A 72089-nucleotide genomic window follows, 5' to 3' on the forward strand; every position below is an offset into this window, starting at 1 on the left:
AGTTTTTTTTCACTTGATTTTCAAACTTAATCACTTGTAATTATTTTTGTGATCAAACCCTAATCACTTAGGTCTCAATTAAGCATAAAATTTGTTTTTTACCTTAATTAAGTTAATTTCTTTCAAATTCAAAACTGTTTTAAAACAAGCGATCGCCGTTTTTCAAAACAATAAACCATTTCTTTTTGGTTTTCTTTTCAAAAAAACTCTTGATCAAATATTTTTGGATTAATCAATTGATTTTCAAAAACAACTGGGCCTCTCGAATATTAGAGAGTATAAGTCCCATTCCTTTTTCTTTGTACAGTTTTTCTTTAAAAACTTCTTTCAAAACTTTCAAACTGTTTTCAAACGACGAAACCTCGCGCTGTTAATAAAACAATCAACCATGTTTTATAAAATAAAACAAGGGGCCTCCACATAGGTATAAGTCCCATTCCTGTACATGAAATTAGGTATTTCATTGTACACACACCTTTTTGTATATATCTCGTTCAATTTGTTTTTTTTAACTTCGAACAACAAATCAAAAATGAAGGTTTTCTTTAAATCTTCCCAAAAATATACCATGGGCCTCCATGTAGGTATAAGTCCCGAGCCCTTTTGTAAATACTTGTTTACATAGCTTTTGAATAAACTCAAATGGGCCTCTCCCCGAGTATAAGTCCCGAGCCCCCGTGTATACAAATGGATCATGCTTACAGGTATATTTCCTTCATAAACTCCATTATATACACACACCTTGACATATATATATATATATATGTAATTGTTCATACTTGTTCATGTTTGTCCATGTTTGTTCATACTTGTTCATGTGTTTGTTCATATTATATATGCTTGTTCAACTTAGTACAACACTAGGTTCCCCATAGCCTCCTATTGGGCTTCGTGCAAAGAATCTCCCTAGTTTAGGTTAGGACATAGAGTATGGTTTCCCGGTGAAATCGCTCTAAGAGCTCAAACCAACTATACCATGCCTCCCCTTGGGCTTTGTACAAACGACTTGTCCCTCCCATAGCCTCCTCTTGGGCTTACAATGCAAGGACCCTCGATTGTCCCTCCCATAGCCTCCACTTGGGCTTACAATGCAAAGACCCTCGGATAGCCTCCACTTGGGCTTCGTACAAGGACCCACGGGCTTCTTATAAGCATCCCCAATATCCAAATCAAATACCCTAGGAGATTAGACATTTATCATCTCTATGATAGGAGTATCTCATCTATATCATCACAAACAATCAATCAATCAATCAATCAATCAACTTAACTTTTTTGCCACAAGGCTGGCTAATCAATCAAACCTTTTTGCCACCATACTGGCTGATTAATCAAAGTTTTTGTCACAAGGCTGACTTCATTGAAACTTTTGCCACAAGGCTGGCTGATTAATCAAAACTTTTTGTCACAAGGCTGACTTCATTGAAAGTTTTTGCCACAAGGCTGGCTAAAAAGCATCTTTATCATTCTAAGCACCATAAGTGGCATGGCCCAGGGCTTATAATGAAAAGATTTTCAAACAAAAATCAAACAGATGTATGTGATGATATAGATTAGATACATCGAACATTTAGATGACATTTGTCTCTTTTCCTTTGCTGCCACTAGCATAAGTGGGAACTACGATTGCTCTGACTTTCTCAACATCCCTTTGAGAATACGTAGGCACAAGGTCGTATCCTTGGCGAGCAAAACTTCTCCCTCAAACCATTCAAACCTTAGCACCCGTAGACCCGAGCTACAGATGCTCTGATTCCCTCTAAGGGATATGTATGCAGAAGATTGCGATGATCTTTGCGAGCATAATCAAACAAACACCTTAGTCTCCCACCTATTTCACAACAGAACCCCAATAGCATAGAATGAAATGGACATAACAAAGAAACCTATAGAGTACTATAGATACGTTGGGTGCTAATACCTTCCCTTCGTATAACCAACCCTCTTACCCAAAGATCTCTCCCCCACTTTTAAGGTTATTGCAGCTTTTTTCCTTTTCCTACTTTGGAAACAATAAAAAGTTTGGTCGAAACAAAAGAAAAATCATTTTTATGAGCACTCGAGCCCAAAGAAGGCATCAAGTGTCTCATCCCGAAAAAGATACGATTTTTCCCCGCGACACTAACCAGCCTATCATGGCTCTTTTTCAAAAATCAATGCAGCTTAGGCTCAAAATCAACGTTTTCACTTTTTCTATTTTGAATACGTAAACGTCCCAATGATAATTTTGAATGAACATGTGCATTTGAATATGATTGATGTTTACCAAAAAAAACAGGAACAACATTCAGGTAATGTCTCAATCATTGGGACATCATCCCGAAACCAGCATCAGAAGAAAATCCCCAAGAGAAATACATTTCTCAGCAAATTCCTCGATAAGATTTTTCTCTCCAAACGAAGTGATTCGAGAAATCTTATCCCCCAGCAGGGCTGTTCCAGATTACTATCTCCAGAAGGTGTGGTCTCCACACCAGGACTTGGTCAAATAGTGCATCAGAGGATTATGCATCTTCCTCATTCCCACTCGAAAGATCATCAACAATCACAATACCTTCATCTCCATATGACTGACTAGCTAGGATTTATTTTCCCAATCATACATTATGCATCATACATTATACATCATACATTATACATCATACATTATACATCATACACCATGCATCATACAATATACATCATACATCATACATCATATATCATACGTCATACGCATATTCATACACAGCATATGATATTTCATGACAAACGCATACATAACATGCATATTTCACCTTTAGTTAGAGAATCTCATGCATTACATACATCATGCCATTGCATATCACTAACTTGATTTTTCAGGCAGACGGATGTCTTCAACAAAGATGTTCTCAATTACATACAATGTTCCCCTTGAACTCTATTCAAATAAGCGGTCCTCTCAGATATAATCAAGCCAAGGATTCGTTCTGAAGAGATCTCTCCTTTCAAATTTCTTATCAACTCAAAAAACAAGCAACGCAGATCTAAAGCTGATATCTCACACGGTTCCAGAACGATCTACCATCAAAGATCTAAAGCTGATACCTCAGACGGTTCCAGAACGATCTACCATCAAAGATCTAAAGCTGATACCTCAGACGGTTCCAGAACGATCTACCATCAAAGATCTAAAGCTGATACCTCAGACGGTTCTAGAACGATCTACCATCAAAGATCTAAAGCTGATACCTCAGACGGTTCCAGAACAATCTACCATCAAAGATCTAAAGCTGATACCTCAGACGGTTCCAGAACGATCTACTATCAAAGATCTAAAGCTGATACCTCAGACGGTTCCAGAACGATCTACCATCGAAGATCTAAAGCTGATACCTCAGACGGTTCCACAATGATCAACTTCCAAAATCTAAAACGGAAAAATTTTGGACCAAATTCCGTAACGATCATCCTCCTAGACTTAAAACGGTAACCTTGGACGGTTCCAAAACGGTCGACGCAGAGGTTCTCAAATCCTTCATCAAGATATAATCAATGGATTCATTCTGGTGAACAAACCATCAACACAATTGCCAGATGGCATCTGAAAGCCCATCTCAGGTAATGTTCCGATCTGCCAACAACATTTCTCAGACAACATTAAAAAACAACTTCCAACATCTCTTCCGATCAAGGTAAGTGCAAATTTTCAGGGCATCTAAAATATTCAATCACCTTCTACCTTCAGATTTCAAACAATCTCTTCAGGTTTAAGAAGATTGAATAGGGGCAACTGTTATACCCCAAAATTTGCCCGCATATTTTTTTCAAGAAAACTCCAATCTAAAAATTAGGAGTTTCATATAATCATGGATTTTTATTTCACAAATATCCTGACATATGAAATACTTAGTTTTTTGAATTTTTCTTATACAGTATTTTGGCTCGCTGTTGGATTTACTCTTACGCAAACGCCAAGTACTGTTTATTGCTTCACACACGCTATTTATTTGATATTTGTTTACAGATAAATAGTACTGACACAATTGGTACAGAGTTAAATCTTTCGCAGGCGCAGAGTCCGGGATTCAGACGGTACTGGTAACAAGTAAATTATTACTAATTTTTGTTTCCCACTAACTTTTGTACTATATTCCATTATTTTCAAAATCTCTTTTCAAATCTCTTTTTCAAAAATTAAATCTTAACTTTATTCCATACATCTCTCTTTTTCCCAACACTACCATACACTTTCTTTCAAATCTTACTTCCACTCAAATTTTCCTTTTTTGTACGGAATCACTTCATTCCCCAACGTCTCTATCCTTCTTTCCATTCTATAAATACCTCTCATTTTTTCCATAAAATCTCACATCAAATTCTAAATCATTTCTCAAATTTCTACTTCATATCCATTCTCTCTTCTTCCCCCGGCAAAATGGCGAAGCGGATGGAAACATGTTTTCTTATGGTCATCACCATTGCTACGGTGATCATGTCCTTCTTCTGTCTGCATAGTCCGGAAAAATGTGGACCTGCGATGGTTACACTCCCGATCATCTATTTTCTGTTGGTCATAGCATGGGTTATTAATCGTCATTCTTAAAGTTTGTCGTATCTCTTATTTTCTTAAATGTACCGTTTACTCGTCGTACTGTTCATTATAGTATGTAATGTTTGCACTGTCAGTATTAAATGTTGTACTATTTGTCATATTGTTGCTTAAATATTCAGATAATATTTTGTGTGTTTTCTGCCAGTCAAATATTGATGTTTCTGTGCATTAAATGATTTTTCAGGGTTATTATCGGTAATTTTGCTCGCGTACAGTAAATAATAGTTATTTATTATGTCTGTGTTTTTTAACAAGTCATGTAAATAAACTTTCATCTTTCACATAAAACAAAAACAACAAAAAGAAAATTAACTTTGACTGTTGATTTTTCACTCTAGCTGTTACATGCGTGAATAGTCACTTGACAGTCAAACTGCTGACAATACAGTTCTCCGTGTTTTGTACCATCAATCAAATCAAACTTTTGCATTTCAAAATTCCAAGATTTTTGTCCTAGAAGTCTTCTGAATATCACATGATTAGCAGAGACTCAGCACTGCACAAAAATCAGGTACGCTTAACTGTCTCCTACACAAACAGTCTCTGACTAGGGTTTCTTGTTTTTTCAGGAGAAACAAGTTTTTGAGACTTCAAATGGATTTCATGGACCTCCATACATCTCAAAGTACCATCATACAAATTTTCAAACTTCAATTCACTCAGACGCACCGTCAGCAGCTCAAACAGTCAACAGACGACCCGTTTGACCAAAAAAGTCAACAGACAGTCAAAAATGAAATTTTTTGTCAACATCCATATTTTGTCAAAGGATTCATCATTTGATCATTGGATGATCATAATTCATCAAGGAAAGATCAAAAATCAACAAAACCCTAAGATTCAAAATTAGGGTTTTCTCCTAAAAAGTCAACTGAACTTTGACTGGTCATAACTCTCTCATCCTTCATCCAAAAAGTTCAAACCAAAGCTCATTTTGAAGGAAATTCAATTATCTTTCAAATGCAATTGATCCCATGGTCATTACATTCACCATTTGAAAAATATGAACAAAGACATTACAGGTCATTTTCAAAGTCAACAAAAAGACACTTTTTTCAAAAGGACACACAAGGAGCATCAAAAATCATTTTGACATGAGACCAAAGACATTGGTTAGAGGACTCTTTGAGGTTTCCAAAAAGTGCAAGATCTCCTTCATATGACAAAAATTGAGGGATTTACACCTTGTTGAAGTTGGCTAAATTTTGGGAAAATGCATAAAACCAACATTGCTCAAAAATGTATTTTTCCAAATGGGGCAAAGTTTTCATGGTTCAAACATGTTTGCCATGATATTATGGGCCTCCCACGACCAAGAAAAAGCCCACACCATTTTTATCCATTTTTGGTTTAATTTTATCCTATTTTAAGATTAAATGAAAATGGAAAATGGAAGGATAATGGATAGCTTAGTTTCTAAGCATGAGTCATCCAAGAATCTTTAATTTTCTGCATAAGATTGAGGTACAAGGCAAGAGCATTGAAGAGAAGCAAGACTTGGTCAACAATTCAAAGGTTTTAATAAAAAAAATCAAGAATTCAACAAAGGCAACCAAAGGCTTCTTTGCTTCAATTCTAAGCACAACATAGCTTATAAATAGCTTAGAGTACTTCACAAATAAAAAAACCACGAATTCAGAAGAGAATCTATGCTGGTAACCATACTTGTAATCACTTAAATTTTTCAAAGAAATTCCAAATTCGAATTTTGAATTCAAGTCAGTTTCAATACAAACTAAACATTCAAACATCTTCCTCAAGTATCACTGAAACTATTCCAATCATTTCCCAGCCTTGAAACCCACTGAACTAAGCACTACAGGTCACGATTTATTCAAAATAAAACCAACTCGTATCTGATCATTCAGGCATGTTTAACAAGATGTAGACATATATTTGAACTTAGCTTAATGTCCTGATCATTTCTGGACATTTAATTAAAGTTTGGGAGCCTGTACACGAAACTACCATTTTAGGGTTTCTTAGTTCAAATTTAGGGTTTTTCGTTAGAACCAAAAATAGGACAAATTAAGGGCATGGTTGAATTCAGTAGATTGAGACGAATCGAATGGGCATGTCGCGCCAAATTTATATTCATGTTTGACCCTATTCGCTATTTTGCAGGTTTAGAAGGTATCTATTACAGCGCTTTTATTACAGAAATGTTATTAAAGGTGCTGGCTGGAGGTTGAAGACGATGAGGTGTCCTTGTTAGAACAAGATTTGTTCTGATCAATATTCTTAGTTTTGATGATAACAAGGATATGAATTTTGTGTGAGATAATGTGGTACTCTAATACATTGCAATTTCCTTTTCGGGAAATATATATAAAGAGTATGCACAAATCAGCGCTCAGAAGCTTTGTCTCAGAAGGTTCAGCATGCAACATCAGAACATGGTCTGGCAAGACATCAGAAGATGGTCGAAGCAGAATCAGAACATGGGTCTATGGAAGCATCAGAAGAACTTGAGATCAGAAGCAGAAGCACTGAAGTTCTCATGGTATCACGCTCAGAAGCACTTCAAGGTCAGAAGACAAGAAGATGCTTTGCACCAAGCTGTTTGACTCTGATGATATTCAAACGTTGTATACACAAACATCATATCAGAAGAAAGTACAGGTGGCAGACTACGCTGACTGACAAAAGGAACGTTGGAAGCTATTAAAGGCAACGTCAGTAGACACAGCGTGAACAAGGCTCGAGGTAGTTGACAAAAGCGTGAAACATTAAATGCAATGCTGTACGGAATACGCAAAGCATTAAATGCTCCCAACGGTCATCTTCTCAAGTGCCTATAAATATGAAGTTCTGATGAGAAGCAAGATTGACGATTCCTGTGAATATTAACTTGCTGAAACGCTGTTCAAATCAAAGCTCTCAAACTTCATCTTCATCAAAGCTCACTACATTGCTGTTGTAATATATTAGTGAGATTAAGCTTAAACGTTAAGAGAAATATCACTGTTGTGATTATAGCTTTTCAGAAGCATTTGTAATACTCTTAGAATTGATTACATTAATTTGTAAGTAACTAGAGTGATCAAGTGTTGATCAGGATACTCTAGGAAGTCTTAGCTTGTGTCTAAGCAGTTGTAATTAGAGTGATCACGTGGTGGTCAGGATACTCTAAGAAAGTCTTAGCTTGTGTCTAAGCATTTGTTCCTGGAGTGATCAGGTTGTGATCAGGATACTCTAGAAGACTTAGTCGCGGACTAAGTGGAAAACCATTGTAAACTGTTGCGATTAGTGGATTAAATCCTCAGGTGAGGTAAATCACTCCGTGGGGGTGGACTGGAGTAGTTTAGTTAACAACTAACCAGGATAAAAATAACTGTGCAAATGGTTTTTATCGTTCAAGTTTTTAGACTACACTTATTCAAACCCCCCCTTTCTAAGTGTTTTTCTATCCTTCAATTGGTATCAGAGCGCCGGTTCTAAGGTGCAAGCACTTAACCGTGTTTAGAAAAGATTCAGGAAGAGAAAAACGCTTTTGTAAAAGATGCCTGGTGAAATTCCAACAGATCCACCAGCTTCTACATCTGGCTCTGCTGAGCAATACAATGGTAACAATGGTTATACTAGACCACCAGTATTTGATGGTGAAAACTTTGAATACTAGAAAGATAAACTGGAAAGTTACTTTCTTGGTCTAGATAGTGAATTATGGGATCTTCTGATGGATGGTTACAAACATCCAGTGAAAGCCAGTGGCGTAAGGCTTACAAGGCAAGAAATGGATGATGAGCAAAAGAAGCTTTTCAAGAATCATCATAAATGTAGGACTGTTTTGCTGAATGTTATCTCTCATGCTGAGTATGAGAAGATATCTAACAGGGAAACGGCCTATGATATATATGAGTCATTGAAAATGACCCATGAGGGAAATGCTCAAGTCAAGGAGACTAAAGCTCTTGCTCTAATCCAGAAATATGAAGCCTTCAAGATGGAGGATGATGAAGATATTGAGAAGATGTTCTCAAGATTTCAAACTCTAACTGCTGGATTGAGAGTTCTGGATAAAGGCTACACCAAGGCTGATCATGTAAAGAAGATTATCAGAAGCTTACCCAGAAGATGGGGTCCAATGGTGACTGCATTCAAGATTTCCAAGAATCCGAATGAAGTTTCTTTGGAAGAGCTTATCAGTGCCTTGAGAAGCCATGAAATAGAGCTGGATGCAAACGAGCCTCAGAAGAAAGGTAAGTCTATTGCATTAAAATCTAATGTTAAAAAATGCACTAACGCTTTTCAGGCTAGAGAAGAAGATCCTGAAGAATCAGAATCTGAAGAAGAAGATGAACTGTCCATGATCTCCAGAAGGGTAAACCAACTCTGGAAGAGCAAGCAAAGGAAGTTCAGAGGCTTCAGAAGCTCAAAGAGATTTGAACGAGGAGAATCTTCTGGTGACAGAAGATTTGACAAGAAGAAGGCTGTCTGCTATGAGTGCAATGAGTCTGGACATTACAAGAACGAGTGTCCAAAACTTCAGAAGGAGAATCCCAAGAAGAAGTATCATAAGAAGAAAGGTCTTATGGCAACATGGGATGATTCTGAATCAGAATCAGAATCAGACTCTGAAGGAGAGCAGGCCAACTTCGCGCTGATGGCTACAGAAGATGATGGATCAGAATCTACATCAGAATCAGATTCTGAAAAGGTATTTTCTGAACTATCTAGAGAAGAGTTAGTTTCCAGTTTAACAGAACCTCTGGAACTCAAGGCTCATCTTAGTATCAAATACAAAAAGCTGAAGAAGCAGTTTGAATTTGAAACTAAGAAGCTGGAAGTGGAAAATTCTGAACTGAAGGAAAAAGTTTTAAATCTATCCAAAGATAGTGGATCTCCTTCTGAAACAGAAAAATCCATTCCTAGCATGAATCATATTCTGAAAGAATATGACTCGAGCTTCAGAAAGTTCTTATCTAGAAGTATTGGCAGAAGTCATCTTGCTTCTATGATATATGGTGTTTCTGGAAACAGAAGGTTTGGTTTTGGCTATGAGGGTGATACCTATCATAAATTTGAACCTATTGATGATCTGAAGATCACATACAAGCCATTGTATGATCAGTTCAAATATGGCCATGCACATGATATTAGGCTCACTTCACATGCACAGAAGTTTAACACTGTTCACACCAAGAAGCATGTGACACATCCTAAGAAATATCATGCTGACAAACCTAAAGAATATCATGCTGTTCCTCCTGTTAAATATTTTGCTAAACCCAAGTTCAATCAGAACTTGAGGAGAACTAACAAGAAAGGACCCAAGAAATTGTGGGTACCTAAGGAGAAGATAATTTATGTTGCAGATATCCTTGGCGGCAAAGAGGACAAAAAGCAAAATGTCATGGTACCTGGACTCTGGGTGCTCGCGACACATGACGGGAAGAAGGTCTACATTCCAAGACCTGGTGCTTAAGCCAGGTGGAGAAGTCAAGTTTGGAGGAGATCAGAAGGGCAAAATCATTGGTTCTGGAACCATAAGCCTTGGTAACTCTCCATCCATAACTAATGTACTTCTTGTAGAAGGATTAACGCATAACTTATTGTCCATAAGTCAATTAAGTGACAATGGTTATGATATAATCTTCAATCAAAAGTCTTGCAAGGCTGTAAGTCAGAAGGATGGCTCAATCCTATTTACAGGCAAGAGAAAGAACAACATCTATAAGATTGATCTTTCTGATCTTGAGAAGCAGAAGGTGACTTGTCTTATGTCTGTTTCTGAGGAGCAATGGGTCTGGCACAGAAGATTAGGACATGCTAGTTTGAGAAAGATTTCTCAGATTAACAAACTAAATCTGGTCAGAGGACTCCTAAATCTGAAATACAAATCAGATGCTCTTTGTGAAGCATGTCAGAAGGGCAAGTTCTCCAAACCTGCATTCAAGTCTAAGAATGTTGTCTCTTCCTCAAGGCCGTTAGAACTTTTGCATATTGATCTGTTTGGCCCAGTCAAAACATCATCTGTCAAATGGAAGAAATATGGATTAGTCATCGTTGATGATTATAGCCGCTGGACATGGGTAAAGTTCTTGAAACACAAGGATGAGTCTCATTCAGTGTTCTTTGAATTCTGCACTCAGACCCAAACTGAGAAGGAGTGTAAAATCATAAAGGTCAGAAGTGATCATGGTGGTGAATTTGAGAACAAATTCTTTGAGGAGTTCTTCAAAGAAAATGGTATTGCCCATGATTTCTCTTGTCCTAGAACTCCACAGCAAAATGGAGTTGTAGAGCGAAAGAATAGGACTCTACAAGAAATGGCCAGAACCATGATCAATGAAACCAATATGGCTAAGCATTTCTGGGCAGAAGCAATAAACACTGCATGTTATATTCAGAATAGAATCTCTATCAGACCTATTCTAAATAAGACTCCTTATGAATTGTGGAAGAACAGAAAGCCCAACATTTCATATTTTCATCCTTTTGGATGTGTTTGTTTTATTCTGAACACTAAAGATCATCTTGGTAAGTTTAATTCTAAAGCACAAAAGTGTTTCCTTCTTGGATATTCTGAACGCTCTAAAGGCTACAGAGTATACAATACTGAAACATTGGTTGTAGAAGAATCAATCAATATCAGGTTTGATGATAAACTTGGTCTTGAAAAGCCAAAGCAGTTTGAGAATTTTGCAGATTTTGATATTGATATATCAGAAGTAGTAGAACCAAGAAGCAAAGCCGCAGAAGCTGGCAGTCTTAGAAGCAATGGATCAGAAGATCAAGTTGCTGCATCTTTAGAGAATCTCAGGATTTCTGAAGAACCAACAGTCAGAAGATCACCTAGACTTGCCTCAGCTCATTCAGAAGATGTGATCCTTGGAAAGAAAGATGATCCTATCAGAACAAGAGCATTCCTCAAGAACAATGCTGAATGTCAATTAGGTCTGGTTTCTCTGGTCGAGCCAACTTATGTTGATCAAGCTCTAGAAGATACAGACTAGATAATTGCCATGCAAGAAGAGTTAAATCAGTTTACAAGGAATGATGTTTGGGATCTTGTTCCAAGACCTAAAGGGTTCAATATTATAGGAACAAAATGGGTTTTCAGAAACAAGCTGAGTGAGAAAGGTGAAGTGGTAAGAAACAAATCCAGACTGGTGGCTCAGGGTTATAGTCAGCAAGAAGGGATTGACTATACAGAAACCTTTGCACCAGTGGCCAGGTTAGAATCTATTCTTCTATTAATTTCTTTTGCCACTCAACACAACATCACTCTTTATCAGATGGATGTTAAGAGTGCCTTCTTAAATGGTTATATAGATGAAGAAGTTTATGTCCATCAACCTCCTGGTTTTGAAGACTCCAAGTCTCCAAATCATGTTTTTAAATTAAAGAAATCATTATACGGATTGAAGCAAGCTCCTAGAGCTTGGTGTGAACGTTTAAGTTCTTTCCTTCTGGAAAATGGTTTCACTAGAGGAAAAGTGGACACTACTCTTTTTTGTAAAACATTTAAAAAGGATATTTTAATTTGTCAAATATATGTTGATGATATTATCTTTGGAACATCTAATGCTACACTTGGAAAGGAGTTTGCTGAGTCTATGCAGGCTGAGTTTGAGATGAGCATGATGGGTGAACTCAAGTATTTCCTTGGGATTCAAATCAACCAAACTTCTGATGGAACCTATGTTCATCAAACGAAGTATGTGAAAGAACTTCTGAAGAAGTTTAATCTTTCTGAAAGCAAAGAAGCCAAAACTCCTATGCATCCAACATGTGTCCTAGGTAAGGATGAGGTAAGTAAGAAGGTAGATCAGAAGTTGTACAGAGGTATGATTGGATCTCTTCTATACCTAACTGCTTCTAGACCTGACATTCTCTTCAGTGTTTGCTTGTGTGATAGATTACAATCAGATCCGAGAGAATCTCATTTAACTGCGGTTAAGAGAATTCTGAGGTATCTGAAAGGTACTACTAATGTTGGTTTAGTTTACAGAAGATCCAAAGATTACAACTTAGTAGGATTCTGTGATGCTGACTATGCTGGAGATAGAATAGAAAGGAAGAGTACTTCTGGAAGTTGTCAATTTCTTGGAAGTCACCTGATCTCATGGTACAGCAAGAAGCAAGCTACTATTGCCCTCTCAACAACAGAAGCAGAATATGTTGCTGCTGCTGGTTGTAGCACACAAATGCTCTGGATGAGAAGTCAGATAGAAGATTATCAGATATATGAGAGTAACATTCCTATTTTCTGTGATAATACTTCTGCTATATGTTTATCAAAAAATCCTATCTTACATTCAAAAGCTAAACATATTGAGATTAACATCATTTCATAAGGGACTATGTTCAGAAAGGTGTTATATCTTTAAACTTTGTGGATACAGACCATCAATGGGCTGATATCTTTACAAAACCCCTTGTTGAAGATAGGTTTAAGTTCATTCTGAAGAATATCAGTATGGATTTATGCCCGGAATGAGAAGATGAGAAGATCTTATGTATGAGTATCTTCTGAAATGAGATTGGATTAGTCTTTTATAAGAAGTTCTGATTGTAATCAATTAGAAGTAGTGATTCTGTTATTACTAACGTTTCATTGTCTAAGTTGACTCAGAATCTCTTTAAAAGTAAAACAGCTGTAACTGGCTATCCAGATGGTAAACACGTGTTCATTAATTCTGGACAAGCGTGCGTGCAGTTGAGGGGATGCCTACTTAGGTAACTGTGCTAATCACTTCTTTTGTCATTATTATCTCTCCTCACGTCACGTAACATTAAATGCCATTCATCATTTCAGTTTCTCTTTATACTCTTCAAACGTTTCGTTTCCCTCTATTTATTTCTCTCTCTCTCTTTATCTGCATTTTTGCATAAACCCTAGTTTATTCATCTTCAACCTAGCATTCACCATGAATCTGTCTTCAAGTTCCTCTCAAGAGGTTTCTCCACTAAAAACTTGCTCCATTCCTCCATCAGTAATGGAAGTTTTGTGTAAATCTCATGTGGACGCTGATGATTTGGGTGCTTATGGTTTCAACCAAGATGCGAAGGCGAAGGCTCAAGGGTGGTCGATCTACTTGAATAGAACGGTTGGAAGGGTTGTCTGGTTCCAGGTTGAGAAACAAATCTCGGGGATCGCTGACATTGATTTCAAGACGGATCTCTCAAGATTCCAAGAAGTCTCAAGTCAGATCTCTTCTGTGATGCTGTTATCAACATTTATCCAAAGGAAGAAGACTTTCTTGAGATATTGGATGAAGTTAAGCATCATGTTATTGACTTCTATGTTAACGGAAAGCCCCGTTTGAGACATTAGCTCTCTTCCTGTGAACTGTCTCTCACTTCCTCCTTGAATTCATGCATCTCTCCTACAGTGGAGGTTCTAGTCTGGACAGGCTTATGACTAGGCTAGGGTTGTAGTCCTTAAGTCCTTGTAGTTTTCTTTGTTTGATTGCATCTGTTATTCTGCATACATCTTTTGTAATCCTGCTTGTTTAATCAATGAAAAGTTTAATTCTGTTTCTTTCCTTTGTCGTTTTCTACATCTGAATCTTTTATATTCTTTTTGATGTTATGACAAAAAGGGGGAGAAAATATATGATAAATGATCTGATTAATATTATCAGTTACCGGGTAAAAAGGCCCCACATTACTAACAGAACTTGCAAAGTTCTATGCTTTAAGTTGTGTTGTTGCAGGAATTGAAGATTCTCTTTAAAGATCAACATGAGAAGCAACAAGATGAATGCTGTGGATTCTTGAAGCAAGCTGAGTGCTATGAAGCTTCAGAATCAGAATCAGAAGCAAGAAGGAAGAATGTTCAGATATTCTGATGATAGAATATGATCTGAAACATTATGTCTATTTGTTCTGACACATTCTATATGGCTCTGATACATATTATGTGTTCTGAAACATATTTTATGTTCTGATTCATTCATGCTGACTTTTGTCGTTTAGTTTTGTTCTGTAACATTTCAGGATGTAGAGATGCTCTGATGATGCTCTGGTACATTCAACAATGTTCTGATACAATCTAGCATGAAGTAATGTAAGAAGAAATTCAAGCTTTGAAGCTGTCCCAATGGAAGCAAGAATCAGAAGTTGTGGATGTTCTGAAGATCTAAAGAAATTCAAGTTCTGAAGCTGTCCGATGGAAGCAGAAGTCAGAAGCTGGGAATGTTCTGAAGATCAAAGAAATTCAAGTTCTGAAGCTGTCCGATGGAAGCAGAAGTCAGAAGCTGTGAATGTTCTGAGGATCTAAAGAAATTCAATGTTCTGAAGCTGTCCTATGGAAGCAGAAATCAGAAGTCATGAATGTTCTGAAGATCAAGCACTGTGAACGTCTCTACCGAAATACTCAGGGAAGTCTTTTATTTATAAAATTCTTCTAGTATTAATTTCAGGGGGAGATTGTTAATCTCAGGGGGAGACATATTCACATGCTTATGTTATAGCTGTGTAATTGTCTTTAGCCGTCCGTTCTTTCTGATCGCAAATTCATATCATTTATATATGTTTTTGTCATCATCAAAAAGGGGGAGATTGTTAGAACAAGATTTGTTCAGATCAATATTCTTAGTTTTGATGATAACAAGGATATGAATTTTGTGTGAGATAATGTGGTACTCTAATACATTGCAATTTCCTTTTCAGGAAATATATATAAAGAGTATGCACAAATCAGCGCTCAGGAGCTTTGTCTCAGAAGGTTCAGCATGCAACATCAGAACATGGTCTGGCAAGACATCATAAGATGGTCGAAGCAGAATCAGAACATGGGTCTATGGAAGCATCAGAAGAACTTGAGATCAGAAGCAGAAGCACTGAAGTTCTCATGGTATCACGCTCAGAAGCACTTCAAGGTCAAAAGACAAGAAGATGCTTTGTGTCATACCCCAATTTTTGACCCTAAGATCCTATATCATTCATATTTCAATCACTAATCAAGAGCTTCACTTGGAAGTTTTGTTTGTGGTGTTGCACTCACCTCATCAATAAGAGGGACCATCAAGCACCAATGATTGTTTATCTTTTATGCATATTATACTAACCCAAATACCAAAAATATTGCTTTGTTTCTTTGTAGCCTTTTGTTTTGTAGGTACCAAGCCAAGACATGCTTAAAGCGAGGCATTTTTCACATTTATGACTGATGAAATCGATTTCCCTACTGGGTAAATCGATTTCCCTGCAGCAATCTTCAACAAAATCACATTCTGGACAGCATGAAATCGATTTCCCTCCTGGGTAAATCGATTTCCCTAGTGTATTTTGCGCCAAATTCTCTTCTGGAACAGAGTGAAATCGATTTCACTCCTGGGTAAATCGATTTCCCTAGTGTATTTTGCGCCAAATTCTCTTCTGGAACAGAGTGAAATCGATTTCACTCCTGGGGAAATCGATTTCCTTCAGGCGAAATTCAAAAAAAATAGAGAGGGAAGCTTGATTTGATTTTGGCACCTATTTTCTTTGACCATCTTTGTCATTTCACCAATTTTCCACCTCATCAAAATAATTCTCTTCATTAAACCCACTTAAACCCCATTTTACCACTTTTTACCATTTAATTGCCACTTTAATCACCAATTAAACACAAGCTAATTACCAAATGCAAAAAGACCAAACTACCACTACTCTTGCTCTCATCCTATAAATAGAGCCCACTACTCTCTCATTTCTCAAGCTTTGGAGAGCCAAAAAACCTCTTGCAATTTCTCTCCTCATTCCTACCAAATTCACCAAAGCTCTTCATTCTTTCATAAAGTTTGTGAGTTACATCTTGAACCTCACAAACTTTGAGCTAAACCACCATCCATTTCACTCTTTTTTCTTTAATTGTTGAGAGATCAAGATTTGTGTTGGTGATTCTTGAAGTAGATCCAAGTTTTGTTCAAGATTTGGTAAATTTTCTTCATCCTTTTTGTATATCATGATGTAGATCTTTGTTGCTTGTGTGTGATGCATCTTTGATGCTATATTGGTGCTATTTGATGGTGATTTGATGGAAAATTCGTGCTCCAATTGATGTTTGATCATAAGGTGTTTGTACATTTGTTCAAGTCAAGTTTTATGCCTCTAAATGCTGTTTTTGCTGATTTTTACACTGAGGAAATCGATTTCATTGAGGCTGAAATCGATTTCCTGCTGAGCGTGACTTGTTTTTCTGAAAACTGCACTATGGAAATCGATTTCCCTCTGCATGAAATCGATTTCCTGCTGGCAGAATGTGGTTTTTTGCCTTTTTTATGCTTGTTTTGGTTTCCTACTTCCTCCACTTCATTAATATCATTGGATCTAGGATGTTGATAGGTTTGAAATGACCTAATCCATAATATTAGATGAATGATATTAATGATAGTGTGAGTTGATTATCTTTTGTGAATTTTATTCTTCTTCCTCCATTTCATTAATATCATTGGATTTAGGATGTTGATAGGTTTGAAATGACCTAATCCATAATATTAGATGAATGATACTAATGATAGTGTGAGTTGATTATCTTTTATGTTCTCATTCTTATTTTCATCTTATCGTTCTTTTGATCGATGAAAGTCTTAACATCTTGAGAATTCTATGGATTCTTGATGAAGACTAGATCAATTTGTTTTCATTCTTAATTTCATCTTATCTTTCTTTTGATCGATGAAAGTCTTAATATCTTGAGAATTCTATGGATTCTTGATAAAGACTAGATCAATTTGTTTCTATTCTTATCTTTTTTCATCTTATTTCCTCTTGATCGATGAAAGTCTTAATATCTTGAGAATTCTATGGATTCTTGATAAAGGCTAGATCATTTCTTCTTCTCCTTCTTATTTCTTTTGATTGATAATCTTGAGACATGGAGAGTTCTCCTACATTTGTCCCGACTCGATAAAAGATCAAACATGGAAGAGAATTGTATGCGGTTGATTTAAGACTTGTGGAGGTTTTTATCGTGTAGTCGCTATGATTTTATCAAGCTTCTGATAAGCCCCATTGACTTTAAATCCGAGTACATCATTCACTCACCATAGATCTTCCTACTAACTTTGATAACATACTTGACAAGTTTCAAGATGGTTATCTTTAACATTTAACAACTAACTTTAATTTCCGCACCTTTATATTACCGCTCTTTATATTACCGCTCTTTATATTTCTCGCCTTATCGCTTTACTTTATCATTTCATCATATTTACTTTCCGCCATTTTCTCTTTGTCCATTTGGACGTTTATAATTCCGCTATTTTCTCTTTGTCCACTTGGACATATGTTTATGTTTCCGTTATTTTTCTTTTGTCCACTTGGACCATACTTTATCTTTTCTTGCTAAAACACTAATAAATAACCAAAATCTAAAAAATACATAAGGCTCTCTTTGGACTATCGGTTACTATCCCTAGCGCTTTGGAGATTCGGACTTATGGACCTAGTACCTCTGGACTCATTCTATTGCTATCCTGTGATTGTTCTGTCTGTCTGGCATTGTTCTGTTGTATGTTTATGTGTGCAGGTATTTCCTTGAAAGCCCTTGATGGTTAATTCCAAGGCATTGATATAAGGATTTTACCCGAAAAACAGCCGTTACTCTGCTCGATTTTCGTCGGAATCCTAATGTTCTTAATGAAAAATGGTGCTAAGACAATAAGTTTATCTGGATCCCCAAGTGTTAATGTGTTGGTATTGATAAATCCAAAGGATGGGAAAACTACATTGACTCTTAATGTCAAGTGTTGGCTTCTTATTCGGTTAGACCATTTCTTTCCTTAGCTTTTATTTTATGCATTAGGTTAGCCTCTTCATCTCCTCCCATTCTTAAATTTTCAAAATCTTCTCCCTTTTTCAAAAAATCTTCTTATGTTTGCAAATCTTTTCAAAACCTTTTTCTTGAAAATATCTTTCGCCCTTAGTGGCTTTTCTTCAAAAGTTTAGACACCGTTAATTGTCGAAACGAGTGGTTATACCCCACGATTTTGAAATTGATCGATAATAACGAGATCTTTTCCGCGTGAGAGAGCTAGTGGCATACTCGTTGATTTTATCCGAGTTGGAGCCCTTCTTTCATTTGCGATGCAAAGAACTTGTTTGTTCTCATGCTCAAGATCAATGGCTGAGTATTTCTCTCTAACGACAACAAAGTGTTTATTCGTTTTAAAAACGTTTTTCCCAAAAGCGGAACTACATTAGCTCTGACTTCTCCATTGCACCGAGGAGGTATGTAGGCACAAGACATAGTCTTGCCGAGCTTATTTTAAAAATCAAACAAACTGTTTCTTTTGCATACGATATCTTTTATAAAACACAGATTTTCAAAAAAGGTTCCTGTGGAGTACCACAGATATGAGGGGTGCTTAAAACCTTCCCCTTGTATAATCAACACCCGTACCTAAGATCTCTTTTTTGTTTTAAAAAAAACAAACTTTGGGTTTTTTCGTTCATTTCCCATTTCCTTTGGAAACAATAAAGCGCGGTGGCGACTTTCACTGAAATATTGAGTCGAGTCAATTAATGGCTTCGATCTCAGATTTTCCCCGCTACAGAAAAATGGCGACTTCACTGGGGATACTGATCAAATTATTGGTGTATCTTTGTGTGTTAAGCCTATTTTTGTTTATCTGTGTATATTATTATTTGTATATATTATTGTGTGCTTTGTCTGTTTTGTTTGTTCTTTTTATTTTGGTGCCTGGTGGTTTCTCTATGTGAGATAAGTCCTATACCCGGACTTGAGTGTACATTAAGATAGGCGGTTGGTATAGTCATTTTGGCTTATGTGGAGTTATTCCTTCGTGAGCTGACTTGAGATCCACCACTCAGTGGAGGATGGCTTGGCTAAAGGTGATAGTGTTGAACGAGTCAGTCGTGAAAGCATTGTTACTTTTGGTTGGGTCTGTAAAGCTGAGGACCTTAGAACCCCTTAACCCATCTTAGCCTTTTAGAACGTAGTGCGGAGACTAGTTGGGTGAAGTCCCAATTGGTTGTCACGCGATACTACACTCGGGCGAGTTTCTCTTTAGAATATTGTTGGTTGGTGAGTAAGTCGTTTAAGCCGATAATATTCTCGAGATGGAATGTAGACCTCGGGAACCTTTAGAACCCGTTCTACAGGTACAAAAACACTTTAGTACACACCTTGTGGTTGGTTAAACCCATGGCTCCATGCTAGTGATGTCGAACTTTTGAACCTTGCTTGTGTGATCTTGTGTGTGACCTTGATTGTGGTTGATGCATAAACCATGCATTCATGCATCCATGAAAACTCTTTTTCTTTTGGTTTTCAAGAAACTTAGAGGTATTTCCTTGTAAACATCATAAGTTTCATCAAACTCAATGGATCTTGGGTGTTGATGGGGTGAAAACTCTAATCCACCAAAATGGATGACTGATTTTGATGATAACTTAATCGAAGCTTTAGTCCAATGTTTGAGTGTTTACAAGTTAATATCTTAAGTTCCTTGAAACTCAAAAATTAAAATAAAATAAAAACAAATCATCTGCATTGCATGCATCATTCTACATTTAGTCCTGCTTTCTAAAGAAGTTTTTCTAGAGCCTTATTTCCTTTCTCCTGGTATCAACAGTACAACACTCGTGCTAAGAAGAAATGGAAGGCATTAAACAAGAGATTCATGAACTTCGCGAAGAGGTGATTACTCTGAAGGCTGGAATGGAGCATCTGACTGCTCTGGTTGAGACTTTAGTTGCTTTCCAAGTCAATCCTCCGGTGATGGAAGAAAGGATGGCAAAGGTCCTTCTTGAAACTCTAAACTCATCCTTTCCTAAGGGGATGGTAGTCCGTACACCTACTGAATCCCATGGAGAGGTGGATATGAAAGCGCTTCTAGAAAAAGATGTCCGAAAGGAATGGTTGCTTGAAGAAGGTAACTCAGCTGGTAGTGTGAAGAAGTTTGGTAATGACTTTTCAAAGAAGAGAATCAGGGGAGGAAACAATCATCATCAACATTAGCATGTTTCCTATGTCATTCCTGTATCCAATTCAGTTCATGCAATTCCAGATTATCAGCAGAGAACTCGTCAACGAGCTCCTCTACCGAACGAGCAAAATCAATCTCAAAAGGGGAATTTTGATCCCATCCCCATGACTTACACATAATTGTACCCTTCTTTGATTCGTAAGAATTTGGTTCAGATAAGGTCACCGCCTCATGTTCCCGAGAAACTCCCTGGGTGGTACAAAGCTGACGCCACTTATGCTTTTCATCAGAATGCTCCTGGACATGGCTTAGAGGATTGCTGGCCTCTTAAGATTGAAGTTCAAAGATTAATCCATGCTGGTATTTTGACTTTCCGAGATGTTGGTCCTGCTGTTCAATTCAATCCTTTGCCAAAGCATGAATGAATCACTATTGATGGTAGCCTGAAGTTCGAAAGATGTTTGTTCAGCATATGTCCTGATGGAGAGAGTTTTCTCACTTTTTAGAATTCTTACTGATTTTCATTTGTAATATTTCTTGTTTTTCAATGCACTGTTTGCATGTAGAAACTTGTTTATTTTTTAATGTTAATGCTAATGCAATGGTAATGTTTGTCTTGAAGTAATCCATTCGTTTCACTCATGTTTATTTGTTTTTATGCATTATGATACCAATTGCTTTTGCCAAACTCTTCATTATGCAAAGATTGGAGGGAGGATGATGATCTGAAAACGCACAATTTTTGGTTGTATGCTTTTGAATAAAACCATGCTGATGATGTACAGGCATTGTTTCAAATTCCCAAACACCGGAGACATAAGGAAGATAATCCCTTTTTAACCCCTTTGAGCCTTGAAGTAGGAGTTTCTTTTCTAAATGAAAAACCCTAACTTTTAACATAGGGCAGGGTAGTCTTCAGTTAATTTGACCAAGTGTTCAGATTTCAAAAAAGGATTGTGCATCCAAGGGTCAAGCACGTCATATCCACATCAAAGGTTGGATCATGTGAAACCACAATGGTTATCCATCGCGTATCAAAAGGCATGAAAATGTGAAACCATAATGGTTATCCTTCATCAGCTAAAGAACGAGGCAGTCACAACCCTCTCAGCAAGTCAAGACAAAGTCAATGTCACACGATTTGTTCAAATCAAAAGAAAAAGGAATGAAAAAAAAAGAGAATAAAAAAAGAAAGAAGAAAAAGGCTCGCTAAGTCCGAAACTTGAAAAGAAGTAACTTAGGCAAAAGTTAGAGCATCCCGCTGGACGACCAATTCAAAAAAAATTAGTCCAGGCAAAAGTGAGGGAAATAAAAAAAAAAAAAAAAGTGAAAAATGAAAAGAAAGGACTACAAAGCAAAAGTCCTCATCAAAGAATAAATCAGTGTGAATGCAAGCACGGAGACAAAAGGGTGATTGCTATCTCCAAGAAATCTTCATTGGATCCTTAATAGCACAAAATCCTTTTGAGAGATGAACACTCATATTGAGTTAACTGAATATAGGACTGGAGAACATCACGAAGTTGGGGTGGGCTAAATAAACTTTGAGCCTAAAAATCCTTTTTTCTGAAAACCGTGAACCAGGCCACGATACAACCCTCAAAAGTCCTAATTGAAGCAGGGTTTATTTTGAAAGCATACTTAAAACAAGAAAGCGTTCCTGACTCCTATAGGTTATGCTAAAAACTTGTGTTGGTATCATATGCATACAAAAATCAATGTCATTTCCTTAACCAGTGATTCGTTCACAAGGTTTTGTGACATCTTTTAATAAAACTTCAAGACTTACATAATTGTTGCATTTTGATTATCATTCTCAGAATAAACATTTTTATGCTTGTAAATACTTGTTTGACAATCAGGAAGCTTACATCTGATCATCAGTAGAAAACTAAAACATTGCCAGGGGCATGTTATTTTCCCAATATAATGCTTTTACAAGTCTAATTACTCATATGGGGCAAAGGTTGAAGACTCTATTGACCAATCAAATGTGACAAGTACAGTCAATCTGGGGCAGTTACGTCGAGATTCGACAAATCTCTCCAAGAATCTGTTGATCTGGGGCAGATTATTCCAAGTCTTTATGATGCCAAGGATATCTATGAATCCTCTTCAAGCAAGTTCCTCTCATAGACTATGTAGTATGGGGCATGTTGTGAATTAAAAGTTACCTTGATCACCTCATTAACTTGAAGTACAAAGGTCGTTGCGATGATCAATCCAGAGTATGTCACTCTCTACTAAGAAGTTTTGAGATAAGTTGTTGACTGTTGGGTTTTCTCTCTCACCTTGTGTTGAGTTTTGAACTAAAATCCCCCACAGGTTAATTCTTTTGCTATGATGATAACTTCTTATTTCTCCTGCAAGTTCATAATGGTGATTTTTCCAAGGAAATTTTCTCTGATCTCCCATATTAGAGTTTGCAAGGATGTGTTGTTCTATCCCTTTTGGTAGAAATTGATGATATGGTATCCCTCTTAGAGGTTGATAGTTCCCAAAGAGTTTGCTTGGTGTGCATCTCCAATAAGTTTTCCCTCCGTGTGGAGTTCACATTGTTATCCTTTCAGTGGATTTATGGATATTTGAAGTTTGAATTTGAATTTTCCCCTTAGTCAGTAGCTTTCTCTTGAGCCTTGTAGCAGGATTTTGTTCCTCCAACGACCTCGGTTTATCTACAATTGAATCCTCAGCCGTGTTCCTAGCATGGGTCTTCAGAAGAATGTCTTTTGATATCTCCAACTTTTTGAGATTCACCAAGTGTCTGTTGTATTGTGATGTCTTGTCACTTCCTAGTATTTTTGTATTTGTTTTGTCAGCATATACATGACATTCATTCATTCATACATACAACATGCATAAAAAAATTTAAAAGAAAAATATATTCATATCTATTTTGCCTTTCTTAATGTTTTGATTCATTCTCTTTGATTCCTCAAAATACACGATCTCTTTCCATTAGAGTGTCTACCTTAAGCAGAAAGTGTTTATCCTTTCTAATTCCCCACAGAGTTTGTTCCTCGTGGAAGAATTTTGCTTCAGTGTTCCTCCTCAGCTCATTTGTCAGGATGGAACTAATCCCCATTTGAGTTCATTCCTCATTTGCCAGAGTCTTGTTTGGCCGTTTCTATCCAGTTTATTCGTGGAGTTAAACTTTGATCTCTTGAAGTACTATGTTGGAACCTCTCTAAGATAAGAAACCTAGATCGAGAAGGCATTTATTTTGCACCTCTTGAGGATTTTGTTTTCCTTAATAATGGAGAATCTGTTTATGATTGATATCAGATATTGAAATACTTATTTTCCATCAGTGTTGGAATTTGTGCTTGAAAGCAAGGGGCAGGTTTTGACTTTGAGCAACTTATGTTATCCCCATCATGTTTTGGTTGACAATAAATGGAAACCTCTTTATTTGAGCAAGTTTGTATGTCTTCACGTACCAATCTTATCTTCAAAGCAAGTGATAATCTCTAAGGCTTTATGAACTTCTTGATTCAAAATGGAAGAAGCTCAACAAATGGTAAGTCGCTTCAGTATAAGTGACAGTTTGCATCCAAATGGAAGAAGCTCAAAAAATGGTAAGTCGCTTTAGTATAAGTGACAGTTTGCATCCAAATGGAAGAAGCTCAGCAAATGGTAAGTCGCTTCAGTATAAGTGACAGTTTGCATCCAAGTGGAAGAAGCTCAGCAAATGGTAAGTCGCTTCAGTATAAGTGACAGTTTGTATCCAAATGGAAGAAGCTCAACAAATGGTAAGTCCCTTCATCAGAAGTGACAGTTTGCATCCAGTTCCTTTTCTCAAGCCACGTCCTTGATTAAAGAAGAAGTTGATCCCTATTCTTAGCGGCAGCTTATTATTCTCAGCAGCTTATCGTCAACTATTGAGGCGGTAATTCAATTTTCTTCTACCTTCAACTATTGAGTTGGTAGCTTATCGTCAACTATTGAGGCGGTAATTCAATTTTCTTCTACCTTCAACTATTGAGTTGGTAGCTTATCGTCAACTATTGAGGCGGTAATTCGATTGTTCTCTACCTTCAACTATTGAGTTGGTAGCTTATCGTCAACTATTGAGGCGGTAATTCCTGCATCTTCAGTAAACGTTGATGTTCAGAAGAAGTTTCCTGCATCTTCCAGTAAAAGTTGATGTTCAGATGAAAATTCCTGTACCTTCAGTAAAAGTCGGTATTCAGGTAATGCTATTCCTGCATCTTCAGTAAACGTTGATGTTCAGAAGAAGTTTCCTGCATCTTCCAGTAAAAGTTGATGTTCAGATGAAAATTCCTGTACCTTCAGTAAAAGTCGGTATTCAGGTGATGCTATTCCTGCATCTTCCAGTAAAAGTTGATGTTCAGAAGAAGTTCCCTGCATCTTCCAGTAAAAGTTGATGTTCAAATGAAAATTCCTATACCTTCTGTAAAAGTCGGTATTCAGGTGATGCTATTCCTGCACCTTCAGTAAAAGCTGGTGTACAGAGAAGCCTTTGTATCTACATCTTCCAGTAAAAAGTCGATGTTGAGATTCCTTCCCACCTTCAGTAAAAGTTGGTGTTTTCTTTTCCTACCTTCAGTAAAAGCTGGTAGTCCACCTTCAGTAAAAGTCGGTGCATCCTTTATATCCACATCTTCCAGTAAAAAGTTGATGTTGAGATTCTTTCCTACCTTCAGTAAAAGCTGGTAGTTCACCTTCAGTAAAAGCTGGTAGTTCACCTTCAGTAAAAGCTGGTAGCCCACCTTCAGTAAAAGTTGGTGTTTTCTTTCATCTCTAGTGAAAGATGATGTTTAACCTTTCTGGTGCAAAATATTTTCCCCAGTGAAGTTTCTACTCGCAAGACATTTGTTTCCCCAGTGAAGTTTCTACTCGCAAGACATTTGTTTCCCCAGCGGAGTTATAGCAAGACATTTGTTTCCCCCAGTGGATTACCTGTTACTCCCCAGTGTTGTCATGCTTTATTATCATCACATGCATTCATTAACATTGCATTGCATCTTAGGATCAAAAATTGTGTTTTATATATTTAAGTCTCTTCGATCTTGTCAAAACGAAGATTTCCAATCATCGTATCTCCAAAATCGAAGAAACTTAAATAGGGGCATCTGTCATACCCCAATTTTTGACCCTAAGATCCTATATCATTCATATTTCAATCACTAATCAAGAGCTTCACTTGGAAGTTTTGTTTGTGGTGTTGCACTCACCTCATCAATAAGAGGGACCATCAAGCACCAATGATTGTTTATCTTTTATGCATATTTTACTAACCCAAATACCAAAAATATTGCTTTGTTTCTTTGTAGGCTTTTGTTTTGTAGGTACCAAGCCAAGACATGCATTAAGCGAGGCATTTTTCACATTTATGACTGATGAAATCGATTTCCCTACTGGGTAAATCGATTTCCCTGCAGCAATCTTCAACAAAATCACATTCTGGACAGCATGAAATCGATTTCCCTCCTGGGTAAATCGATTTCCCTAGTGTATTTTGCGCCAAATTCTCTTCTGGAACAGAGTGAAATCGATTTCACTCCTGGGTAAATCGATTTCCCTAGTGTATTTTGCGCCAAATTCTCTTCTGGAACAGAGTGAAATCGATTTCACTCCTGGGGAAATCGATTTCCTTCAGGCGAAATTCAAAAAAAATAGAGAGGGAAGCTTGATTTGATTTTGGCACCTATTTTCTTTGACCATCTTTGTCATTTCACCAATTTTCCACCTCATCAAAATAATTCTCTTCATTAAACCCACTTAAACCCCATTTTACCACTTTTTACCATTTAATTGCCACTTTAATCACCAATTAAACACAAGCTAATTACCAAATGCAAAAAGACCAAACTACCACTACTCTTGCTCTCATCCTATAAATAGAGCCCACTACTCTCTCATTTCTCAAGCTTTGGAGAGCCAAAAAACCTCTTGCAATTTCTCTCCTCATTCCTACCAAATTCACCAAAGCTCTTCATTCTTTCATAAAGTTTGTGAGTTACATCTTGAACCTCACAAACTTTGAGCTAAACCACCATCCATTTCACTCTTTTTTCTTTAATTGTTGAGAGATCAAGATTTGTGTTGGTGATTCTTGAAGTAGATCCAAGTTTTGTTCAAGATTTGGTAAATTTTCTTCATCCTTTTTGTATATCATGATGTAGATCTTTGTTGCTTGTGTGTGATGCATCTTTGATGCTATATTGGTGCTATTTGATGGTGATTTGATGGAAAATTCGTGCTCCAATTGATGTTTGATCATAAGGTGTTTGTACATTTGTTCAAGTCAAGTTTTATGCCTCTAAATGCTGTTTTTGCTGATTTTTACACTGAGGAAATCGATTTCATTAAGGCTGAAATCGATTTCCTGCTGAGCGTGACTTGTTTTTCTGAAAACTGCACTATGGAAATCGATTTCCCTCTGCATGAAATCGATTTCCTGCTGGCAGAATGTGGTTTTTTGCCTTTTTTATGCTTGTTTTGGTTTCCTACTTCCTCCACTTCATTAATATCATTGGATCTAGGATGTTGATAGGTTTGAAATGACCTAATCCATAATATTAGATGAATGATATTAATGATAGTGTGAGTTGATTATCTTTTGTGAATTTTATTCTTCTTCCTCCATTTCATTAATATCATTGGATTTAGGATGTTGATAGGTTTGAAATGACCTAATCCATAATATTAGATGAATGATACTAATGATAGTGTGAGTTGATTATCTTTTATGTTCTCATTCTTATTTTCATCTTATCGTTCTTTTGATCGATGAAAGTCTTAACATCTTGAGAATTCTATGGATTCTTGATGAAGACTAGATCAATTTGTTTTCATTCTTAATTTCATCTTATCTTTCTTTTGATCGATGAAAGTCTTAATATCTTGAGAATTCTATGGATTCTTGATAAAGACTAGATCAATTTGTTTCTATTCTTATCTTTTTTCATCTTATTTCCTCTTGATCGATGAAAGTCTTAATATCTTGAGAATTCTATGGATTCTTGATAAAGGCTGGATCATTTCTTCTTCTCCTTCTTATTTCTTTTGATTGATAATCTTGAGACATGGAGAGTTCTCCTACATTTGTCCCGACTCGATAAAAGATCAAACATGGAAGAGAATTGTATGCGGTTGATTTAAGACTTGTGGAGGTTTTTATCGTGTAGTCGCTATGATTTTATCAAGCTTCTGATAAGCCCCATTGACTTTAAATCCGAGTACATCATTCACTCACCATAGATCTTCCTACTAACTTTGATAACATACTTGACAAGTTTCAAGATGGTTATCTTTAACATTTAACAACTAACTTTAATTTCCGCACCTTTATATTACCGCTCTTTATATTACCGCTCTTTATATTTCTCGCCTTATCGCTTTACTTTATCATTTCATCATATTTGCTTTCCGCCATTTTCTCTTTGTCCATTTGGACGTTTATAATTCCGCTATTTTCTCTTTGTCCACTTGGACATATGTTTATGTTTCCGTTATTTTTCTTTTGTCCACTTGGACCATACTTTATCTTTTCTTGCTAAAACACTAATAAATAACCAAAATCTAAAAAATACATAAGGCTCTCTTTGGACTATCGGTTACTATCCCTAGCGCTTTGGAGATTCGGACTTATGGACCTAGTACCTCTGGACTCATTCTATTGCTATCCTGTGATTGTTCTGTCTGTCTGGCATTGTTCTGTTGTATGTTTATGTGTGCAGGTATTTCCTTGAAAGCCCTTGATGGTTAATTCCAAGGCATTGATATAAGGATTTTACCCGAAAAACAGCCGTTACTCTGCTCGATTTTCGTCGGAATCCTAATGTTCTTAATGAAAAATGGTGCTAAGACAATAAGTTTATCTGGATCCCCAAGTGTTAATGTGTTGGTATTGATAAATCCAAAGGATGGGAAAACTACATTGACTCTTAATGTCAAGTGTTGGCTTCTTATTCGGTTAGACCGTTTCTTTCCTTAGCTTTTATTTTATGCATTAGGTTAGCCTCTTCATCTCCTCCCATTCTTAAATTTTCAAAATCTTCTCCCTTTTTCAAAAAATCTTCTTATGTTTGCAAATCTTTTCAAAACCTTTTTCTTGAAAATATCTTTCGCCCTTAGTGGCTTTTCTTCAAAAGTTTAGACACCGTTAATTGTCGAAACGAGTGGTTATACCCCACGATTTTGAAATTGATCGATAATAACGAGATCTTTTCCGCGTGAGAGAGCTAGTGGCATACTCGTTGATTTTATCCGAGTTGGAGCCCTTCTTTCATTTGCGATGCAAAGAACTTGTTTGTTCTCATGCTCAAGATCAATGGCTGAGTATTTCTCTCTAACGACAACAAAGTGTTTATTCGTTTTAAAAACGTTTTTCCCAAAAGCGGAACTACATTAGCTCTGACTTCTCCATTGCACCGAGGAGGTATGTAGGCACAAGACATAGTCTTTCCGAGCTTATTTTAAAAATCAAACAAACTGTTTCTTTTGCATACGATATCTTTTATAAAACACAGATTTTCAAAAAAGGTTCCTGTGGAGTACCACAGATATGAGGGGTGCTTAAAACCTTCCCCTTGTATAATCAACACCCGTACCTAAGATCTCTTTTTTGTTTTAAAAAAAACAAACTTTGGGTTTTTTCGTTCTTTTCCCATTTCCTTTGGAAACAATAAAGCGCGGTGGCGACTTTCACTGAAATATTGAGTCGAGTCAATTAATTGCTTCGATCTCAGATTTTCCCCGCTACACTTTGCACCAAGCTGTTTGACTCTGATGATATTCAAACGTTGTATACACAAATATCAGATCAGAAGAAAGTACAGGTGGCAGGCTACGCTGACTGACAAAAGGAACGTTGGAAGCTATTAAAGGCAACGTCAGTAGACACAACGTGAACAAGGCTCGAGGTAGTTGACAAAAGCGTGAAACATTAAATGCAATGTTGTACGGAATACGCAAAGCATTAAATGCTCCCAACGGTCATCTTCTCAAGTGCCTATAAATATGAAGTTCTGATGAGAAGCAAGATTGACGATTCCTGTGAATATTAACTTGCTGAAACGCTGTTCAAATCAAAGCTCTCAAACTTCATCTTCATCAAAGCTCACTACATTGCTGTTGTAATATATTAGTGAGATTAAGCTTAAACGTTAAGAGAAATACCACTGTTGTGATTATAGCTTTTCAGAAGCATTTGTAATACTCTTAGAATTGATTACATTAATTTGTAAGTAACTAGAGTGATCAAGTGTTGATCAGGATACTCTAGGAAGTCTTAGCTTGTGTCTAAGCAGTTGTAATTAGAGTGATCACGTGGTGGTCAGGATACTCTAAGAAAGTCTTAGCTTGTGTCTAAGCATTTGTTCCTGGAGTGATCAGGTTGTGATCAGGATACTCTAGAAGACTTAGTCGCGGACTAAGTGGAAAACCATTGTAAACTGTTGCGATTAGTGGATTAAATCATCAGGTGAGGTAAATCACTCCGTGGGGGTGGACTGGAGTAGTTTAGTTAACAACGAACCAGGATAAAAATAACTGTGCAAATTGTTTTTATCGTTCAAGTTTTTAGACTACACTTATTCAAACCCCCCCCCCCCTTTCTAAGTGTTTTTCTATCCTTCAGTCCTCACCTCATAAGATAGAACGCGCGCGCCAGTGTTTTTGAATCCTGGGTTCCCATGTGCGCTTTACATCATCTTTCCATGTGACCTCAATATCTGGGCCGTCTGATCTCATTAAACTCTCAATCCAACGCATCAAAACACTCATCCTTACCATGGTCCTCATTTAAATACCACACCTGATCATTCATCTTTTTATTTTCTATTTTATTTTAATTTCTTTGTTAAATTAATTAAAAATAGTTTTAAAAATCCAAAAAATACACAAAAAATATTTTTAAGTTTCTAAAATAATATTTTATTTTATGATATAAAAATATTTTATTTTTCTTCATAATTTGAATATTTTGTGTAATTGATTAGATAATATGCATATATTTATCTTTTAATTATTTTCACCCAATCAAAAATCATAAAAAATTTGTTCTTTATATTAAATATTGTTTATATATTATAAACTAATTTTGTACATATTTTGAATAATTTTCTCTTCAAGTTTTAATTATTTGTGTAATTATTTATATAATTATGTATTAATTAACTTAATAGATTTCAAATCAAATTTAAAAAAAAAACAAAAAAAATTAGTTTTGTTTTAAATTTAATTAACAAGCATTTTTGAACATATTTTGAACTTAATTTTTAGGTTTGAAATTTATTTTCATCTTTTTTCCTCATTTTAATCTAATTAATCATGCATTAATTATAATTAAAATCAATCATAAAAATCCAAAAACATTTCTTTTATATTTCTTGCAATTTAAATTCCTAGATAAATGTCTAGGTTGTCAAATTCATGCAAATAGCGTAGTTTACATTTCCCGCAAAATCGATGTAATAGCGTAGATTTACTTTCCGCATTTTACATTTCCGCGTTTTAAATTCCAGCACATATAAACTGCGTACATGCCAAAGATAAAATTGAACCGTTTGATCACTAACTTCAAAGATAAAATATCTGAATCCAAACACAATCACACTTGCACCTCTTAGGATAATCCCTTTCTCATTCTTTTCAAAATCAAAATCAAATTCTATTATTTCAAACGCAAAATCGAACTTTTGTTTATATCCGGTGAAAGGATAGATTTTTAAAGGAAATAGGATAAAGACCTTATAACTCAGAGTAGACCTCCTAATTTGCTTGCTCAAATCAAAACAAACAAATCTCTCATATATCATTGTTTTTTTTTCAAAATAAAACTTTCAAAAAGACAATACTTTGTATATATCCAAACAAGGATCATTACGAAGTTAACGTTCTTTTTTCCAAAGCATCTTTTGAAAGATAAAAACACTTTGTATACATCCGCACAAGGATCATTACAAATTCAATTTGCAAAGGTATTTGAAACCACATACGAGCATTTAATTTAAAAGCAATTGAAAACAAGTGAGCTAAGCAAATTAAAGAGCCCATGGATAACCATGGATACAAAGGGTGCTAACACCTTCCATTTGTATAACCTACCCCCTTACCCAGAATTTCTTAAAGGTCTTTTTTCTGTTTCTTTTATAAACCTTTCCTTAATTGGATAAAATAAAAGGTCGGTGGCGACTCTCTGATTTTCAAACACAAAAGCAGAAACAAAAAGAGTCAGTTCGCGTATCTCTCCGCGAGAGGTATGGCAAAAAACCGAGCGCGCGACACTATCCTTTAAGAAGATGCTTGATAAGTTCTTCAAGAACTTATATAAATATTGTTTTACTATCCTTCAGGAATGCTTGATAAGTTTTTCAAGAACTTATATAAATATTGTTTTGCTATCCTTCAAGGATGTTTGATAATCATCATTAATCTTTTTTCTAATTAATATATTGTAAATAACAAGCATAAAGTATATATTATAAAAAGAATTCGTGCTGATAACGTGTTATCAAATAAGGAGAGAAGATAAAAGAGAAGAGAGAAAGATGAGAATAATTTTGTATTAATTTATCAGTGTGTTTTTGTACAATGAGATTGGTCATATTTATAGCATAAAATACCGACAATATAATAAATACAAATTATTAAAAATAAAGAATATATATTCTATTTAAATGAGATTTAAATCAACATTAAAAGTGCATATTAATAGTAAACATACATTTAAATTGAAGAAAAAAGTGAGCTAATTTTTTCAGTTTTTAATTAATGACACAACAATAATGAATTTTTTTTTTTTTGAAAGCAAGAGATTATATTAGAAATAACAAGATTCGAGATTACATCCCACAAAAAGGCCGGAAAAGAAAATTACAAACCGATTGGAACCTAGCATAAGTAAAACAATGGGTTATTGCTAAACTCATAAAAGTTATAATTGGAATGAGTAATTTTCCCTATGAACGACCACCTCCAAACGAGAGCCTTACAACTCCAAACGACATCCCTCGAATTCCAAGTACCGTCGTTGAAGACAATTTCGTTCCTTCGCAACCAAAGGTTCCACAAAGTAGCTAACCAAACCATTCCCGTTTTAGTGCTTTTGACTTTCTTCGCACGACAAAAGGAACTCCAAGACAAAAAACTATCTTTTAAATCTACTCCTAGCTTAAACGGTATCCCAATCCACTCGGCAATTTCCCTCCAAACCATTCCGGCATACCGACACATGAGAAAAGAGTGAAGAATAGATTCGTTGTAATTGTCACAGAACACACAATCAAGATTCGAAGTATTGGAAATAATTCCTCTTCGCCAAAGCGAGTCCTTTGTTGGGACTTTATTGTGGAAACATCTCCAACCGAAAAACCTCACTTTCAAAGGTACATCAACCTTCCAAATATCCTTAAAAGCCGAATCGAATATATTAACCGGGCCAAAAGGAATTGAATTATTGCAAAGAGAAATGTAACAGGAAGATACCGTGAAAATTCCGTCCGGGATCAACTTCCAAACAGCGACGTCCGGTTTAAACTCTGTCAGCTCCGCCGCGGTTAGAGCAGCACGAAGGCACTGGAGCTGCTGTGCGTGATCCATCCTTCTGTTTCGCGCCGAATTAACAACAGCAGTGCTGCCCGAAAGCTCCTGAGCATCGTTGCTGTTCTGATCCGCATAAGAACCTGCTGTAGCTTCAAGCAGAATGCTGGCAGCATTGTTCTGAATAGTAGGAAGCAACACAGCAGCCTGTTCCACTTCTTCATTCAATCCCATTTGCTGAGTATGATCTTGCACGGTGGGGATGCCTAAATCTCCCCAAAGCCATTCCCCATTATTCCATCCACCCATGGCGCCAATGGAAACGTCTTGCAACTTGGAGCAATTGAAAAGATTTATGAACCTATCTTTTAAAGAGTCGTCCTCCAACCAATGGGATTTCCAAAAGGAAATAGAGTGCCCATCTCCTACCTGAAAAAGAAAATGGTTAGTAAAAAAATTCTCCGGAAGATCTTTCCCCATCGAGATTAAATCCGCCCACCACGCCGATGTCTTTCTACCCTTCTTCACACTTGGATTGTCATGACTCAATCTAATGTTCACATCTTCATAACGCGCTTTGAGCAATCTATACCATAATTCTTCATTTGCTCCATAAATCCTCCAATGCCATTTCAAAAGAAGTGCTTTATTAAAGAGGTCCATCCTTCTAAATCCGAGACCACCTTTCTCCACCGGCATACATAAATCATTCCACTTAGCCCAATGCACTTTTCTTTTTTCCTCTACCCCTCCCCATAAGAATTTGCTTTGAATTCTATTAATCTCCTCTATCACTTTCTTCGGAGCCTTGTAAAAAGAGAGAGTGAAAACCGCCATACTACTTAAGATTGATTTGATAAGAGTAATCCTCCCACCAAAACTAAGCCACCGCCCTTTCCAAGAATTCAATCTCCTCCTAAAATTGTTCAAAAGAGGGTTCCAAGTAGAGATTTTTCTAGGATTTGCACCGATAAGAATACCAAGAAATTTGAACTCTTTCGCTTCCTCCCTACAATTAAGGAAATTAGTAGCTACTCCCATGAAGTGCGGATTTATGTTAACACCTATCAATTTGCTCTTATGGTAGTTAATCCTTAATCCCGAGACCAATTCAAAACTCCGCAACACCGCCTTAATAGCCCAAAGATGATTCCAACTTCCGTCACCAACTAGAAGTGTATCATCGGCGAATTGGAGAATGTCAATGAAACATTTTCCATTGACGTTAAACCCAACAAAATCCCCATTAGCAACCGCCCTTCCCACCAAAGCCTTTAATCCTTCCGCCACTATAACGAAGAGGAAAGGAGATATAGGATCTCCTTGACGAAGGCCCTTTTCCACCGTGAATTCTTTCGTTGGACTATCGTTTACTAACACCGACATCTTGCTAGTAAAGACTAGCGCTTCCATCCACTTCCTCCACAATTCCCCGAACCCCATCCTTCTCAACATGTGCCTAAGAAAGTTCCAACTCACATTGTCGTATGCTTTTTCAAAATCGACCTTGAAAAGAAGGCAATCTTTCTTTTCCTTACTCGCAAAGTCAACTAACTCATTAGCTATCACCACCCCGTCCATCATTTGTCTTCCCGGAACAAAAGCATTTTGACAATGAGAAATGATGTGAGGAAGAACCTTCTTGATCCTACTAGCCAAGACTTTAGAGACAATTTTGTGAATGCTTCCGATAAGGCAAATAGGCCGGTAATCGTCTAGATCTAAAGGATTGTCACTCTTAGGGATAAGAGCAATGAAAGATGATGTTATGCACTTGGACAACACCGCTCCGGATAAAAAACTCTTGAAGCAAGCAAAAACTTCTTCTTTTAAAAAAGACCAACATTTCTTGACAAAAAGAAGCGATATTCCATCCGGTCCCATACTCTTAGAACCATCGCAACTCCAAACCGCCTCCCTTATTTCTTCTAACGTAAAAGGGGCCTCTAAAGAACAAGATTGATCTTCATTCAAAGATCCAAAAGAAACATCTTCCAATAGAGGTCTTTCGAAACACTCCTCCTTAAACTTGCTCTCAAAATGATTCTTCACCCTATCCTTCACCTCATTAACCGAAGCAACAACCCCTTCACTAGAATCTAACAAGCAAATGCGGTTCATGCGCCTTCTTTCCTTCACCGAGTTATGAAAGTATCTACTATTATCATCCCCATCATTTAACCACCTCATCCTACTTTTTTGAATCAACATGTTCTCCTTGAGTTTAAGGTTGAGCCATATATTTTTTGATGCTTTGACCTTATTCAAATGAATCTCTTCCTCCCACACCTCCCTATCGTCCCATTTATTTAATTCTTTCACATTCTCTTCTATTTCCAAATCAATTTTCCCAAAAATATTTTTTCCCACCACTTCAATCTCTCTTTAATCAAACGAAATTTCTCCTTCAAAACAAAGTCTCCCCTCCCTTGAATTTTAATTCCCTCCCATTCCTTATTAACAAAGTCAAAGAAATTCTTGTCATTAAACCATTCATTGTTGAACTTGAAAGGTTTTGGTCCCCAATCCTCCTTATCCACCATTAACCACACCGGGCAATGGTCGGAAATATCTCTCATACCTATCCATTGACCAACCACCCCCCAAGATGCGATAGTATTATTGGAAATTAGAAATCTATCTATTCTACTCTTCGACTTTCCATCTCCACTAAACCAAGAGAATCTCTTGCCCTTGCAAGGCACATCAACAAGCCCCGATTCATCAATGAAATCCGAAAAGTCTTTCCATTCGGCGTTTCCATTTCTAGAAGAAATACCACATCTCTCGCTCCTCTTTTTAACCGCATTAAAATCACCCGCTATTATCCATTCTCCATCTTGATATTTATTTTTTAACACTAACAACCGGTTCCATAAAATTCGTTTCTGAGGCAAAGCGCAATCAGAATAGACATTAACCACATAATAAATTACTCCTTTCCACAAAACCTTAGTTCCTAGAAAACCCGGGCCTGAAAAACTAGCCTCCACTGAAACTGTTTTAGAATTCCATATAGACAATAAACCACCAGAATAACCTTCCGAAGCTGTAAAAGAAAAACCCATATCTTCCTCCCCCCACAAGCTTTTAACCAGTGAGTCACTAACCTCTTTCAATTTTGTTTCTTGTAAGAGAAAAAAATCAGCCCTCCCTTTTGTTATTAAACTTCTGATCTTCTTCCTTTTAATTATGCTACCTCCCCCCCTAATGTTAAAGCTTCCAACAATCATTTGCAACAATTAAGTGTCCCCTTCCTGCCTTCATTATCATTTCTTCCTCTTGACAAAACTTCCACTGATTTTTCCTTAGCAGAATTCCCAGCAAGATTTAGAACTACCCCTAACTTGTCTATTTCAAAGTTTAACCTATCGTTACCACCACTACCAAAATTAGAGAGAGTTCTAGTATTGCATCTAACTATATCAGATTCAACAGGTTGAGAGTCAAAAAGCGGAGTTTCGATACAATCACTAGAATTACTCAAATTGGTGCTGCCGCAAAGTGGGGGTTTGAGAGAAAAAACCTGATTTTCAGCCTCCCTCGCAAGAAAAACGGGCTCCAGAATTGTACTTGAATTTACGGCAGTAAGTTTCTTTTTCTTATTGGACTTGCCTACTCCACCTCCACTGGTCCCACCCAGCCCATTAAGAGATTTGAATACATACTTTTTCTTAAAGACTTTCTTACCCTCCCCTCTTCTTTCCACGTCATCCAGCTTTTTCTGATATGAGATATTAGCATTAATGCTAGCAGAATCTGTGTCCCCACCAAACTGCTTGCACTTTTCTCCACGCCTTGACTGTTGCGTCCTTGAAAAGGAATTTGCAGAAGAACTTTCATGTAAAAGTTTCTGATTGTCCATTTCCTTCTTTTTTAACTCTAGGATGGCTTGTATTGCTTTATCGAAAGATGAGCCTATTCCTAATGTAGCTGACTCTACTGCAGTATCATTATTAACCCTAGGAACTCCGAAAGTTCCTCTGCTCCTGCTTGACGACGGGTTAACACTTCCCTTGCCGTGAGACAAACTTTTTTCTTCGCCAGATCGATTCTCCCCCGCCACATCCTTTTCTTTACCATCCACCATAACATCAGATTCATCTTGTTGTTCATTCCCTTCAAGAAAGTCGTTACCTTCAAACTCAGAGGCTGCCCCAAAGGTTTCCAAATCATAATCGGAAGAAGAAAGAGATCCACCATTAGACACATCTAGTTTTTTCTCCAGAACCCTTACTGGTCCATAAGTATCTTCCCGTAACACCAAAGAGAAATTTTCTCCATCAACTGAAACTATCATCTGTTCCTTTAAAACAAAGTTAAAGGGAACCCTAACCATAATCCTTGCTATGTCCAGATTTGTTGCCGCACTAGTGTTATCATCCACGCAGACAAACTTTCCCAAAAGATTAGCGATTTTCTCAAAGAATTCGCTGCACCAAGCTTGACATGGCACTCCATACAACCTAACCCACATCACTCTCTCCGAATCAACGTCATTTGTTTGCCATGGTCTTATGTTCTTGAACCATTGCTTCCACCACCATTTTCCTTCCTCTAGAAGTTCCTTGATTAAACCTTCTTCCATCTCCTCCAACAAACAAAGATTCGCGCCCATTGGGTGAACTCTTATGGAGAAAAATCCTTCCATCTCCATATGCGTCTGGATGTTGTATGACTCTCCCGAAAAAACCACCTCACCAATATAAGCTTTTTTCCATCTATCCAAGTTCTCTGATGGCGATTTGAAGCAGAGCATTGGTGTGTCACCCTTGTCCTCCTTACTTCTGTTACTACCTTGTACTATTTCAGCAAAAGACATAGAATTCACCACTTTTCTGTTAAATCTCCCGTTCATCTCCTTCCTGCCCCCTCCCCCCTCATGCTTCTCTTTAACAGAATCTCTGCTCATATCGTCCCTTCTTCCTCTTCCGAATCTGGGTTGATTCACATGGATCTTGTTCCCATCAATAATGATGTTATCAAGTTTTATAGCAAGTAGCTTCTCATCAGTAACGCCTTTAAATCTCGCAAAGCCGAAGCGTTTTCCATATTTGTTGCGTTTAGGAGGGATCACCACTTCCACCGTATCGCCTACGCAACTGAAAAGATTAAACAAATCCCCTGCCCTACTTCTATCTGGGATCTCAGAAAAATAAAAAGAAGAAACAACCTCCCCATCTTCCACCTGCATTCCCCCATAAGGGAAAGTATCCCACCTTGAAGAGACATTTCGAAACAATTTCTTCTGAACTTTCTGCCACGCCATGAACAAAGAAGAGTTTGAATGCAAGTTCTAGAGAGAAGGGAGAGAAAGGAACATTTTCTCTCTCATTATTATCGTTAGTAACAATAATGAATTTGTTGTCATTTATAAAATTGATACACTTTTAATTTTTTTAAATATTTCATATAAAATTAAAAATTATATCAATAAGAATTAATTAAGATCACTCTTTCCAATAATATGAAAATATTGTTAGAATTCTCGGTTTTAAACTTTTGAGGATTTTAACTCAAATTATTTTTAAATTTCATTTTGTTGGTCTAAGAATTATATTTCTTTTTTTATATTGTTATTTGGTTGTTGTTCTAAGTATCCAACTTCTTTTATATTGTTATTCGGTGAAATACGAACATAGCATATGACTTTGTGAAATATGAAGATGAGATTGTCTTGAAAATGTTTCAGAAAACTAAAAAAAAAAAAGGGAAAACTGAAAAAAAAAAAAAGAAGGAAAATGAAGAATTTCAAAAGATAAAAAATATCTTAAGTAAATATTAATAGTAGTAATAAGAAAAGATAGAGAGAATTGAGATAAAATATCACATAAGAGATAAAACAAATTAATAAATTTTCTAATTAAAGAAAATAATTAATAGCAAAATAACTATATCTTTAATGAAATACTAGAAAATATATGGTCTATTTTTGGAACAATAATTGGCCTATGTTTTTATTAAGTTTATAGAAACAATCAATATATCACTCTAATAACTTTTTTTTTTACAAGATCATTCTAATAACTTAGTTCTTTTAAAAAAAATGCCTCATAGTATCAATATCAACCGCATTTATATATTCTGCAGTATATTTCCATCATCTATTCATTTAGTGCTCAATTCTAAATTGCAAGAATATAAAAATCGAAGTGGATATTTTTTACGAACGTGGCTTTGAAAACAAAAAATTAGAACATATAATGCAGAGCATGCATATATTGTGGAGAACGTAGCACAAATGATAGAAGAATTATATTTAAGAACGTGACTTTGAAAAGAAAAAATTAAAATATATAATATGAAGCACATAGCACAAATGATATAAATTAGAATTGGAAATGATGAAATAAGGAAACAGAAAACCTATTTATAACAATTGTAACGGCTCGATGGTTAATGAGTATTTAACAATTAAAGTATAGAAATAATTGTGTCATGAGTATGTAACGTATGTCATTTAAAAAACTTTTAATCATGATTAAAATTATTTATACCTTTAACATATATTTAATTTGAAAGTTTCAAAAATCCACTCAATTCTTCCACTTGATTGTATTTAGTGGCGGATGCAGGTAAAGTGGTTTGGGGGCTCTTGCCCCCACAAAGCAAACAAAAAAGTTTTAAAATACATTAATTGTTTTTAATCTTTTTTATAAAAACAATTATTGCCACCATAAACTAAATATTTTAAAGAAATAAAAAAAGTTAAAAAGTATCATTTTGAATTAGTTACTTTTAACTTTTATTTCTTCTTTAACACTAATATTTAAACAAATTACACTATAATATATTTTGAAAATTAAATATCATCATACATATTACATACTATTTTTAATAATTATGTTTATATAAATAAATATTTTTCTAATTAAAATATTTTATTAAAAGAATATAATTGATTATATTTATGCATTCACTGCATAAAATTTATGGATTTGACAATAATTATATATAATTTCGAATAATTGTGTTCGTATAAATGGATATTTTGTAAAAGTTAAAATATTTTATTAAAAAAATATCTTTAATTATTTTTTATGCATCCACTATGTAAAATTTTTAAATCTGTTAATAATTATATACTATTTTGGATTATTGAGTTTAAATAAATAAATATTTTGGAAAAATAAAAAATAATTTAGTTAAAAAAATGTTTGTGAATATTTTATGCCCCAACTACGTAAAGTTTCTGGATCCGCCACTAACATTTAGTAAATATTTAGTAATTTCTATTTATTTCAAAATTTTGTATATGGAATGTAACGCATCAAGCTTAAATATTTGTAATTTATTTGTAGAATTGATAAATATATATATTAATTTGTAAAAGATAAATATTTGTCAAATTATAAGTAAATAATATATATATATATATATATATATATATATATATATATATATATATATATATATAATTGTAAATCATAATTATATATTAAATTGTAATTTAAATATCTATTTAAAGAAGAATATTATTTATTTTAAAATTATATATTAAAAAATTAAATTCAGATATAAATTTTTTTGGTAGAGAAAAGGGAAAGTTTCACAGCAATAAAAGTAGTTGAAAAAAAATTCTAAGAGAGATGGGGAAACGGGGACGACCACCGAAAGAGGTGGTGTCACCGGCGACAACATCAAACAACAATGAATCAGGTCACAAGACTACTGAAGTAGCACCAAGCAATACAACAGAAGTCCAACAAAAACATCGCGAGGAGATTTCTGAACCACAATCAAAGGGAAAGGAGATAATTGCAGGGGAAACCCTAGAAGCCACAATTGCAGAGAAAGAATCGAGGAAGCTATGGATTGATGTAATCAGCGGAAATCGGAATCCCAGTAATGGAAAGACACTTCAATTCATTGCGCCTAAGATGGTTGATGGAATTGCCGAAGCTGTGATTGAGGAAGTCGATGTTGCCGATGAGGTAAGATTTTGGGATACATCCTTAGTCATGTATGTCTTAGGAGGAGAGTTAACTATGAATGGAGTCAATCAAGTTACGCTTAAGCAGTGGAATTTCGTGAAGCTTCCTGATATGTATTACAACAATGAAGGATATTTTGTATTGAGATTCCACTCGTATAAAGACAGGGATGATGTTCTTATGAAAGGGCCATACACCATAAGGAACATGCCAATGTTGTTAGCTGAATGGAAACCGAATTTTAACTTGAAGAGAGACATGCTACGAACCATTTCAGTATGGATTCAATTACCGCAGTTGCCTCTGCACTTATGGAGAACCACCAGTTTGGGGAAGATTGCTAGTATTTTGGGCACACCATTGTTGACAGATGAATGTACTGCCAACATGTATAGAATTTCCTATGCAAGAGTGTTGGTAGAGATAGATATCACACAAGAACTCGTGAAAGAAATAACAATTACTGATGAGAAAGGAGAGAAGCTGAAACAAAAGATTGAATACGAGTGGAGGCTGCCATATTGCACGAAATGTCAAAGAATAGGGCATAAGTGTGAAGAGAAAAAGCAGAAACAAGTGACTAAAAAAAGGTTACCAAAAGAGAAGAAAGATAAGGAGGTAATGCCAGAAAAACCTCTTCAGCAGGAGAGTTTTCCAATTCAGGTGCCACCCGTAAATACCCCCATACCAGCATCTCCAAAAAACCAGAGGGAGCAGGACCAACACACAGATATAGAGATCCTTCCTTGGACAGATGTCAAAAGAAAGGGCAGAGAAACCAACAGAAAGAACGGCACGGGAAAAAGCACATACACCTCTCAATCTGAAGGCAGTTATGGGAATCTAGTTGCAACACTTGGGGATGGATCAGCCTCGGTGTTTCTAGATGATGTCCCATGATCACATCATGGAATGTTAGGGGACTGAATAAAGCAGGGAAATTTAGGGAGATCAGTTCCCGTCTCCACAACCTAAACCCTGCAATTATGATCTTAATTGAAACAAGAGTAAAGGAAAAAAATGCTGATATGATTAGAAACAAGATGAAACTCAAAGGTAGCTACTTGGACAACTATGATAAGCATGCGAATGGGAGAATTTGGATTTGCTGGGATGACAATCGAAGGCATATTGAGTTAATTGATAGCACTGATCAGTTTATTCATTGCAAAATCAGAGATGACAAAGGTGATTTCAAGTATTGGATGAACGTCGTATATGCTCACAACCAACTGCAGCTGAGAAAGAAACTTTGGCAGGATATTCTGAAAATTCACTCTAACCAACAGGGGCTGTGGATGGTGATTGGGGATTTTAACAATGTTGCTAAAGTGGATGATAGAATTGGGGGTAGTATGGTGACTGAGAAAGAGTATGTGGATTTGATTGATATGATGAATCAGACTGGACTGTATGAGAAGGAAAGCCAGGGTGATTATTTCACTTGGACAAATAAACAAAAGGCAAATGCCATCTATTCTAGAATCGATTGTTTGCTTGGTAACACAGAATGGATGCAACAGAATGAGGATGCTGAATTAATAGTTATGAGCCCTAGTGTGTCTGATCATTCTATGCTTGCCTTAAGCACCCCTGATCCAATACCACAGAAGCGTAGCAAGTTTAAATTTTTAAACTACACTTCTGACTTGAATGATTTTACAGAGACTGTTAAGCTGAACTGGAACTTGCCGTTGAATGGTAGACCAATGTACGTAGTGTGGAAGAAGCTTCAAAGATTACAGCCTGACCTTAAGAAGCTGACAAAGCCCCGGTCTGATATCACCCGAGAGATTGCTCAAGCCAGAGTTGATCTTGCCACGGCCCAGGATGAACTTCTTACTGACAAAATGAATGGGGAAAAAATTGTGAAGGTTCAAACATGTACTGCAGCCCTGATTCAATGGCAGGAATTGAAGGTAGTATGATGAGTCAAAAAACGAAGATTGATTGGTTGAGATATTCTGATGGTAATAACAAATATTTCCACGCATCTATGAAAGCTCGACACCAGCTCAAGACTATTAAAAATGTTCAAAGAAGCGATGGATCCTTCATTAATAATCAGCAAGAGTTAGAAAGTGAGGTGATAGAATTTTATAAAAGACTCATGGGGACTGCAGCCACTGATCTTGAAGGGATTGATACAGGTGCGATGAGGGATGGTGCTCAATTAAATTCTGCTCAACAGGACATGCTAATCATGCCGGTTACGGAAACTGAAATTCTTAAAGCCCTTAAAGGTATTGGTAATGACAAGTCTCCTGGAAGTGATGGGTGTAGCAACCTGCCCTAAAATTGAAAGGTTTAGAGTCGCCACCTATTCTGAAGGGCGAATAGGAAACCCTACGTAGTTATGAGATTCAGGGTAAGTTATTATATTCAGGTCGAGGGAAGGTGTTAGGCACCCTCAACCCTTTCCTAAAGGCTAACATTAAAAGATAAAGGTTTGTAAGGTTTATAAAGAAAGACGGCAGAAAGTAATAGGGCTAATTGTGTTGACATGATTAGAGTTTTGAGGGAGGGGACTCGCCTTGTTGCCAAGTGCCTACGTATCTCCTTATGGAGAATCAGAGTCAACGTAGTTCGGGCACATGGTTGTACGCCTTAGAATTGTATTTGATTTGTTGTGGTTGAAAGTTGTTTTAAAGGCTTTTTGAATGGCCTTTCGCAGTTTTGAATTTGTGATTTGAAAAGGATGAAAATTCGTAGTGTCGTGGTTTAGTGTGTTTTTAGATTTGGGCGTACAACCCTGGTTTTAGTATGTACTATTAACCGCGATAATCGATTGATTCAATTACCATAGTTAACAGATTAGTAGAGAATTGCTGGCAATTCTAATCGATTGGTTCGATTATCACTTTTAGCAAATGGATGTATTTTAATTATTTAATTTGATCGTTACCCCTCATAATCAATAGATTTGATTACGAATAATAACGAATTTGATAAAGGGAAATATGCTAATCATTGTAACCAATAGCTTTGGTTAGAACCATTTAGCAGAATAAATTATTGTTTTAATTATTTGATTATTACCCACCGCGATCAATTGATTTAATCGAAGCGGATAATAAATTAAACCTTGTTATTGTGGCCAAATGGCCAATGGGATTGAACAAACCCTAACGCATTATAAACTTTTCTAGGGTTGTTGTGATTTTTATAATTAATGATCGATAATTAAATCGAGATGGTCCAATAATCAGGAAATAATCCTAAAATTAATTATATTATTAATCTAATTTATATCTAACCCTAATTAGAATAATCTAATTAAATATAATTAATCACCATTTAACCTAAATAATAATATTTAAAGAAAATAAAATATATGACGAAACCTGGCTTCGATCTAGTGCGATGAACCTGTGAAGCTCCATGGTGGAGCTGCACCCTTGTATGCGTTAGATCACCCCTGCTTGAGATTTGAGGGCTGCGATGATGAAGGCATACTGTGATCCTTCCTGAAGGCGCCGTATTGAATCCTTGAGTATGACCTTGCAATGAATTTAATCAAAAATACAAGGAGATCCTGGGTATCGAACCCAGGTCTCAAAGGTTGCTTGTCTGTTGCGCTTGCCACTTCTACTATCAAGGTTAGTTGAACAAAACACCAAGCCAATTAAACAAATAAAAAACCGAATTTGATGACATATTCAAACGAAATTCAAACCGTGGGTCCCAGCGTTGCGCATCCACCCATGAAAACAAGAGAGAGAGCGTTGGTCCAGTTGACCAGCCAATCACGTGCGATCCCCATGGAGAGAGAGAGTGATGTTGGCGGACTGGCCAATGAGGAGACGCCAGGGGGCCCACACCTGCCTGCTCCCACCGGAACTCTCTTCTTCTCCGACGAGAATTCACCTTCTCCGGTGAGTAAGGGCTCCGATTCCTGCAAATCAGCGTGGAAAAGCCAAGAAAATAACCCAGTCCACCTAAATCATAGGCTGCGAACACGATGGCGGTGTTGTTTTCGACAGAAACCCCCTGCAAAACGAGATACGAGCAACACAAAGCAACACGGTGCAACAATGGTGGACAGCAATTCCCACGTAAAACCTTTGATTCAATCGCCCAGAATAAATCTAAAAACTCATACAAGCTTGATAAAACGTCAGCATGCCATTGAATACGATTAAAATTGAGAGTTTAGAAGTTTCAAAAACCTTAACAACCGGTGTAATTGAGAGGGATCGTTTCAGTGCATTGCGAGCCTTGAGGGTGACTGGGAACGACTCCTTGTATCCTCCAGATGATGATGCAACGCTTGGGATTCGTTGATATTGGCTATAGAATAAAAATTCTCTTGCCCTAGGTTTCTTGATAATTTTACCACGTGAACCCTTCTCCTTCTTGCCCAAATTTTCGGTCCCCCTCGTTCACTGAATATTTTTAGTATATATATGGATTTTTTAGGGTTTCTTTGGGCTTGGATATTAAGTATCAAGTGAGAAAGAATTCTCTTAAAAAAAAGTCATGAAACTTTATATTTTGAGACACTCCTTTTTCCTAACCAAGTACCAACGAAATTGGACCCTTTCACAATATTATTTGGGCCTTCAAATGATTAAAAGTTAACTCCTTTAATTTATTTCACTATTTTATGATTTTATTTAATTTATTCTAGCATTTTAAATGAATAAAATCCAAATAAATCAAATAAATATCATAAACATGTGGGAGTAATCTTATGGACTTTTATTTATGTGTCAATCATGTTTGGAGTCCAAAAACTTGGGCCCATTGACTTAAGATCCCAAGATTGGTCCATTAGGTTTTTATGCATATCTTGAAAATTGCTCAACTTCCACCATGCGTATCTCTCTCAATTTTAAACCTATAGAGGTGTTCTTGATCATTTTACAAAGCTTAGGGTGTCCTATAAATGATCCTTTTGGTTTCATCTTAATTGAAGCTTCCACACTCAAGTTATGAGCTTTGACCCAAAAGGTGTTTTTGTTGACTTTTAGAAGGACCTGTAATGTTTTTGTCCATATATCCCAAATGGTGCATTTCTTGATCTTGGGCCCGACACCAAAGTTGTAGAGAATGAAATTTCCTTCAAAATAGGCTTTAAGTGGAGAATTTTTTGATGCTCCATGTGAAAGTTATGACCAGTCAAAGTTGAGTTGACTTTCTCCTAAAGAAACCCTAATTTGAACCTTTTTGCATTTGTTCATTTCTGAGTTTCTATTGATAGATCATGATCAACCTTTGATCAAATGATGGATATAACCTCACATATTTGATGTTGACCAAAAATCTTAAAGTTTGACTGTACTTTGACTATAGTTGACTTTTAGGTCGACACGGTCAATTTTTGATCATCTGAGCCATTGGGTGGGAAATCCTTGGGATTGAAGCTTGATAGTTTCCATGGAGATACCTTGAGAAACATGGAACACCTTGAGACCCATTTGAGACTTTGATAAACTGCAAACCCTAGTTTTGAGACCCTCGATTAGGAGAGAGTGGCTTGAATAAACCTTTAAACCTTGAGCCATTGAAGAGGCATAGAAGAACCTTTGATTAAATATAAGAGGGCAAATTTTGGGGTATGACAGCTGCCCCTGTTCAATCTTCTTAAACTTGAAGAATCGGATAGGCACGTCTGCCTATCGTGATCTAAAGGTGGAAGATGATTGGACACTGAGAATGCCCCGAAATTTGCATTTTGTTTGGGAAGAAGTTATGCGGGAGATGGGCTTAAAGATGCCATCCAAGGTAAATACCCCCCTTTTTTTAGAGTGTGAAGCATATTCTTTCGAAAGAACCACTTGCTTTGATTGTAGCACGGCCTAAAGAGGCAACCTGAATTTTATGCAATGGTATGATGCATGTGATGTATGATGCAGTAAGCCTCTCAAAATAAATGAGAGCGATGTATATGCATTATGTATGAATGAAGTAAGTTAGTTGAATGATGCATGATTGTCAGTTGAAGCATGTTAGTAGCTTCGAAAAAGAGAAAAACCTTTGTTTGATGTTGATGATTTTTGGAGAAGATCACTGCCGAGGGACTAACATGATAAACCCAATTGAGAACTGTTTGAAAAAACTTGTAAAACCCTTTGTGAACCCCTTTGTAGTCTTGAAGAATATCACTGCCGAGGGACTAACGTGATAAGAAACCCAATTGAGAACTGTTTGAAAAAACATGTTGTAAAACCCTTTGTGAACCCCTTTGTAGTCTTGAAGAATATCACTTCCGAGGGACTACGTGATAAACCCCATTGAAGAACCTTTCGTAAAACCCTTTGATCACTGCCGAGGGACTAACGTGATGGGTAAACGCACTATCAATAGCGACGACTCGTAGTTTGTGAACCCCACTTACTATAGTTCTAGTAAGTTTCTGTAGTTTATGAACCCCAAAAGGATCACTTGCTATAGTTCTAGCAAGTTCACCTGCACCAATAGGATTACTTGTCATAGTTCTGACAAGCTCGCCTGCACCATTTGGATCATCTGCCCTTGTTCGGACAAATTTCACCTACACCATTTGGATCATTCGCCCTGGTTCGGACAAATTTCTCCTACACCATTTGGATCATTTGCCCTGGTTCGGACAAATTTCACCTGCACCATTTGGATTCCTTGTCCTGATTCGGACGAGTTCACCTGCACCATTTGGATTACTTGTCATAGTTTTGACAAGCTCACCTGCACCATTAGGAGTCACTTGCCCTTGTTCGGACAAGATTACCTGCACCATTAGGAGTCACTTGCCCTTGTTCGGATAAGCTTACCTGCACCATTAGGGATTATTTGCTATAGTTCTAGCAAACTTACCTGTATCGAAGGAATTACCTGCCATGGTTCTGACAAGCGTACCTGCATAAGATGATCCATTTGCTATGGTTCTAGCTAACTTACCTGCATGAAAAAGATTCACCTGTTTGGAGACTTATGACTCGAGGGTCGGACATTCACGACTCGAGGGGTCGGAAAACACCTATTACAACACGAGGGTTGGAAACTCACGACACGTGGGTCGAAAATCACACCTATCACAACACGAGGATTGGAAACCGGACATTTGTAGTATTTGATTTCACTAGATGATATGCATATGCTAATGCGTATGTATGCATGCTGAGGCTGATGTCAATCCCAAGATTTTATCTCTTTATTGAACCCGTTGAACTTGTTTACTCCATGCTTGCACCTATACCATGATTATGCTTATGCTGGCTTTGTAATGTTTATGTATATGGATAATGCTTATGCTTCTGTATATGTTGATTGATGTAACGAATGGAAACGAAGTAATGTCTTCTATAAGACTACCTGAAAAGGTTTTCGGAATGGATATGAATATTTGTCTTAAAGAAGACTACCTGAAAAGGTTCTTAGCAACGAATGAGGAATGTCTTTAAAGATGACTACCTGAAAAGGCTGAAAGATGTCTTAGAAGGACTACCTAAAAAGGTTCTTAGCAAGGAATGAGGAATGTCTTAGAAAGGCCCACCCATAAAGGTTCGTAGAATGTCTTAAAGAAGACTGAAAAGGATGCCAAATTGTTTTGAAAAAGACTACCTGAAAAGGTACTTAGAACAAGAATGTCTCGAAAAAGACTACCTCAAAAGGTACTTAGAACAAGAATGTCTCGAAGAAGGCTACCTCAAAAGGTGCTTAGAAAAGGAATGTCTTGAAGAAGACTACCTCAAAAGGTGCTTAGAAAAGGAATGTCTTAAAGAAGACTACCTGAAAAGGAACTTAGAAAAAGGAATGTCTTGAAGAAGATTACCTGAAGAGGCTCCTAGAAAGGATCGTAGGATCTAAAAGAAGATTACCTAAAAAGGTTCTTGGAGATGACGATGATTTTCTCAGAGAAGACTACCTGAAAAGGTGTGGTGTAATGTATCAACCAATGTATGTAATGCATGACTTATATGTATTTGCATGATACTCCGATGATAGGTTGTTGATAACCAAAGCGTATATAGCTCGCTGGAGTCACAGGTTTGTTTGATAAGATGGGGTGTGATGCTAGCGCGGTTTCCCGACACCTATTTCTTGAAATTTGTAGATCGTAGTTAGGAGAAAGATTGATTCGAGGTTGTAAAGCATGAAGACGCCTTTTTTTTGTGCGCCTTATGGATTTAATATACATTGCCCCAATCTTTTCGTGGAAAAAGATGCTTATGAGGGAAGTTCCCCAGGAAATAACCTTGTCATATGCTTCGACGTTTAGGTTGAAGGGTATGCCATTGATCTCCATAATATGGAGGACTATCCATAGTGTTCTATCCTCTTGAATTTGAATTCTTCCCATGTTTGACATGCCCCTGTTTGGGATTTCTTCGAGATGTGACTCAAGTCGATTGAACCTTAGGAAGAGTGCCCCTAGTTAATAGGATGTTCGATTGCATGTCCCTGTGATCCTTGAAATTTTTCCCCTGTTTAGGAGAACCCTCTAGACGTGGTTCCCCCATGCAATAGTCTTTATTAGAAATGGTGATCTTTACTTAACCAATTTCGAGATCTCCTCGGTGCTAAGTGTATATTCGTAGATGGCGTTGTACCCTTTGAAAAGTAACTCCAATGCAATGCATGTGTAAGTTTTGAAATCGAAGTCCGTTATGAATTAGGACATGGATGATTAGAAATGAACGCTTGAAGAAGCGTAGTGTTTAGAAATAGTTTTAACAAACCTAGGAGTCAGTATAACAAATCCTGCTTAATATGCTTTCATAGTTAACCTTGCCTCAATTAGGACTTTTGAATGTTGTAACTTGGCCTTGGTTCAGGGTTTAAGAAACAACGGATATAAGGCTCGAAATTTATTTAGCCCACCCCTTTCTCCTTGATGTTCTCCAAATCCTACAAATTCGCCTAATCCAATGGATGTGCCTTGTTTGTAAGAGAATCGTTTCAGTTCTGATGTTGAGCAGAAGCCTTAGTAAAGATCCAAGCATTGATGTGAAGCTTTGTTGTTTTAGCGGTCACAAGATTATCCTTTGCATTTCGCCTTTGTTTTTATCCCTTATTTTGCATGAACCAAATCCTTTGAATTTGATCCATCGGGATGCCCTAATTTTTGCCTAAGTCTTTTTTTTGTTTTTTTTTTTCATTTTGACTTAGCGGGCGATTTTTTTCTCCTTTATTTTTAATGCTCCTTTAAAGGTATTGCTCCTTGGATATCGCATGTTGTGACTGTCATGTCGACTTTGATTTGCAAGCTTCGACTTTGATACTTCCTCGATCTTGAATGATGTGTTAAGGAAGAAGATTGTTGTGAATGTTATCTCCGTTACTTCCTCATCCTTAGATGAATACGAGGAAGAAGATGTGCTTGAACCTTTGCTTGATCCTTATGCTTGACCCTTTGCTTCATTGATTGATTCTCTTGACAACCAAAGTACAACATTGAATTAACCGAAATCTACCCTGCCCCTGGTTAAAATTAAGGTTTATTTGAAAAAGTAAAAACAAACTCCAACTCCTGGCTCGAGGGGGTAACGAGGGATTAACATCCTTATGTCTCCACTGTTTGGGAATTGAAACAATGCCTGTACATCGTCGGCTCGGTCTTACTTCTAAAGCATACGTTTGGCGAGACTTAGTTATATGTATTCGTCATTCTCCCTTAAGTTTGTTAATAATTAGGAGTGATAATTTGAAATGGAAGGTCGTAGTAATGCAAGAGCGAAGAGAGAGAATTGATTTCAAAACATGCATGATCATTTTATTGAATTACTATTCGATAGGTACAACGTTTTACATCAAATAACACTTTGTGATCGTAGAAATTACAACTTGAAATGGTAAAACCTATTGATCCTAAGGGCAATCTCCTTTGTGAATCCATTGACCTTGTTTTTCTCCTTAGCTCTTTAGACTTGTAGAAGTAAGGGCAACCTTAAATTTTCCTTGGGCACGTCAAACCTGTCGGGAATAAATTGTTAGCGGTGGGTTTTTGTCGTATCGGAACTTCATGAGTTTCCTTTGACTGAACCTCTTGTGCTTTTTTCTAAGGATAGTATCACACCGTTTGCAATCTTCGGAGTTTGTAGATTGATAGAAAAACCTATGACCCTTTTACCCCTTAGTGTGGAGTTAACATATGTCGCCCTCCATCGTAGATGTGCATCTTCGTTTAGGGTATTGCCCCTGTTGGACTAATCCTTTGCCCTCAGGTTATCGTAGAGCATCCTTGTAAAATTGATGTGTTCTAAGATGGACCCCTTGATGACTAGATACATCTTGAGTGTATCTATGGGGAACTTCTTTGTTGAACTAACCCTTGCTCGACGATAACCTTTGTTATTTTTATAATCCTGTTACGATAAGGCGTGGACATGTGGCATGACGAAAGGCATCCTTTTCCTCCTTAGTAAGGCCGAGATCATTCTCAGTAGTTTATCCTCCTTTCTCCATAGTCTATGGTCCATTGATTTTCTTCGTGAGCCTCGGGGAATCGGCTAGTGCGGTAAGTATGGATGCGGGCGAAGATAGAAAATGCACATGCAATTTGTAAATGTATGCACACATGAAAATGCGAATGCATGCGTATGTAAAAGACTCCTTTTTATTGTAACTCCTTGTATGAAATGCAGACGTGTGACATGTACTCCTAGGGATAGCTTTAGAGGCAACAATTAGACCCTCGTGAAGTCCTTGCGAGATAGATGTTATGACACACCCATGGGAATCCCTTAGATTAGGGAGTATGCAGAAGGTAGCGGCTAGTGACTGTTCAAGACAGTGGCCAAGTCTCATGGCCATCGAGAGGCTAATAGACGTGCATAGACGAAGACGTCCTTCGAACGAAGGATGCGATTTTTGAATTAGAATCCCTACATGCTAGGGAACACATGGACGTAAGCCCAGGGTGACCGTTCAAGACAGTCACTAGATCTCATGGTCATCGAGAGACCAATTGACGTGCGTTAATAAAGATGTCTTTCGTAGGAAGGACGCGTAGTTATAGAAATACAAGGATATAAAAGAAAAGTCCCTACAGGCTAGGGAGTGCGTAGATGGTGATGTCCTTCGTGGGAAAGACATGGTCTTAGGAATTAGAGTCCCTACAGGCTAGGGAACACGTAGGGATACCTGCAAAACTGAAACGCATACATTCATGGCATATAAATCGCAAATATATATCAAGCACAAAAGCTCAAAAGTCCTAGGTTCATAGGTTCGACGTAGCGGCTCTTGGGAGCCAACCTTTTTATGGGGGGTTCTAGAAGGTCTCATGGGGTCGTTCGTAGCCTCCGAGACTTTTTGTCTCTTCGGATTTTAGAACAACTCATTTTATCCATAAGGTTCGAATTTTTGGGGTAGGTTCTTGGAGAGATCAGCCAAGTATCCAGTCCTGCCCTCAACAAAGTCAAGCCTCGTTTTGGACATTTCCGAATACTCAACCCACTCCGAGTGGAGTTATCAATGAGACTCGTAGGCGATTCGATTCCCCCCTGATCTCAAAGTTAACTCCCACACTTAGGGTTTAACACAACATAAAAAAAAACACTAGCAATGCTTATAATATATAATCAAACATTTTAAATAAAACATTCAATAAAAAAAACAATGACAAAAAAACAAAACAAATAATTAAAATATTTATTATAAAGATGAACCTCCCCCAAACCCTAAAAATGGCAAGTTTGCCAAACCCTAAAGGTGCGCCATAAACCTAAACCATTAGCCACAAACCTAAACCCTCTCAAGCCTTAGGAGCATAATAATTAACCTAATGTGTTTCCCCAGCAGAGTCGCCAGCTGTAGCAACCTGCCCTAAAATTGAAAGGTTTAGAGTCGCCACCTATTCTGAAGGGCGAATAGGAAACCCTACGTAGTTATGAGATTCAGGGTAAGTTATTATATTCAGGTTGAGGGAAGGTGTTAGGCACCCTCAACCCTTTCCTAAAGGCTAACATTAAAAGATAAAGGTTTGTAAGGTTTATAAAGAAAGACGGCAGAAAGTAATAGGGCTAATTGTGTTGACATGATTAGAGTTTTGAGGGAGGGGACTCGCCTTGTTGCCAAGTGCCTACGTATCTCCTTATGGAGAATCAGAGTCAACGTAGTTCGGGCACAAGGTTGTACGCCTTAGAATTGAATTTGATTTGTTGTGGTTGAAAGTTGTTTTAAAGGCTTTTTGAATGGCCTTTTGCAGTTTTGAATTTGTGATTTGAAAGGGATGAAAATTCGTAGTGTCGTGGTTTAGTGTGTTTTTAGATTTGGGCGTACAACCCTGGTTTTAGTATGTACTATTAACCGCGATAATCGATTGATTCAATTACCATAGTTAACAGATTAGTAGAGAATTGCTGGCAATTCTAATCGACTGGTTCGATTATCACTTTTAGCAAATGGATGTATTTTAATTATTTAATTTGATCGTTACCCCTCATAATCAATAGATTTGATTACGAATAATAACGAATTTGATAAAGGGAAATATGCTAATCATTGTAACCAATAGCTTTGGTTAGAACCATTTAGCAGAATAAATTATTGTTTTAATTATTTGATTATTACCCACCGCGATCAATTGATTTAATCGAAGCGGATAATAAATTAAACCTTGTTATTGTGGCCAAATGGCCAATGGGATTGAACAAACCCTAACGCATTATAAACTTTTCTAGGGTTGTTGTGATTTTTATAATTAATGATCGATAATTAAATCGAGATGGTCCAATAATCAGGAAAAAATCCTAAAATTAATTATATTATTAATCTAATTTATATCTAACCCTAATTAGAATAATCTAATTAAATCTAATTAATCACCATTTAACCTAAATAATAATATTTAAAGAAAATAAAATATATGACGAAACCTGGCTTCGATCTAGTGCGATGCACCTGTGAAGCTCCATGGTGGAGCTGCACCCTTGTATGCGTTAGATCACCCCAAGTTGAGATCTGAGGGCTGCGATGATGAAGGCATATTGTGATCCTTCCTGAAGGCGCCGTATTGAATCCTTGAGTATGACCTTGCAATGAATTTAATCAAAAATACATGGAGATCCTGGGTATCGAACCCAGGTCTCAAAGGTTGCTTGTCTGTTGCGCTTGCCACTTCTACTATCAAGGTTAGTTGAACAAAACACCAAGCCAATTAAACAAATAAAAAACCGAATTTGATGACATATTCAAACGAAATTCAAACTATGGGTCCCAGCGTTGCGCATCCACCCATGAAAACAAGAGAGAGAGCGTTGGTCCAGTTGACCAGCCAATCACGTGCGATCCCCATGGAGAGAGAGAGTGATGTTGGCGGACTGGCCAATGAGGAATAACAATTACTGATGAGAAAGGAGAGAAGCTGAAACAAAAGATTGAATACGAGTGGAGGCTGCCATATTGCACGAAATGTCAAAGAATAGGGCATAAGTGTGAAGAGAAAAAGAAGAAACAAGTGACTAAAAAAAGGTTACCAAAAGAGAAGAAAGATAAGGAGGTAATGCCAGAAAAACCTCTTCAGCAGGAGAGTTTTCCAATTCAGGTGCCACCCGTAAATACCCCCATACCAGCATCTCCAAAAAACCAGAGGGAGCAGGACCAACACACAGATATAGAGATCCTTCCTTGGACAGATGTCAAAAGAAAGGGCAGAGAAACCAACAGAAAGAACGGCACGGGAAAAAGCACATACACCTCTCAATCTGAAGGCAGTTATGGGAATCTAGTTGCAACACTTGGGGATGGATCAGCCTCGGTGTTTCTAGATGATGTCCCATGATCACATCATGGAATGTTAGGGGACTGAATAAAGCGGGGAAATTTAGGGAGATCAGTTCCCGTCTCCACAACCTAAACCCTGCAATTATGATCTTAATTGAAACAAGAGTAAAGGAAAAAAATGCTGATATGATTAGAAACAAGATGAAACTCAAAGGTAGCTACTTGGACAACTATGATAAGCATGCGAATGGGAGAATTTGGATTTGTTGGGATGACAATCGAAGGCATATTGAGTTAATTGATAGCACTGATCAGTTTATTCATTGCAAAATCAGAGATGACAAAGGTGATTTCAAGTATTGGATGAACGTCGTATATGCTCACAACCAACTGCAGCTGAGAAAGAAACTTTGGCAGGATATTCTGAAAATTCACTCTAACCAACAGGGGCTGTGGATGGTGATTGGGGATTTTAACAATGTTGCTAAAGTGGATGATAGAATCGGGGGTAGTATGGTGACTGAGAAAGAGTATGTGGATTTGATTGATATGATGAATCAGACTGGACTGTATGAGAAGGAAAGCCAGGGTGATTATTTCACTTGGACAAATAAACAAAAGGCAAATGCCATCTATTCTAGAATCGATTGTTTGCTTGGTAACACAGAATGGATGCAACAGAATGAGGATGCTGAATTAATAGTTATGAGCCCTAGTGTGTCTGATCATTCTATGCTTGCCTTAAGCACCCCTGATCCAATACCACAGAAGCGTAGCAAGTTTAAATTTTTAAACTACACTTCTGACTTAAATGATTTTACAGAGACTGTTAAGCTGAACTGGAACTTGCCGTTGAATGGTAGACCAATGTACGTAGTGTGGAAGAAGCTTCAAAGATTACAGCCTGACCTTAAGAAGCTGACAAAGCCCCGGTCTGATATCACCCGAGAGATTGCTCAACCCAGAGTTGATCTTGCCACGGCCCAGGATGAACTTCTTACTGACAAAATGAATGGGGAAAAAATTGTGAAGGTTCAAACATGTACTGCAGCCCTGATTCAATGGCAGGAATTGAAGGTAGTATGATGAGTCAAAAAACGAAGATTGATTGGTTGAGATATTCTGATGGTAATAACAAATATTTCCACGCATCTATGAAAGCTCGACACCAGCTCAAGACTATTAAAAATGTTCAAAGAAGCGATGGATCCTTCATTAATAATCAGCAAGAGTTAGAAAGTGAGGTGATAGAATTTTATAAAAGACTCATGGGGACTGCAGCCACTGATCTTGAAGGGATTGATACAGGTGCGATGAGGGATGGTGCTCAATTAAATTCTGCTCAACAGGACATGCTAATCATGCCGGTTACGGAAACTGAAATTCTTAAAGCCCTTAAAGGTATTGGTAATGACAAGTCTCCTGGAAGTGATGGGTGTAGCAACCTGCCCTAAAATTGAAAGGTTTAGAGTCGCCACCTATTCTGAAGGGCGAATAGGAAACCCTACGTAGTTATGAGATTCAGGGTAAGTTATTATATTCAGGTCGAGGGAAGGTGTTAGGCACCCTCAACCCTTTCCTAAAGGCTAACATTAAAAGATAAAGGTTTGTAAGGTTTATAAAGAAAGACGGCAGAAAGTAATAGGGCTAATTGTGTTGACATGATTAGAGTTTTGAGGGAGGGGACTCGCCTTGTTGCCAAGTGCCTACGTATCTCCTTATGGAGAATCAGAGTCAACGTAGTTCGGGCACAGGGTTGTACGCCTTAGAATTGAATTTGATTTGTTGTGGTTGAAAGTTGTTTTAAAGGCTTTTTGAATGGCCTTTCGCAGTTTTGAATTTGTGATTTGAAAAGGATGAAAATTCGTAGTGTCGTGGTTTAGTGTGTTTTTAGATTTGGGCGTACAACCCTGGTTTTAGTATGTACTATTAACCGCGATAATCGATTGATTCAATTACCATAGTTAACAGATTAGTAGAGAATTGCTGGCAATTCTAATCGATTGGTTCGATTATCACTTTTAGCAAATGGATGTATTTTAATTATTTAATTTGATCGTTACCCCTCATAATCAATAGATTTGATTACGAATAATAACGAATTTGATAAAGGGAAATATGCTAATCATTGTTACCAATAGCTTTGGTTAGAACCATTTAGCAGAATAAATTATTGTTTTAATTATTTGATTATTACCCACCGCGATCAATTGATTTAATCGAAGCGGATAATAAATTAAACCTTGTTATTGTGGCCAAATGGCCAATGGGATTGAACAAACCCTAACGCATTATAAACTTTTCTAGGGTTGTTGTGATTTTTATAATTAATGATCGATAATTAAATCGAGATGGTCCAATAATCAGGAAATAATCCTAAAATTAATTATATTATTAATCTAATTTATATCTAACCCTAATTAGAATAATCTAATTAAATATAATTAATCACCATTTAACCTAAATAATAATATTTAAAGAAAATAAAATATATGACGAAACCTGGCTTCGATCTAGTGCGATGCACCTGTGAAGCTCCATGGTGGAGCTGCACCCTTGTATGCGTTAGATCACCCCTGCTTGAGATTTGAGGGCTGCGATGATGAAGGCATACTATGATCCTTCCTGAAGGCGCCGTATTGAATCCTTGAGTATGACCTTGCAATGAATTTAATCAAAAATACATGGAGATCCTGGGTATCGAACCCAGGTCTCAAAGGTTGCTTGTCTGTTGCGCTTGCCACTTCTACTATCAAGGTTAGTTGAACAAAACACCAAGCCAATTAAACAAATAAAAAACCGAATTTGATGACATATTCAAACGAAATTCAAACCGTGGGTCCCAGCGTTGCGCATCCACCCATGAAAACAAGAGAGAGAGCGTTGGTCCAGTTGACCAGCCAATCACGTGCGATCCCCATGGAGAGAGAGAGTGATGTTGGCGGACTGGCCAATGAGGAGACGCCAGGGGGCCCACACCTGCCTGCTCCCACCGGAACTCTCTTCTTCTCCGACGAGAATTCACCTTCTCCGGTGAGTAAGGGCTCCGATTCCTGCAAATCAGCGTGGAAAAGCCAAGAAAATAACCCAGTCCACCTAAATCATAGGCTGCGAACACGATGGCGGTGTTGTTTTCGGCTGAAACCCCCTGCAAAACGAGATACGAGCAACACAAAGCAACACGGTGCAACAATGGTGGACAGCAATTCCCACGTAAAACCTTCGATTCAATCGCCCAGAATAAATCTAAAAACTCATACAAGCTTGATAAAACGTCAGCATGCCATTGAATACGATTAAAATTGAGAGTTTAGAAGTTTCAAAAACCTTAACAACCGGTGTAATTGAGAGGGATCGTTTCAGTGCATTGCGAGCCTTGAGGGTGACTGGGAACGACTCCTTGTATCCTCCAGATGATGATGCAACGCTTGGGATTCGTTGATATTGGCTATAGAATAAAAATTCTCTTGCCCTAGGTTTCTTGATAATTTTACCACGTGAACCCTTCTCCTTCTTGCCCAAATTTTCGGTCCCCCTCGTTCACTGAATATTTTTAGTATATATATGGATTTTTTAGGGTTTCTTTGGGCTTGGATATTAAGTATCAAGTGAGAAAGAATTCTCTTAAAAAAAAGTCATGAAACTTTATATTTTGAGACACTCCTTTTTCCTAACCAAGTACCAACGAAATTGGACCCTTTCACAATATTATTTGGGCCTTCAAATGATTAAAAGTTAACTCCTTTAATTTATTTCACTATTTTATGATTTTATTTAATTTATTCTAGCATTTTAAATGAATAAAATCCAAATAAATCAAATAAATATCATAAACATGTGGGAGTAATCTTATGGACTTTTATTTATGTGTCAATCATGTTTGGAGTCCAAAAACTTGGGCCCATTGACTTAAGATCCCAAGATTGGTCCATTAGGTTTTCATGCATATCTTGAAAATTGCTCAACTTCCACCATGCGTATCTCTCTCAATTTTAAACCTATAGAGGTGTTCTTGATCATTTTACAAAGCTTAGGGTGTCCTATAAATGATCCTTTTGGTTTCATCTTAATTGAAGCTTCCACACTCAAGTTATGAGCTTTGACCCAAAAGGTGTTTTTGTTGACTTTTAGAAGGACCTGTAATGTTTTTGTCCATATCTCCCAAATGGTGCATTTCTTGATCTTGGGCCCGACACCAAAGTTGTAGAGAATGAAATTTCCTTCAAAATAGGCTTTAAGTGGAGAATTTTTTGATGCTCCATGTGAAAGTTATGACCAGTCAAAGTTGAGTTGACTTTCTCCTAAAGAAACCCTAATTTGAACCTTTTTGCATTTGTTCATTTCTGAGTTTCTATTGATAGATCATGATCAACCTTTGATCAAATGATGGATATAACCTCACATATTTGATGTTGACCAAAAATCTTAAAGTTTGACTGTACTTTGACTATAGTTGACTTTTAGGTCGACACGGTCAATTTTTGATCATCTGAGCCATTGGGTGGGAAATCCTTGGGATTGAAGCTTGATAGTTTCCATGGAGATACCTTGAGAAACATGGAACACCTTGAGACCCATTTGAGACTTTGATAAACTGCAAACCCTAGTTTTGAGACCCTCGATTAGGAGAGAGTGGCTTGAATAAACCTTTAAACCTTGAGCCATTGAAGAGGCATAGAAGAACCTTTGATTAAATATAAGAGGGCAAATTTTGGGGTATGACAGCTGCCCCTGTTCAATCTTCTTAAACTTGAAGAATCGGATAGGCACGTCTGCCTATCGTGATCTAAAGGTGGAAGATGATTGGACACTGAGAATGCCCCGAAATTTGCATTTTGTTTGGGAAGAAGTTATGCGGGAGATGGGCTTAAAGATGCCATCCAAGGTAAATACCCCCCGTTTTTTAGAGTGTGAAGCATATTCTTTCGAAAGAACCACTTGCTTTGATTGTAGCACGGCCTAAAGAGGCAACCTGAATTTTATGCAATGGTATGATGCATGTGATGTATGATGCAGTAAGCCTCTCAAAATAAATGAGAGCGATGTATATGCATTATGTATGAATGAAGTAAGTTAGTTGAATGATGCATGATTGTCAGTTGAAGCATGTTAGTAGCTTCGAAAAAGAGAAAAACCTTTGTTTGATGTTGATGATTTTTGGAGAAGATCACTGCCGAGGGACTAACATGATAAACCCAATTGAGAACTGTTTGAAAAAACTTGTAAAACCCTTTGTGAACCCCTTTGTAGTCTTGAAGAATATCACTGCCGAGGGACTAACGTGATAAGAAACCCAATTGAGAACTGTTTGAAAAAACATGTTGTAAAACCCTTTGTGAACCCCTTTGTAGTCTTGAAGAATATCACTTCCGAGGGACTACGTGATAAACCCCATTGAAGAACCTTTCGTAAAACCCTTTGATCACTGCCGAGGGACTAACGTGATGGGTAAACGCACTATCAATAGCGACGACTCGTAGTTTGTGAACCCCACTTACTATAGTTCTAGTAAGTTTCTGTAGTTTATGAACCCCAAAAGGATCACTTGCTATAGTTCTAGCAAGTTCACCTGCACCAATAGGATTACTTGTCATAGTTCTGACAAGCTCGCCTGCACCATTTGGATCATCTGCCCTTGTTCGGACAAATTTCACCTACACTATTTGGATCATTCGCCCTGGTTCGGACAAATTTCTCCTACACCATTTGGATCATTTGCCCTGGTTCGGACAAATTTCACCTGCACCATTTGGATTCCTTGTCCTGATTCGGACGAGTTCACCTGCACCATTTGGATTACTTGTCATAGTTTTGACAAGCTCACCTGCACCATTAGGAGTCACTTGCCCTTGTTCGGACAAGATTACCTGCACCATTAGGAGTCACTTGCCCTTGTTCGGACAAGCTTACCTGCACCATTAAGGATTATTTGCTATAGTTCTATCAAACTTACCTGTATCGAAGGAATTACCTGCCATGGTTCTGACAAGCGTACCTGCATAAGATGATCCATTTGCTATGGTTCTAGCTAACTTACCTGCATGAAAAAGATTCACCTGTTTGGAGACTTATGACTCGAGGGTCGGACATTCACGACTCGAGGGGTCGGAAAACACCTATTACAACACGAGGGTTGGAAACTCACGACACGTGGGTCGAAAATCACACCTATCACAACACGAGGATTGGAAACCGGACATTTGTAGTATTTGATTTCACTAGATGATATGCATATGCTAATGCGTATGTATGCATGCTGAGGCTGATGTCAATCCCAAGATTTTATCTCTTTATTGAACCCGTTGAACTTGTTTACTCCATGCTTGCACCTATACCATGATTATGCTTATGCTGGCTTTGTAATGTTTATGTATATGGATAATGCTTATGCTTCTGTACATGTTGATTGATGTAACGAATGGAAACGAAGTAATGTCTTCTATAAGACTACCTGAAAAGGTTTTCGGAATGGATATGAATATTTGTCTTAAAGAAGACTACCTGAAAAGGTTCTTAGCAACGAATGAGGAATGTCTTTAAAGATGACTACCTGAAAAGGCTGAAAGATGTCTTAGAAGGACTACCTAAAAAGGTTCTTAGCAAGGAATGAGGAATGTCTTAGAAAGGCCCACCCATAAAGGTTCGTAGAATGTCTTAAAGAAGACTGAAAAGGATGCCAAATTGTTTTGAAAAAGACTACCTGAAAAGGTACTTAGAACAAGAATGTCTCGAAAAAGACTACCTCAAAAGGTACTTAGAACAAGAATGTCTCGAAGAAGGCTACCTCAAAAGGTGCTTAGAAAAGGAATGTCTTGAAGAAGACTACCTCAAAAGGTGCTTAGAAAAGGAATGTCTTAAAGAAGACTACCTGAAAAGGAACTTAGAAAAAGGAATGTCTTGAAGAAGATTACTTGAAGAGGCTCCTAGAAAGGATCGTAGGATCTAAAAGAAGATTACCTAAAAAGGTTCTTGGAGATGACGATGATTTTCTCAGAGAAGACTACCTGAAAAGGTGTGGTGTAATGTATCAACCAATGTATGTAATGCATGACTTATATGTATTTGCATGATACTCCGATGATAGGTTGTTGATAACCAAAGCGTATATAGCTCGCTGGAGTCACAGGTTTGTTTGATAAGATGGGGTGTGATGCTAGCGCGGTTTCCCGACACCTATTTCTTGAAATTTGTAGATCGTAGTTAGGAGAAAGATTGATTCGAGGTTGTAAAGCATGAAGACGCCTTTTTTTTTGTGCGCCTTATGGATTTAATATACATTGCCCCAATCTTTTCGTGGAAAAAGATGCTTATGAGGGAAGTTCCCCAGGAAATAACCTTGTCATATGCTTCGACGTTTAGGTTGAAGGGTATGCCATTGATCTCCATAATATGGAGGACTATCCATAGTGTTCTATCCTCTTGAATTTGAATTCTTCCCATGTTTGACATGCCCCTGTTTGGGATTTCTTCGAGATGTGACTCAAGTCGATTGAACCTTAGGAAGAGTGCCCCTAGTTAATAGGATGTTCGATTGCATGTCCCTGTGATCCTTGAAATTTTGCCCCTGTTTAGGAGAACCCTCTAGACGTGGTTCCCCCATGCAAGAGTCTTTATTAGAAATGGTGATCTTTACTTAACCAATTTCGAGATCTCCTCGGTGCTAAGTGTATATTCGTAGATGGCGTTGTACCCTTTGAAAAGTAACTCCAATGCAATGCATGTGTAAGTTTTGAAATCGAAGTCCGTTATGAATTAGGACATGGATGATTAGAAATGAACGCTTGAAGAAGCGTAGTGTTTAGGAATAGTTTTAACAAACCTAGGAGTCAGTATAACAAATCCTGCTTAATATGCTTTCATAGTTAACCTTGCCTCAATTAGGACTTTTGAATGTTGTAACTTGGCCTTGGTTCAGGGTTTAAGAAACAACGGATATAAGGCTCGAAATTTATTTAGCCCACCCCTTTCTCCTTGATGTTCTCCAAATCCTACAAATTCGCCTAATCCAATGGATGTGCCTTGTTTGTAAGAGAATCGTTTCAGTTCTGATGTTGAGCAGAAGCCTTAGTAAAGATCCAAGCATTGATGTGAAGCTTTGTTGGTTTAGCGGTCACAAGATTATCCTTTGCATTTCGCCTTTGTTTTTATCCCTTATTTTGCATGAACCAAATCCTTTGAATTTGATCCATCGGGATGCCCTAATTTTTGCCTAAGTCTTTTTTTTGTTTTTTTTTTCATTTTGACTTAGCGGGCGATTTTTTTCTCCTTTATTTTTAATGCTCCTTTAAAGGTATTGCTCCTTGGATATCGCATGTTGTGACTGTCATGTCGACTTTGATTTGCAAGCTTCGACTTTGATACTTCCTCGATCTTGAATGATGTGTTAAGGAAGAAGATTGTTGTGAATGTTATCTCCGTTACTTCCTCATCCTTAGATGAATACGAGGAAGAAGATGTGCTTGAACCTTTGCTTGATCCTTATGCTTGACCCTTTGCTTCATTGATTGATTCTCTTGACAACCAAAGTACAACATTGAATTAACCGAAATCTACCCTGCCCCTGGTTAAAATTAAGGTTTATTTGAAAAAGTAAAAACAAACTCCAACTCCTGGCTCGAGGGGGTAACGAGGGATTAACATCCTTATGTCTCCACTGTTTGGGAATTGAAACAATGCCTGTACATCGTCGGCTCGGTCTTACTTCTAAAGCATACGTTTGGCGAGACTTAGTTATATGTATTCGTCATTCTCCCTTAAGTTTGTTAATAATTAGGAGTGATAATTTGAAATGGAAGGTCGTAGTAATGCAAGAGCGAAGAGAGAGAATTGATTTCAAAACATGCATGATCATTTTATTGAATTACTATTCGATAGGTACAACGTTTTACATCAAATAACACTTTGTGATCGTAGAAATTACAACTTGAAATGGTAAAACCTATTGATCCTAAGGGCAATCTCCTTTGTGAATCCATTGACCTTGTTTTTCTCCTTAGCTCTTTAGACTTGTAGAAGTAAGGGCAACCTTAAATTTTCCTTGGGCACGTCAAACCTGTCGGGAATAAATTGTTAGCGGTGGGTTTTTGTCGTATCGGAACTTCATGAGTTTCCTTTGACTGAACCTCTTGTGCTTTTTTCTAAGGATAGTATCACACCGTTTGCAATCTTCGGAGTTTGTAGATTGATAGAAAAACCTATGACCCTTTTACCCCTTAGTGTGGAGTTAACATATGTCGCCCTCCATCGTAGATGTGCATCTTCGTTTAGGGTATTGCCCCTGTTGGACTAATCCTTTGCCCTCAGGTTATCGTAGAGCATCCTTGTAAAATTGATGTGTTCTAAGATGGACCCCTTGATGACTAGATACATCTTGAGTGTATCTATGGGGAACTTCTTTGTTGAACTAACCCTTGCTCGACGATAACCTTTGTTATTTTTATAATCCTGTTACGATAAGGCGTGGACATGTGGCATGACGAAAGGCATCCTTTTCCTCCTTAGTAAGGCCGAGATCATTCTCAGTAGTTTATCCTCCTTTCTCCATAGTCTATGGTCCATTGATTTTCTTCGTGAGCCTCGGGGAATCGGCTAGTGCGGTAAGTATGGATGCGGGCGAAGATAGAAAATGCACATGCAATTTGTAAATGTATGCACACATGAAAATGCGAATGCATGCGTATGTAAAAGACTCCTTTTTATTGTAACTCCTTGTATGAAATGCAGACGTGTGACATGTACTCCTAGGGATAGCTTTAGAGGCAACAATTAGACCCTCGTGAAGTCCTTGCGAGATAGATGTTATGACACACCCATGGGAATCCCTTAGATTAGGGAGTATGCAGAAGGTAGCGGCTAGTGACTGTTCAAGACAGTGGCCAAGTCTCATGGCCATCGAGAGGCTAATAGACGTGCATAGACGAAGACGTCCTTCGAACGAAGGATGCGATTTTTGAATTAGAATCCCTACATGCTAGGGAACACATGGACGTAAGCCCAGGGTGACCGTTCAAGACAGTCACTAGATCTCATGGTCATCGAGAGACCAATTGACGTGCGTTAATAAAGATGTCTTTCGTAGGAAGGACGCGTAGTTATAGAAATACAAGGATATAAAAGAAAAGTCCCTACAGGCTAGGGAGTGCGTAGATGGTGATGTCCTTCGTGGGAAAGACATGGTCTTAGGAATTAGAGTCCATACAGGCTAGGGAACACGTAGGGATACCTGCAAAACTGAAACGCATACATTCATGGCATATAAATCGCAAATATATATCAAGCACAAAAGCTCAAAAGTCCTAGGTTCATAGGTTCGACGTAGCGGCTCTTGGGAGCCAACCTTTTTATGGGGGGTTCTAGAAGGTCTCATGGGGTCGTTCGTAGCCTCCGAGACTTTTTGTCTCTTCGGATTTTAGAACAACTCATTTTATCCATGAGGTTCGAATTTTTGGGGTAGGTTCTTGGAGAGATCAGCCAAGTATCCAGTCCTGCCCTCAACAAAGTCAAGCCTCGTTTTGGACATTTCCGAATACTCAACCCACTCCGAGTGGAGTTATCAATGAGACTCGTAGGCGATTCGATTCCCCCCTGATCTCAAAGTTAACTCCCACACTTAGGGTTTAACACAACATAAAAAAAACACTAGCAATGCTTATAATATATAATCAAACATTTTAAATAAAACATTCAATAAAAAAAACAATGACAAAAAAACAAAACAAATAATTAAAATATTTATTATAAAGATGAACCTCCCCCAAACCCTAAAAATGGCAAGTTTGCCAAACCCTAAAGGTGCGCCATAAACCTAAACCATTAGCCACAAACCTAAACCCTCTCAAGCCTTAGGAGAATAATAATTAACCTAATGTGTTTCCCCAGCAGAGTCGCCAGCTGTAGCAACCTGCCCTAAAATTGAAAGGTTTAGAGTCGCCACCTATTCTGAAGGGCGAATAGGAAACCCTACGTAGTTATGAGATTCAGGGTAAGTTATTATATTCAGGTTGAGGGAAGGTGTTAGGCACCCTCAACCCTTTCCTAAAGGCTAACATTAAAAGATAAAGGTTTGTAAGGTTTATAAAGAAAGACGGCAGAAAGTAATAGGGCTAATTGTGTTGACATGATTAGAGTTTTGAGGGAGGGGACTCGCCTTGTTGCCAAGTTCCTACGTATCTCCTTATGGAGAATCATAGTCAACGTAGTTCGGGCACAGGGTTGTACGCCTTAGAATTGAATTTGATTTGTTGTGGTTGAAAGTTGTTTTAAAGGCTTTTTGAATGGCCTTTCGCAGTTTTGAATTTGTGATTTGAAAGGGATGAAAATTCGTAGTGTCGTGGTTTAGTGTGTTTTTAGATTTGGGCGTACAACCCTGGTTTTAGTATGTACTATTAACCGCGATAATCGATTGATTCAATTACCATAGTTAACAGATTAGTAGAGAATTGCTGGCAATTCTAATCGATTGGTTCGATTATCACTTTTAGCAAATGGATGTATTTTAATTATTTAATTTGATCGTTACCCCTCATAATCAATAGATTTGATTACGAATAATAACGAATTTGATAAAGGGAAATATGCTAATCATTGTAACCAATAGCTTTGGTTAGAACCATTTAGCAGAATAAATTATTGTTTTAATTATTTGATTATTACCCACCGCGATCAATTGATTTAATCGAAGCGGATAATAAATTAAACCTTGTTATTGTGGCCAAATGGCCAATGGGATTGAACAAACCCTAACGCATTATAAACTTTTCTAGGGTTGTTGTGATTTTTATAATTAATGATCGATAATTAAATCGAGATGGTCCAATAATCAGGAAAAAATCCTAAAATTAATTATATTATTAATCTAATTTATATCTAACCCTAATTAGAATAATCTAATTAAATCTAATTAATCACCATTTAACCTAAATAATAATATTTAAAGAAAATAAAATATATGACGAAACCTGGCTTCGATCTAGTGCGATGCACCTGTGAAGCTCCATGGTGGAGCTGCACCCTTGTATGCGTTAGATCACCCCAACTTGAGATCTGAGGGCTGCGATGATGAAGGCATATTGTGATCCTTCCTGAAGGCGCCGTATTGAATCCTTGAGTATGACCTTGCAATGAATTTAATCAAAAATACATGGAGATCCTGGGTATCGAACCCAGGTCTCAAAGGTTGCTTGTCTGTTGCACTTGCCACTTCTACTATCAAGGTTAGTTGAACAAAATACCAAGCCAATTAAACAAATAAAAAACCGAATTTGATGACATATTCAAACGAAATTCAAACTATGGGTCCCAGCGTTGCGCATCCACCCATGAAAGCAAGAGAGAGAGCGTTGGTCCAGTTGACCAGCCAATCACGTGCGATCCCCATGGAGAGAGAGAGTGATGTTGGCGGACTGGCCAATGAGGAATAACAATTACTGATGAGAAAGGAGAGAAGCTGAAACAAAAGATTGAATACGAGTGGAGGCTGCCATATTGCACGAAATGTCAAAGAATAGGGCATAAGTGTGAAGAGAAAAAGCAGAAACAAGTGACTAAAAAAAGGTTACCAAGAGAGAAGAAAGATAAGGAGGTAATGCCAGAAAAACCTCTTCAGCAGGAGAGTTTTCCAATTCAGGTGCCACCCGTAAATACCCCCATACCAGCATCTCCAAAAAACCAGAGGGAGCAGGACCAACACACAGATATAGAGATCCTTCCTTGGACAGATGTCAAAAGAAAGGGCAGAGAAACCAACAGAAAGAACGGCACGGGAAAAAGCACATACACCTCTCAATCTGAAGGCAGTTATGGGAATCTAGTTGCAACACTTGGGGATGGATCAGCCTCGGTGTTTCTAGATGATGTCCCATGATCACATCATGGAATGTTAGGGGACTGAATAAAGCAGGGAAATTTAGGGAGATCAGTTCCCGTCTCCACAACCTAAACCCTGCAATTATGATCTTAATTGAAACAAGAGTAAAGGAAAAAAATGCTGATATGATTAGAAACAAGATGAAACTCAAAGGTAGCTACTTGGACAACTATGATAAGCATGCGAATGGGAGAATTTGGATTTGTTGGGATGACAATCGAAGGCATATTGAGTTAATTGATAGCACTGATCAGTTTATTCATTGCAAAATCAGAGATGACAAAGGTGATTTCAAGTATTGGATGAACGTCGTATATGCTCACAACCAACTGCAGCTGAGAAAGAAACTTTGGCAGGATATTCTGAAAATTCACTCTAACCAACAGGGGCTGTGGATGGTGATTGGGGATTTTAACAATGTTGCTAAAGTGGATGATAGAATTGGGGGTAGTATGTGACTGAGAAAGAGTATGTGGATTTGATTGATATGATGAATCAGACTGGACTGTATGAGAAGGAAAGCCAGGGTGATTATTTCACTTGGACAAATAAACAAAAGGCAAATGCCATCTATTCTAGAATCGATTGTTTGCTTGGTAACACAGAATGGATGCAACAGAATGAGGATGCTGAATTAATAGTTATGAGCCCTAGTGTGTCTGATCAGTCTATGCTTGCCTTAAGCACCCCTGATCCAATACCACATAAGCGTAGCAAGTTTAAATTTTTAAACTACACTTCTTGAAGGATAGAAAAACACTTAGAAAGGGGGGGTTTGAATAAGTGTAGCTTTAAAAAACTTGACAGATAAAAATAAATTGCACAGTTATTTTTATCCTGGTTCGTTGTTAACTAAACTACTCCAGTCCACCCCCGCAGAGATGATTTACCTCAACTGAGGATTTAATCCACTAATCGCACGGATTACAATGGTTCTCCACTTAGTCAGCAACTAAGTCTTCCAGAGTCTTCTGATCACACACTGATCACTCCAGGAACAACTGCTTAGATACCCTCTAAGACTTTTCTAGAGTATACTGATCCACACGATCACTCTAGTTACAACCTGCTTAGATAACCTCTAAGACTTCCTAGAGTATTCTGATCCACACGATCACTCTAGTTCCTTACAACTTAATGTAATCAATTCTAAGAGTATTACAATTGCTTCTTAAAAGCTATAATCACAAACTGTGATATTTCTCTTAACGTTTAAGCTTAATCTCACTAATATATTACAACAGCAATGTAGTGAGCTTTGATGAGGATGAAGATTCTGAGCTTTGATTTGAACAGCGTTTCAGCAAGTTGATATTCACAGAATAGGTGTAGAATTCGTTAACCTTGCTTCTCATCAGAACTTCATATTTATAGGCGTTGGAGAAGATGGCCGTTGAGTGCATTTAATGCTTTGCGTGTTCCGTACAGCATCGCATTTAATGTTATACGCTTTTGTCAACTACCTCGAGCCTTGTTCACGCTGTGTCTACTGACATAGCCTTTAGTAGATTTTAACGTTCCTTTTGTCAGTCAGCGTAGCTTGCCACTTGTACTTCCTTCTGATCTGATGTTTGTGAATACAACGTTTGAATATCATCAGAGTCAAACAGCTTGGTGCATAGCATCTTCTGATCTTCTGACCTTGAAGTGCTTTTGAGCGTGATACCATCAGAACTTCAGTGCTTCTGTTCTCTTGTTCTTCTGATGCTTCCATAGACCCATGTTCTGATTCTGCTTCGACCATCTTCTGATGTCTTGCCAGACCATGTTCTGATGTTGCATGCTGAACCCTTTGAGACAAAGCTTCTGAGCGCTGAATTATGCATACTCTTTATATATTTCCTGAAAAGGAAATTGCATTGGATTAGAGTACCATATTATCTTAAGCAAAATTCATATTATTGTTATCATCAAAACTAAGATAATTGATCAGAACAAATCTTGTTCTAACAATCTCCCCCTTTTTGATGATGACAAAAACATATATAAATGATATGAATTTGCGATCAGAAAGAGCAGACGGCAAAAGACAAATTACACAGCTATAGCATAAGCATATGAATATGTCTCCCCCTGAGATTAACAATCTCCCCCTGAGATAAATAATCTCCCCCTGAAATAAATACTCGAAGAACTTTAATAAAAGACTTCCCTGATTATTTCGATAGAGACGATCACATAAGCTTCTTGTCTTCAGAGAATTCATAGCTTCTGACTTCTGCTTCCATAGGACAGCTTCAGAACTAGAATTTCTTTAGATCCCTAGAACACTCACAGCTTCTGATTCCTGCTTCCATCTAGGACAGCTTCAGAACTTGAATTTCTTTGATCTTCTGAACATTCACAGCTTCTGACTTCTGCTTCCATCTAGGACAGCTTCAGAACTTGAATTTCTTTGATCTTCTGAACATTCACAGCTTCTGATTTCTGCTTCCATTTAGGACAGCTTCAGAACTTGAGTTTTCTGGATCTTTAGAATATTCACAGCTTCTGATTTCTGCTTCCCTCGGATAGCTTCAGAGCTTTTGAATTTCTACCAACATCACTTCATGCTAGATTTGTATCAGAACATTGTTGAATGTACCAGAGCATCATCAGAGCATCTCTACATCCTGAAATGTTACAGAACAAAAACTAAACGACAAAAGTCAGCATGAACGAGTCAGAACATAAAATGTATATTCGAACACATTATATGTATCAGAGCCATATAGGCTAAAATAATGTATCAGAGCAAATAGAATTTTGTCAGAACAAATAGACAAATATGGATCAAATTCTATTATCAGTGCTTCTGATTCATTCTTCTTTCTTGCTTCTGATCTCTGAAGCTTGACAGCACTCAGCTTGCTTCAGTTTCCATGGTTTTGCTTCTTGTGTTTGCTTTGAAGATTCTCTTCACTTCTTTATACCTGCGAAACACTTAAACCATATAGAACTTGCAGTTCTTGTTAGTAAATGTGTGGGAGCTTTACCCAGCAACTGATAGATTAATCAAATCATTTATCATTTATCTTCTCCCCCTTTTTGTCATAACATCAAAAAGAATATTTCAAAAGATTCAGATGCATAAAACGACAAATAAAATCATTGGAATGTAAAAAACAAAGAAACTTTTCATTGATAATCAAAAGATATTACAAAAGGTTCCTATGTTTAACAAGATGAGAAACATTCCTAGCAAATACATAAAAAGTCATCCCAAGAGGAAATGACTACAAAAATTAAAAACAGCACCCTAGCAAGACACACTCTGTGTCAACCCATCAAGAATCCCTGTGGACTCTTGTCTTCCAGACTAGAACCTCCACTGTAGGAGAGATCCAAGAAACCAAAGAGGAAGAGAGGGACAGTTCACAGACAGAGAGCTAATGTTGCAAACGGGGATTTCCCTTAACATAGAAGTTGAGAATATCATTCTTAACCTCTTCCCATAACTCAAGAAAGTCTTCTGTCTTTGGGTGAAAGTTGATAACAACATCAAAGAAGAGGTCTGACTTGAGAGGTATTAGGATAGCCATCCCGAGATATGCATAGATCTGTCGCCTTTGAGTCATAGATCTTCAACAGGCTTAGGATGAACGCTAGGTTTGAGCTAGGATTTTTTTTAAAAGAAAGAAAAACTTGTTTGAGCAAGAGAAGAAAACGGAAGAGAGAGAGAAATAACTTGATGAGGAATGCAAAGTGAGAGAGATATAGAAGGGAAAAGAAACGTTTGAAGAATATAAAAAGAAAAAAAAAACTGAAAGAGAGTAAGTGATTAAAAGCATTTAATGTTACGTGACGTGAAGAGAGATAATAAAGACAAATGAGGTGACTAGCACAGTTACCTATGGTCGGCGTCCCTTCAACTGCACGCGCGCTTATCCATGAACAGTAACGACAGGTTTACCATCCCGAGATAAAACGTTACAGCTGTTTGCTTTAAAAGAGGTTCTGAATCAACTTAGACAATGAAACGTTAGTAATAACCGAATCATAATTTCTAAAAGATTTCAATCAGAACTTCTGATTAAAAAAAATAGTCCATTTTCATTTCAGAAGATACTCATACATAAGAACTTCTCATCTTCTCATTCTGGGCATAAATCCATACTGATGTTCTTCAGAATGAACTTAAACCTATCTTCAGCCAGGGGTTTTGTAAAAATATCAGCCCATTGATGGTCTGTATCAACAAAGTTTAAAGATATAACACCCTTCTGAACATAGTCCCTTATGAAATGATGTTTAATCTCAATATGTTTAGCCTTTGAATGAAGAATAGGATTCTTAGATAAACATATAGCAGAAGTATTATCACAGAATATAGGAATGTTACTCTCATATATCTGATAATCTTCTAACTGACTCTTCATCCAGAGCATCTGTGTACTACAACCAGCAGCAGCGACATATTCTGCTTCTGTTGTTGATAGAGCAATAGTTGCTTGCTTCTTGCTATACCAAGAGATCAAATGACTTCCAAGAAATTGGCAACTTCCTGAAGTACTTTTTCTTTCAATTCTGTCTCCAGCATAGTCAGCATCGCAGAATCCTACTAAGTTGTATTCTTTAGATTTTCTGTAAACTAAGCCAACATTAGTAGTACCTTTCAGATACCTTAGAATTCTCTTAACAACAGTTAAATGAGATTCTCTAGGATCTGATTGAAATCTAGCACACAAACA

At 37.2% G+C, this 72089-nt stretch overlaps 1 protein-coding gene across 1 annotated transcript; it reads left to right on the forward strand.

Moving 5' to 3' along the window:
* Nucleotides 1-41803: 41803 nt before the first annotated feature.
* On the forward strand, nucleotides 41804-42835 carry LOC131642529 (uncharacterized). The gene has a single exon (XM_058912764.1). It carries the CDS (start codon nucleotides 41804-41806, stop codon nucleotides 42833-42835), a length of 1032 nt encoding a protein of 343 aa, XP_058768747.1.
* Nucleotides 42836-72089: the final 29254 nt, after the last annotated feature.

Source organism: Vicia villosa, unplaced genomic scaffold (assembly GCF_029867415.1).
Source record: "Vicia villosa cultivar HV-30 ecotype Madison, WI unplaced genomic scaffold, Vvil1.0 ctg.005233F_1_1, whole genome shotgun sequence".
Classification (NCBI taxonomy): Eukaryota; Viridiplantae; Streptophyta; class Magnoliopsida; order Fabales; family Fabaceae; genus Vicia; species Vicia villosa.

Bases quoted from the DNA above. Each gene is read 5' to 3' on its own strand.
- LOC131642529 (XM_058912764.1), top strand. From the start codon at position 41,804: ATGATCACATCATGGAATGTTAGGGGACTGAATAAAGCAGGGAAATTT.